The 72,089-nt window shown below is 36.9% G+C and overlaps 3 protein-coding genes and 1 pseudogene across 5 annotated transcripts; all 4 read left to right on the top strand.

Annotated features, from left to right (window-relative positions):
• Nucleotides 1-13,654: 13,654 nt before the first annotated feature.
• LOC105056294 (E3 ubiquitin-protein ligase SIS3) lies at nt 13,655-22,581 on the top strand. Of its 2 annotated transcripts, XM_010938436.4 has the most exons (10): nt 13,655-13,947; nt 14,100-14,138; nt 14,266-14,332; nt 14,420-14,493; nt 16,949-17,087; nt 17,182-17,274; nt 18,627-18,692; nt 20,451-20,567; nt 21,326-21,439; nt 21,905-22,581. In XM_010938436.4, exons 1-10 carry the CDS (start codon nt 13,919-13,921, stop codon nt 22,316-22,318), a joined length of 1,152 nt encoding a protein of 383 aa, XP_010936738.1. In that variant the 5' UTR covers nt 13,655-13,918; the 3' UTR covers nt 22,319-22,581. The 2 variants fall into 2 exon arrangements, with proteins under 2 accessions (XP_010936738.1, XP_010936739.1); XM_010938437.4 differs by lacking the exon at nt 14,100-14,138.
• A 747-nt stretch (nt 22,582-23,328) lies between these two features.
• Nucleotides 23,329-31,204, top strand: LOC105056352 (protein EXECUTER 2, chloroplastic-like; annotated as a pseudogene).
• Nucleotides 31,089-33,408, top strand: LOC105056293 (CASP-like protein 4A2). Of its 2 annotated transcripts, XR_012136278.1 has the most exons (4): nt 31,089-31,563; nt 31,718-31,853; nt 32,598-32,749; nt 33,116-33,254. XR_012136278.1 is itself a non-coding variant. In XM_010938435.4 (3 exons), the coding sequence occupies exons 1-3, from the start codon at nt 31,238-31,240 to the stop codon at nt 33,305-33,307; spliced, it is 654 nt and encodes a 217-aa protein (XP_010936737.1). In that variant the 5' UTR covers nt 31,089-31,237; the 3' UTR covers nt 33,308-33,408. The 2 variants fall into 2 exon arrangements, 1 of the variants encoding a protein (XP_010936737.1); XM_010938435.4 differs by lacking the exon at nt 32,598-32,749 and having other exon boundaries at nt 33,116-33,408.
• A 5,808-nt stretch (nt 33,409-39,216) lies between these two features.
• Nucleotides 39,217-40,498, top strand: LOC105056351 (uncharacterized). Its single transcript, XM_010938519.4, has 2 exons — nt 39,217-39,986; nt 40,104-40,498. Exons 1-2 carry the CDS (start codon nt 39,386-39,388, stop codon nt 40,379-40,381), a joined length of 879 nt encoding a protein of 292 aa, XP_010936821.1. The 5' UTR covers nt 39,217-39,385; the 3' UTR covers nt 40,382-40,498.
• The last annotated feature ends 31,591 nt before the right edge of the window (nt 40,499-72,089 follow it).

The raw sequence follows: 72,089 nt of genomic DNA on the forward strand, positions 1-72,089 counted from the left end.
ATAAGGTATTCTCATATAACAAAATTAAGACATTTCAATTGATGCCATTCATAAAAATCAATCCAAATGATACCATATTCATAGAAGTTAAAAGATATATGTATATATATCCAAAATAACATAAGTGTCACATTATAATAAGAGTCTAGTCAAAATAGCTTTCCATTGATCAATCAGCCAACAAATACAAAGGCTATAAGCTAGATCCTAGACATAAAAGACTAACTATGCTAGATCTAATAGATATCATGGTTAGAGAGATCAGAATCAGAAGAGTCAGAGATATGATGAAGAGTCTCAGGATCAAGGCCACGGACACATTCTCGACCATTCTGCTTCGGCCACGAATAAAGTACCGACACGAGCAGAAGGGCAAAAATCCTGGAGCTGAGAAGCTATAGACTGTGCTAGGAGAGAAAGTCTGATGGTGTCCAATTATTCCAAAGCTCTCGTCAAGGACTACATCAGGATACCAATCTGAGTAGAGACAGTCTCACTGGAGCCCCTGATGTCCTCCTCAAAAAATCAAAGCTACTCTGCAAAATACCTCGAAGCCTAGCCGCCTCTGCAAACAGGTCGGAGACCTTCATGATGTTCTCTTGCGGCTGGAGAAGGGCTAAGGCTAATACTTATCTCTGCAAATCTAAAACTCTATTCTGTCAGTTTCAGAATACATCCCTCAAGCTCTTCAATTCATGCAGACTGAGCTGCAAGCATCTGAAAGACAGTAGATATATGAGAGATCAAGATCTGGTCTGAAACAGCCTGAGATGTCATCTCTGAGTAAATTGAGATGGCAAACTGCTGGGATAAAATGGAGGTATCCCATTGGACATCAATTCAATCTGATCGTCTGCAAGTCTGATCTCTGAAGGATCTACTCTGCTTCCAGACTGTGGGACAGAAACATTCCTTTTCACTGATTCTGAGGGACCAACCTTATGATCAATATGAACTGAATATCAGGAGATGTTTTGATCACGAGGAGGTGAAGACGGTTCCTCTTCCTCTGCTCTCTCTTCTGCTGTCTCCTCAACACCCTTCGATCAACCGTCATTAGTCTTTGAAAAATCTATGTGATGCAGTGTGTGACGGTTGATGGTGTTAGAATGTGATAATCTGGTGACTGCCTTCTCTCAAAATAGACTCTGAACCTCCTAAAGATCAGGGTGAGTGCCATACCATAAGACAAGTGAGCCTTAGATCTATTTAAGGTCTCCCTCATGGCCTCAAACATCAAAGCAGGAAGGTTTAGGGGGGTCTCAGTGATCACATGGTACATGATGCAAATATCCCTACCAGATAAGAGGTCATGCCTGTCACTCCTAGGAACAAAAAGTTTGGTAACCATGTGATGCAAAAGTTTTATCTCTACTGAAAGAATCTTTGCTTCTAATTTATTTAAATTTTCAGTAAAAGTTCTCTCTAAAATAACACTTATTCCTTCTTCTTTGATTGGGAGCTCCATATGAGTATAACCTTCACAAGATAAGTGCAAGATTTATCCCAAATGTAATAGATTAAGAACAATGTTAACATCTTTCACTAAAGATTTTACTGTTCCATTGCAGTAACTTAAATTCAAATAGAATTCTCTGACCAAATCAACATAAGTATTTTCCTTCAAAAGACAGAAAAACTTTCATCTTTGATTTTTAATTTTTGATCCAATAGAGAATCCTTCTTTTTCAAAAAACTTAAAATCTATATTTTTTTTGGGTTCTACTCTTCGATTTGAGAGAGGTACCTTGCTTGGACTGAGTGGAGATAGTGAAGAAGCTGAAGCAGGATCTGAAACTGAGATTGGAGCAGGAGAGAGCTCAGCTGTCATTCTTTTTCTACGCACATTCTCCTCTAACCCATGAATAGACTTTCTTCTCTGCGGTCGCTTCAATTTGGGAGTCATTTCGGACAAGTGAGACTTGCAAGCAGTTTAGAAGATCTAATGAGAGGTAGAGTGAAAAAGATTTTAGAAGAAAAATAAAGATTTTGAAAAGATAGACCGTCAGTTTGGAGATGAGGGTTTGAAGCTAGGGTAAGCTTGATTCGTCCAACTGAGGAAGAGAAGGAAAAGGGATTTAGTTTCTAAGAGGACGATTTGAACGGGAAAAATCAGTGGGAAGAGGAATTTTAAAAGATTTTTGTGATTGAGAGAGTGGAGAGAGAGGAGATTTTTATTCGGTGGGATGAGGAAGGTGAAAGACAAAGGATCAGCTCATTTATAAAAGAAGATTTTTAATAAAATAGAGCATCCAATGAGTTTTAATGAAAATTACAAGTTTATCCTGGGGTCGATCCTATGGGTCGATTCATGACTAGAAAAATTAAAAAAAATGATGAAAAAATTTTGAAAAAATTTGAAACTTAAGAAAAGAGTATCTATTTAAGAGATTGATCATATGAAGGATAGTTTTAAGCTTTTAAGAAAGAAGAGAAGAGAATTGAGCTCAAATTTTGGTTCAATGAATTTTTAGCAAAAAGAACTTAGAATCAGAAAGATACTTAAGCTGATGGATCAAGAATTCCTAGTTCTCTCCTAATTTCATAAAATCTATCTTCACTTAAGGTCTTGGTAAAGATGTCAGCCAATTATTTTTCAGTATAAATATAATTAAGAATTATATTATTATTTTGGACATGTTCTCTTATGAAATAGTGTCTAATTTCAATATGCTTTGATTTAGAATGCTGAATTAGATTTTTAGTTAGATTAATAGCACTAGTGTTATCACATTTTATGGGAGTTTCATTGAGTTTGATACCAAAGTCCTCAAGTTGTTGCTTAATTCACGAGATTTGAGCATCGCAACTTTCGGTTGCAACGTATTCGGCCTCAGCCGTAGACAGTACCATCGAATTTTACTTCTTGCTAAATCAAGAGATTAAGTTAACTCTAAAAAATTGATAAGTTTCACCAGTACTTTTTCTATCTAATCTACATCCAGCAAAATCGACATTTGAATATCCTATTAAGTCAATTGATGAGACCTTAAAATATCATAATCTTAAAATTTGCGTACCTTTTAAATATCTAAGAATTCTCTTAACTGTATTTAAATGTGATTCTTTTGGATTTGATTGAAAGCGTGCACATAGACAAACACTAAATATAATATCTGGTCTACTAGTAGTTAAATACAATAATAAACCAATCACGTCTCTATAAAATTTTGAGTCTACATTTTTACCTCCTTCATCTTTATCAAGCTTACATGATGGGCTCATGGGGGTACCAATTACTTTGGATCCTTCCATTCCAAATCTTTTGAGTAATTCTCTTGTGTACTTACTTTGAGTGATGGAGATCATTTCTTTTGTTTGTTTGATTTGGAGTCCGAGGAAGAATATAAGTTCTCCCATCATGCTCATCTCGAACTCCTCCTGCATGAGCTTAGCAAAATCTTAACAAAGAGTTTCATTAGTAGATTCAAATATAATATCATCAATGTATATTTGTATAACTAAGATGTCATCATGATTTTTTTAATGAAAAGAGTTGTGTCTACATTTTCTCTTGAAAAACCATTATTAAGCAAGAATTTATTTAACCTTTAATACCAAGCCCTAAGTACTTGTTTTAAGCCATATAATGCTTTATTTAATTTGAAAATATGATTAGAAAAAGTATAATTTTCAAAATCGAGGAGTTATTCGACATAAATTTTTTCGATAATATAACCATTTAGAAAAGTATTTTTGACATCCATTTGGAATAACTTAAAATTCATAAAGCATACATATGAAGTAAAAGCCTAATTGCTTCAAATCTAGCAACAGATGCAAAGATCTCATCAAAATCAATTCTCTCTTCTTGATTATAACCCTTTGCAATCAATCTTGCTTTATTCCTAATTATATTTCTATGTTCATCCAATTTATTCCTATATATCCATTTTGTGCCAATTATTGGATAATTTTTAGGTCTTGATATTAAAGTCCATAATTATTTCTTTCAAATTGATTAAGTTCCTCTTGCATTATATTTATCCAATTATAATCTTTTTCAGCTTTATCTATAGTTTTAGATTCAAAATAAAAAATAAATATAAAATGATTGTATGCATCTCTAAGTGAAGAACGAGTTCTTACTCTATATGTAGGATCACCAATGATTAATTTTTTAGGATGATTGTGATCATACCATCATTCTTTGGGTAGATCATTTGTACCTTGAGGTTGTTCTTATTATTCTTCACTTTCATCATCTTGTTTGTTATCATATTCTTCTTCATTTTGAATTGTTGAGTCTTTTAGAGTGAGCTCTTTCATCTCTTCTATAAGAAGATCTGCATCATCAATACCTTCACCCTTCCTTGAAGGAAGATTATTAGTCTCATCAAAAACAACATGTATTGACTCTTCTACTACTAAAGTTCTTTTATTGAAAACTCTAAAAGCTTTACTAGAAGAGGAGTAACCAAGAAAAATAGTTTCATCAGATTTTGCATCAAATTTTCCTAATCTCTCTTTACCATTGTTCAAAACAAAATATCGGCAACCAAAAATATGAAAAAAATATAATATTTTATTTTCTTCCTTTTCAAAGCTTATAGGATATTTTCTTTAGAATTGATCTAATTAAAGTATGATTTAAAATGTAACATACCGTGTTAATTGCTTCCGTCCAAAAGTATCTTGGGAGGTTACTTTCACATAATATGGTACGGGCCATTTCTTCAAGGGTTCTATTTTTCTTTTCTACTACCCTATTTTGTTGGGGTGTCCTAGGTGCTGGAAAGTTGTGGTCAATACCTTTTTCATCATAAAATTTTTTAAAATCTTGATTTTCAAATTTGATTACATGATCACTTCGAATATTTTGAATTGAAAAATCTTTTTCATTAGTAACTCTTCGATAAAATTTTGAGAACACATGAAAAATTTCATCCTTATGTGTCAAAAAGAAAATCCATGTAAAATAAGAAAAATCATCAATAATTACAAAGCCATATTATTTTTCACCTAAACTAGTAGTTCTAGTTGGTCCAAATAAATCCATATGTAATAATTTTAATGGCTTAAAAGTTGAAATAATATTTTTAGATTTGAATGAAACTTTTGTTTGTTTACCTAGTTGGCATGCATCACAAATTTTATCTTTTTCAAAATTCAATTTAGATAAACCGATAATCAATTTCTTTTTAATAAGTTTTGAAAGTGAATGCATGCTAATATGTATAAGCCTACGATGCCAAAGCTAACTAGTCTCATTAATTTTGACATTCAAGGCTATTAGGTATTGCAAGTTTATCTTGAAAAGATCATTCAAATCTACCATATAAATATTACCATGTCTATGCCCAATAAATTTAATGCCTTCATCATTGGAACTAGTTATTATGCATAATGAAGATTCAAAAATAACTTTATATCCTTTGTCACAGAATTGACTAATACTTAATAGATTATATTTCAAACCATCTACTAATAAAATATTTTCAATATACTTGGAGGGAGTGATATCAATGTTACCTATACCAATGATCTTTTCTTTGCTATTGTCTCTAAAGGCGACCATCCCTCCATCTTTTGCATCAAGTGTGATGAATTGAGATTCATCACCGGTCATTATCTTGAGCACCCACTATCAAGATACTATTTCTGATTTATTCTTTGGGATGCAAGACACACCTGAATGCAAAAATTAAGTTTTCACTTTAGGTACCCAAGTTTTCTTGGGTCCTCTTTGGTTAGTCACAATGGTTTCTTTTGGAACCCATATTTTCTTCACATTAAAATTTTCAAATTTGCTAAAAAAATAAATATAAAATTTATATCCTATTTTACCATATTTAAAGTAAATAATATTTAAAAACTTGTTGCTTGATGAGTTCACATAGATATTTTTCAAAAATTTTTGTTTCTTTAAAAGGTTGTAGCCAAGACCGACTTTATCATAAATGGCTTTTTGATTATCAAGTATTATTTTAAGTTTAATTGAACTAAGAGTGAACTTTTCTACCATAGATTTTAACTTAGTAATTTCATTTTTCAAGTTTAGATTTTCTTGTATCAAGATCAATTTTTTATTTAAAATAATTTTATTTTTTCAGTAAAGATTGATTTTTTATTTCAATTTTTTGTTCTTTACCTCTAACTTCTTTAGATCATCAACTAGATCATAAAATATTTCTTGAAGTTCTTCAAAAGTAAAGTCATCAGGAGTTTCAGCGTTTGCCTCATTTTCATGTGCCATAAGGCACAAGTTGGCTTGCTCATGTGAATCTTCTTCTTCAGAGCTTGATTCATCACTGTCATTCCATGTAGCCATCATAGTCTTTTTTTTGTACTTCTTGAGATCCTTTATAAGTTGAGGATATTCAGACCTAAAGTACTCTGGCTTCTTACATTCATAGCAAATAAGGGGCTGCTCTTTATCTTTCTTCTTGCTATGCTCCCCTTTTGTAGGTGGCCTCTTCCTCATCCCTTATTTTTTTTTTTCAAAAATCTTTTAAACTTTCTAGTGATGAGGGCTATTTCTTCATTTTGCTCTTCATTTTCTGTTTCATCAGATTCCTCATCAAGTTGAGCAGTGAATTTAAGGGCGATTGTCCTCTTCTTCTTGACATCTTCTTCTTGATGTTGTTTCATGCTTAGCTCATGTGTCATTAGCGATCCTAGAAGCTCCTCCAAGGGTAAGACATTCAGATCTTTGGCTTCTTGGATTACGGTCACTTTAGCCTCTCAAGTCCTTGGTAAAGACCTAAGAATCTTTCTCACAAGATCGATGTTAGAGTAAGACTTACCAAGACTTTTTAGATCATTAATAATATCTGTAAAATGAGTAAACATTTCAGTTATTGATTCATCATTTACCATTTTAAGGAGTTCATATTTGTGTACAAGCATGTTAATTTTTGACTCCTTAACTTGATTAGTGCTTTCATGTGTTACTTCTAATCTATCCCATATTTTCTTAGCTGATATGCATATTGAAATGTGATTAAACTCATTAGCATCTAAAGCACAATATAAAATATTCATGGCTTTAGCATTGAGTTGAATCATTTTCTTGTCAACCTCATCCCATTCTCTTTCGAATTTGGTTGATTCTACACCATCAATTATCTTAGTGGGTGTGTATGGTCAATTAACCATGATACTCCATATATCATAGTCAAGAGTTTGGATAAAAATTTTCATTCGAGCTTTCTAATAGGTATAGTTTGATCCATTGAAAAGTGGAGGTTAGTTTGTGGACTGTCTCTCGGCCAGTGAAGCACCAACTTGAGTTGCCATAGATCTTTAGCTCTTTAATGGTTAAATCAAAGTAGGACTAGAGCACCGAGCTCTGATATCACTTGTTGTCCAACTATGCAACCCAAGAGGGAAGATGAATTAGGTTTTTAAAATTTTAAAGTTAATTTAGAACCACAAGGATTAAGTAATAATAAGCAAGTTATGTGTAGTAAGTAATTTAAGCTAAGTGTAGAAATGAGATGCAAGAATGCAAGAAAATAAAAAAATTTAGATAGAGAGCAAGTATGCACACCGCAAACAAACAAGATTTATAGTGGTTCGGTATCAACCTTGCACCTACATCCACTCCCCAAGCTCCCATTTGAAAATTTAAATCCACTAAATCGTATTCAACAAGAATACAACGTCGGTACCTCCGACTTTAGCTATCCCAAGCTAGAATACTTATTTTTCGGATACAAACTAATCCAATACAATCCGATTTAAAGTTCGGATCAACCTATCCAAGTTTTGAAATCCTTTCAAAACTAAAAATTCAGACAAAAAAAGAGTATGAGAGTTAATTACACAAAAATACAAGTTTAGCTCCTTTAATGAGCAAATAAAACTTTAAATACACTTTACACAACAAGAAAGAAGCTTTTCTGATTTTTCTCAAGGTTGTTGAAGACTTGAATAAGCTCTTGAGGGGTTGGTGAGCTTGAAATGAAAGCTTCTTTTAGTTAAAGAGGACTTTTTGCTTAAGGCTGAAATGAATGCTTGAAAAATCTTGAAAATCTTATCTTTTTTTCTTCTTCAAGTGCCTTTATATCTTCAATAGATACTAGAGACAAATTTAGACTGAAATAGAGCCATTGGAGTGCATTAAATGAGTATTAAATACAGCCAAAATGAGCTGAAAAACTATCATTACGAAGATTTTCCGTCGCAGGGGTCGACTCATAGGGTCGACCTCTATGGCGCAGAATAGAAAATCACTATTCTGTATCTTTGGCCTGCACAGCAATAGAGGTCGACTCATAGGATCATCCTTTTTGGGTATATCAGTCAAAAATAGCGTGCCGTTCAGTCTCTTTTGACAGGAGTCGACTCATAGGGTCGACTCTTTTCTTTAAACTTGATTTTTTCTCAAAATATATATCCAAAAAATATGAAATTACCTCCAATAGATCATAAATCTTCTATTCTTGCTTTTGAGGCTCTCGAATCAAAATTTGATAAAATCATGATTTTACATCTGAAATACAATAAATTTTTTTTTTAAGCCAAAATCATTAGTAACCCCTTCAAATGTATTGTAATCATTAAAATCAATTCATGGAGCAACACATGAGTTCGGTGCAATACTATAGAAGCTTATCCTATATAAATTAAGAAAGTCTACCATAAGAAAATGGAAGGACAGTCGAAGATCAACCTTTAAGGATTCCTCATAAAGGTCTACTCGACCCCGACGAGAAAGAGCTATCCATTCTTCGAGAACGGCGACCTCCAGCCTAAATTCGACTGGGACTTGATATTTCAACATAATAATCTCCAAATCCTTCGAAGTGAGGATGAAGTCTACTCTAAATGGATCAAAGTCTGAAACTTTGGATCTGCCCAAAGAATAAGCTATCTCGGACTCTGGATCCATATTCCTAAAGTCGTCACCCGAGCTCTAGGTGTAGGGGGACAAACTAGACTCACGCATGGATGAGAAGTGAGGAACTGACCTAAAAGATGAAGTGGCCAGTCAATCAAAGGAAGAGAAATGACTATAGCTCGATTTTATTCGAGCAACTAGGCAGAGTCTCCAAGTGCCAAAGCTCCCCCCCTCTGAATAGTAGAAGCAGTAAAAATAAAGTTACCACGGTCCTATTTATAAAAGTTCAGAACGGCTCCAATCTAGTGTCGATTTACTTTCCCCGTCCGATGCTCAACAAATGGCAGCCCTTGATTGGTCAGAACATGGCTCCCATGGATTTGAAGAATCAATAATCCAGATTTGAAGACGGTTCATCTCAGGAAGCTGATCTTTGACATATATCAATGGAGGACAGATCGACAAGATCAAATTAGCCTCAATCTCGAATTGGTATTTTCTTCGACCGACCTATGGATAGCTCGACCTCGAGAGTGGGGGCATCAGTTGTAGTTGGTACCTTGACCTCGGCTTTGACATCTTTGAATCCGATCGAGCTATAAGAGATGGATGCCTGACAGATATGCAGATGTGACAGAGAGGCTATCAGACTTTTTGTCATCAGTGGTTCTCAACTCTCTAGCCTCAGACGATCTATTTTAGATCATCCTCAGCCGACCTATTCCAGATCACCTGAAGGTCAACATATACTCTACCATCTCAATAACCCCAGCTTTGGATGATTCACAGTAGCTCCTACATAACCGACCTATTTTAATCAGCAAGAGGACAAGCACCTGCTCCACGAACTCTAGTACCTCGACCACGGATGATCTATCGTAGCTCCCCTATCGCTGACCTAAATCGCTACGTCAGATTCAGCCCTTCTTTAAATTGGAAAAGTTCAGATAGAGTAGAACTCTTCCATGATCGAGTTTTCCATAAAAAGAAAATATCTTCTTTGAATTAATTTGGACTCCAAATAGAGTAAATATCTTCCATGATCGAGTTTTCGGATTTGTCGCATAGATTGATTCGGAGAAGATATTTTTTTATTGTGGGAGACTCGATCGTGGAAGAGTTTTACTCTATTTGAACTTTTTCAATTTGAAGAAGGGCCGCATCTGATCTGGAGATTAGCTCGACGCCGGGTGAGCTATGATAGATCATCCATGGCCGAGGTACTAAAGTCTGTGGAGCAGGTGCTTGTCCTCTTGTCGACTGAAATAGATTGGTTATGTATGAGCTACTGTAGGTCGTCCAAAGTCGGGGTTATGGAGACCGTAGAGTGCACGTTGATCTTCAGATGATCTGAAATAGATCGGCTGAGGACGATCTAAAATAGATCGTTCAAGACCGAAGAGTTGAGAACCGCTGCTGACGAGGTGTCCGATAGCCTCTCCGTCACATTCACATATCTGTTAGGCATCCATCTTTTATAGCTCGATCGGATCTGAGGACATCACAACTGAGGTCGAGGTACAGAACCATGATAGGTATGAAAAAGGAAAGAAAGAGATGATAAAAATGTTAGTGGGCCCCATATTTATTTTTTAAAGAGAGAAGATAAAACAAATACCATGAGAGGATTGATATTTGATAAATTTCTAAATGGTAATAATCTTATTTGACAAAAATACTCCTAATAAAGCTGCATATATAATTATTGAATTTATTCTGATATTTTTTTAAATTTTTTTAATAAAGAGATTTTGTAAAAAAAATAAGATAAAGATGATATTATGTAAAGGATTATGTGATTATTGTTATTACATTAAAAACTAATTGACAATGATAATGCTATCCTAGTATGAAAAATATATTTTATATTAAAAGATATATTTATAAATTTAGCCATATTTCTATATAGATTTATCTCCAACCAGATGTAGTAATCTTTTTTTAGTATCATTTTCTGAAGTAATTTTTCCATCAACCAAATATAGTAAAAATTATTTTCCTCCATAATTATTTTTTTAGATAAATGATTCTAAAAAATTATTGGATTACATACCTCAACTAAATGGGATTCATTTGGTTGGGAGTAATCTGGCATAAAAAAATAAATCTCATGTGAGATTATCATGTTTAGTATGAAAAATAAAAGATAAAGATGATAAAAAATTGATGGACCCCATATTTATTTTTCGTAAAGAGAATGTAAAACAAATACCATGAAGGTTGATATTTGATAAATTTTCGAATGGTGATAATCTATATTTGACAAAAATACCCCTCATAAAGCTGTATATATATAATTATTGAATTTGTTCTAATGTCTTTTCAAATTCATTCAATAAATTTTTTTTGTAAAAAAAATAAGAAGGAGATAACATTATGGAAGGGATTATGTGATTATAATCATTATATAAAAACTAATTGGGGATGACAATACTATTTTATAATTAAAAAATTATTTTACGTTGAAGGATATATTTATAAATTTTATTTTATTCTTATATAGGATTATCTTCAACTAAATATAATAATTTTTTTTTCATTATTATTTTTCGAAATAATTTTTCTACCGACCAACGTAGTATTAATTATTTTTCTTCACAATTACTTTTCAGATAAATAATTTTCATGAATTGTTGGATAATCCTGTAACTTGGCACATCCCAACCAAACAAACCCGAAAAAATATGCAATGAAGGGTCTACAAATAACTTGTCCAAGTACAGAGATCAGGTGTAGTAAAAGCATACATTTGGTAGGTACGAGATAAAAGTGGTTAATGGATGAAGAATTGGCAAGCAAAATTGAGTTGCAATTCATTGACATTGTCACCGGACAACATGGGCACATAACACTACTAATCACTATAGATTTACATTATATGAGTCTTGACAATGGTGTATTAAGATTTTGTTATACGAATAGTGTACAGGTAAACAAACATGATCCACCTAGTTAATCCCTTTTCTTTTTTAAAGAAAAGAAAAACACCTATATCCATCTTTTGAGCAAGTTATTATCATAATTTGTGAAAATCTCACCCACACACACACACACATACATACATGCATGCATGCATGCACGTATGTATGTATGTATATCAAAACTATATAAACACTTAATTTCTAGTTTCTTTATGTGTCTTTAATATCCTATGTAGAAAATTTGCAAGCCATTGGAATTATATACGATTTGTAGAAGTATTCAGTAAAGTCTAATAGCACAAGAAACCACGAATCTCATCCAACTTAAATACTGACCTAGTTAAGACTACCACCTCTCAAATTATTTTTCTTCGTATTAATGGGGTGAAAAATATTAAACTATCCCAAATAAAATATGAAACCAGACATACTTTTAAATACCATCCACTTCACTAATATATCCCGTCAAAACATGGAAAAAAGTGAAGGAAAAATACAAGTAGCATCATTGTTTGACTTTGAAAGTCCAGTGTGCTAGATTGGTTTCATTTGAATAGATAATTTATACATAGTTGATGTAGAATAGAATACAAAACAAAGAAATATCAATTGTTTTATGGATGAATGGTACAAACAAATTTGACAACGCTTGTGTATCTCCATGCATCATGACTCTATTTAATCACCGATTTTCTTCCTTCCCATGCCATCTGTTACAACAAGATTGCCAAATGAACCTAATAAGTTACGTGGATAGATAGCAGCTTAATAAACCACTAAGATTTGGCTACTCTCAACCGACTCTCAGAAAGTGATCAATAATCTAAGATTAGTTCTTTCATTATAAAAGAGCATATATAATTCTACTTAAAATTTACTAATTTGCCAACTCACTATTATCCCACAAGATTTTAACTTATCCCATGGATAGCCATGTATCATCCAAATATTTCCCCCCTTTTTACCTACCAAGGACTAGTCAATATCTTTCTGAAGGTCAACTTTTGTTACATTCTCATGACCCCTCTCTTTGCAAAAGCTTGATGTCTACCTCCACAATGCCATTTTGATAAAATTATAATAATCAAATATGTCATTTAACATGCATTGCATGGGATAAATATTAAGAAGTAAAGAGTATATCCTATTACATGAGACTCTGACCACCGTGAGATCCATGAAGGGGCCTATGTATATAATTTTAATTCTACATGTGGTGAGGTTATTTTTTTTATATTTCAATTCCTGGTATTAGGTCATAGTTCAGTAATACAATTGCACCAAGACCCTCTATCAAATACCAATTAAAATCAATAAGTTTAGTAAATGTATATCCCATTCAAGGCTAAAAAACTATATTATCTAGAGATATTTACGCCAATAATGTTGAAATTGAATACTAAAAATTGAAGAAAATATGTGATGGGCAACGTAAAATTCTCTTAAAAACATCGAATGCCAATATCTTATTCCATATGAATAATTTTTTTTTGAATAAATATTTTACATAAATAATTGATACAATAAAATAGTACAAACAAAAGATAATATATATATATATATATATATTTTTTTTCAATCTGATCATCACATATTCGTGCCCCAATTTGTCTTTCACATCATCAAACTGTACATATTTTGTCCATGACATATCTCAATAAGGCTAAGGGGTGGCCCATCACATTATCCTTTTCCACTCACTTGTTAACCCCAATGCATGTACCCTTGGACCCCACTCCATCCAACCAAGTAGCCAACTCAACCCAACACACGCACTACATCTTCTAAGTCCCCATACGTAAAACCGCATGAAAGTTAATTGGAGAACAAAAGAAACATCACTCAAAATTATGTTTTTATGGTCGTTCGCTTGACGGTAACGCCTCCATTATGCCTCCATCCGGCCGGAATCATTGCAAAACTCGGCTTTTTAAAAGTAGCTCCCCGTTTAAGTAACAGCCGTTACTTTATTGTCCCAGAAACTCCTTCGCCACCTTTCCTTCTCTCTTCTCCAAAAAGCTTTGCTCCATGCTTTGGTATCGGATTTTCTCGCCTCGATTTCGTTCGGGGAGTTGAGGGTTTTGACCAGCGGGGTGCGGAGTTCTCGAGGATTTGGCGAGGTTTTCTGGGTTTCCCCTTGATGTCGGCGTGGAGCGAGTGAATGAAGGCGATTTGTGTTCTGGATCTAGGGTTTAGATGAAACCCTGGGTGGATGGCGATGAGGGGAGTCGATTTCAAGTGGTGAGTTTGATCTTTAACCCCCATTCTCCTGGTTCTTTGTTTGATGGTGGGAATTCGCCTACATTAGTTGCCCTCAATCGTTTCCCCTTCCAACTCCGTGTAAATTATCGTTTTTGTTTCTCTGCCGATTCTTTTTCTTTGTTTGTTTACAGGTACGATGGGTTCTTCTTGTCGATGCTCGCCACAAGTGTGTATCCTTAGGGGCCACTGTGGCGATTTATGTTGTAAATTTTGCTTCTCTCTATTTCAAGAAGATGCTTTGATGTTAATTAATGAATTTGGTTAATTTGTTTGCAATTCTTGACGGGATCTTGTCAGAATCATTGTTTCGATCAACTGGAAAAGGTACCATCTGTGTACCCATCCATTGCATATATGGATTGTGGTGAGTTACGCATACATTTGCAGCTTTTGGGTATGTAGAATTCCAGTTGCTTTTCTCGGAATGAACTTAGAGATGACTGTCTTTCAGGTCGACTATACCACTGTCTTCATATTTCGGCTTCTGATGTTCGTTGACAATGGGCTTGCTGCGGGAATGGGATTGTAAGAAATTTACATTCTAGCTTTTTTTTTTTCCTGTTGTCACATTGATTTGTATTATGTTGGAATGAGCATTGAATGCTATCTGCATTTGTTAAAAGATTAACCACATATGGTTTTAAGCATAACAATGAATGAGTGAATTTTTTATCTTCTCGGTCAAGAATATTGGATATTGATGTTTCATGCATGGTGACTTGACAGCATGCTAATAGCTGTCAAATTTACAGCGCATTTTCTACTTTGATAGGGTTATAATGATTCTTTAAGGGTTCTTGTGTCATTGTTATTTTGCAGAGTCTTTTAATATTACTGAACGAGCCTATTAAAACATGCTTTAATGCAGGCTGACCTGGAAGGGAATTGAAGTAAGTTCTATTCCATTTTTGAATGGTTTGGCCCCATTCTGAGGTTTCCAAATTTCTCTGACATGCTGACTATTTGATGATATTTATGAGTCTCAATGTGGCCATTAGAGTGAGTGAGAGAGAGAGGGAGGGAGGGAGAGGGGACTCTGTAAATAAAACCTTCATGGCTCCTCAGTGATTCAAATGAAATATTACATTAAGTTGGGTTCAGTTTTTGTGGGAGTTAATCTCATCATGGAATAAAATTTGATGGAGATGAAGAGAACATTCTTCAGCTGTGTGAAATCAGCCAACTAAAGCAGTAGAAACTTAATAAATTATTCATCTAAATTTGCTATTATTGTCATTGTCTCTAAATGTTGTTACAGAAGTACTGGTGCTTTGTTTCAACTTCTCTAATTCATAAATCTATGTTCAAGTTGAGATGTATGGTTTACGTCCTGTGTACAGCCAGAACTGTCACAAGTGAACTGGAGAGCATGGGGACCAAGAAGATAATAAATTTAATATTTTTAAAACAAAGAAAGTAAAATATTCTATAATATTTTTACGTTTTATATTGACATGGTTGGATCCAAACCTTGCTCAAGTCCGATTTCAGCACTACTGGTAAAACTACGATCTGAGACAGTTTATCCACCTAAAAGAATTGCAAACATGCTTGCCAAATGTATGATTAGCAGCAAAGAATTGAATTGGTGTGTGATCCTTTAATTAAAAGAATGGAACCAAGATGTGACCCAAGAGTGGAACTCAGTGGAAAATTGCTCCAAGCCTGCAGAGAGAGAGAGAGAGAGAGAGAGAGTTGAAGAAAGAAAAGATGAGATGCCTCGTCCTCTCTAACCAATACAAAAGAGGAAGCTGTAGATTTGTGTTTCAGGAAGCTTCAAAGGTTGCTGGCTTAGTTGTTAACTTGAATAATGGCTTTATTTTTTTGAGAATGATGTTGTTTTTTCTTTTGAGCAAGGTCAACCTTAGTCAAATTAACATTTATAATGACTCAGTTTGCTGTTTTTTCCCATCAAATGGCCACTTCTTTCTTTGGGGAGAGAATTGAGAAAACCCAATGAAACTTCCTGATGAATGAATTTTGATGGGATGAGAAGAAAATTCATCTTGTTCACCTGAATGAAATCAGTGAACTTTGAGAGTGGTCTTGTTTTTGTTTGTTATTGTTGCTTGCTCTGCTCTCTAATTGTTGGTTCTGAAGTCCTTACAGGGAATGGTCCTTTCTATTAGAGTTTGCTTTCATAATGCTTGTGCAGTGCACATAGTAATGCCTCCCCATGTGTCAGTAGTAGTACTAGAGATGAAGTCAGAAAAAGTCAAGCAGGATTAGTGTGCATCTGTTTTGCTTTGTTGTAGAATGTTGTGTTTGTGTTTGATGATGCTCTCATGTGAGTGTAGTACCCCATTTTGTTTTATTGCAGTTAAATTCTATGTGCTTTTGTATGATGTCATTGAGGTTTCCTTGAGATCCATTGGATACTAAGTTGAACAGATGATTCTATAAAATCAATACATCTATTGCATTTTGTATTTTTTTTAATTATTTTTTTCATATATGTGGAAGTCCCATGATATTCTGGTTAAATTGCACTTTCTGTATTCACATATCATTATTGCGATAAGGTAGAATATACTGTATGCTTGTTATGCTATATCTGACACATATCTAGCTGCTTTAAAAACTAACATACATACAATATGTATGGATATGCATAGGTAAATGTAGGTTCATACCTCTCTGATGTTATGAATGAAAGCAGAATATCAGTCCTTTCTTTAGATAAATTTAGCATTGTTTTAATGAATGTGGTTTTGATTTTTTTTTTTTTTTGGCCATTCCAGTTTAAGGCATCAGTAGACAGTCAAAATCAGAATTCCTCATTTCTTGTACTTAAACTAATACATTCTGGGGGTTTCGTTATTTTAGTTGGAGACAAGTTCTAGATAGTTCAGGTTGTGTAACACTGTATATATATTATTATTTATTTTTATAGCTGTAATTGTAATGCTGGTTATGTATTAACTTGCTTTACTTGAAAAGCTTGCAATGAGATAATTTCTTATTTGAAATGCTCTTTCAGAGATCTTGGATGGCAGCAGAGATATGTCCGTTTTTGTGGGAGAATTGTGGTCCTTTCACTTCTTATCCTTATTCTCTATCCTTTTCTTTGGGTTTGGACGGTGATTGGCACCCTATGGTTCACTAGTGCTAGGAGTTGTGTAAGTTTTCCTTTATAGACCTATGTAAATTTATGGAGACATGAACATATGCACTAACTTAATCAGTTACGTGCATTATCTTTAATGGTTGCAGTTGCCTGAGGAAGGTCAAAAATGGGGTTTTCTTATTTGGTTGCTTTTCAGCTATTGTGGACTAGTTTGCATCGCTTGCATGTCTGCAGGAAAGGTTTGTTGTCTTCTGTGCACACCTTGACTGGTAATTGGTTTTGTAGGTGAGATGATTTCTTTTGATGACTAGCTTGCTCAGTGCCTAGTTGCAAGTGTTGGAACTGAAAAGCTGAGTATGTTTGTGCATGTTTTGAAATGTTTCCTTGCATCTGGGGATGTCTCTAGTTTGTTATTGTCACATGGTTCTAGCTTTGATAGTTTGCTTTGCTTTATGTAGACCTCTATATTTTACAATTCAAAGATAATCTCAGTAGTCAGAGAGAGAACTGATGCATTAAATTAGTACCCTTCCTTTTTATGCTTGTTTTGGTAAATGTTCTATATTGCAGTGTGTTTGGTTCTGTTTCTACATCATTTCCAGCTCAATTTTATGAACCCAAACCTCAAGGTTTCTCTTGTCAATCAACTGAACTATGTACCAGAACTAAAATGTTGGACTTACAGAGACTTCTGCTAAAACACAATTCAGTATATTATTTTGCTTTTTTTTTTTTTACCTGCTGACTTAGATTGCCTAATGTTCCTTAATATCCAAACTTTGAAACATTGGCAGAGATTGACATGTTAGGCAATGGTGCATTTTCTTACTTGAGTTGACTTGTACATTTCATTAATTTCATCAGTATATGTGGCTACCTTAAATTTATATTATACTATCTTTATGTAAATATACATTTATTCTAGTAACTATATATTTATTCTGGTATCACCATAGCTGATTCATCTGCGATCTTGACTTTCTAGCGTTGGAAAATAACTCAACTGTCATGAGTCCACATATTGAGTTTCCCAGCCTTGATAACATGATCTTCAATAGAATGAGGTTATTCAGGTTTATCTTCCAAGTTCTATAGATGCGATATTTTTCTTATTTTTTTAAGCTTTGATAAAATTGAATATTGCCATTCTTTTATTCTTACAAGGTGGATGCCCGTGAAATTTGTCCAGCGAGATGGTTTTGCGATAATCTGACAGTTTATTCACTTAGCAGAACATTTTAACTCTTCTACATGAAAATGAAAAAGGCATCGAAAAAGGAAAAATCTAGTTTCTCTTGGTGTTGTCTGTGAAAATTTAATGGTAGGATCTAATTAGCATTTTTTAAGTCACCTCATGCAGAAATATGACAAATAATTAATCCTCCTTCTATTTCTATCATAACTATGAAGCTGATGTTGCATAGCATGTATGATCTTCGGTTTTTTTGTTTTTTGTTTTTTTAATCTAATTTTGTGTTTACCTTATCAGCATTTATATAGTTAAATCAGGTGGTTTTTGTAGTGGCGCATTTCACTTATTTAGCTTGGCAAAATTTCATCCTCCAGGCTTATGGTTTGATGTTCTTTGCAGTGGCTAACACGAAGACATGCACATATGCAACGTGCACAACAAGGAATTCCAATTTCAGAATATGGGGTTAGTTTTCCTAATGAATTGCCCTGATGAATATGTTTTTTTCAGGCGTTCTCTGTTTTCCATGTGTTCCGGGAAGTGCTTTATAAATAGAAGACTGAATGTGAATCCACAAGAGCAACTAGCTCTAATGGACAGGCAATAAGTGCTATTTAGAACTCAGAAGATCGTAACAAATTATAACTTTAAGAAACACAGACATCTCTTTTGATGTATGAAATTGTAATATGTCAGTTCTGATATTGTGATTCTATTGGGAGATAATTCCAGCTTTCATGTTTATTTCATTGCATGAATTTATCATATTTCTTCCCCTACGGAAACACTGTGAGCATGAATTTATGATGATGCTGAGATGTATTAAACTATTGATGTCTTATGATATCTTTTTGGTCATGGAAATCTTGAACTGCTGGCTAGATGCAAACATGCATGACTGATATTCAATAAAGATTAAATTATAGAGTGAATGACAATAAAAAGTGAACAACAGAGTTCCTTCATACTCATCTGTCTGTCCTTTCCTTACCTAGAAATCCACTGTCTTTCATGACATGTGAACACTTAGTGATTGTTTTTCTGATATTTAAAATATTTCTATGCCGTATCAGTGAATCAGAGTCCTCATGAAATCTTTCCTTCACTATCTCATCAGTCTTGTGTCCACCACTTTTGCTTTCATATCACCCAACTTAGGCTTCTTCAAATCACATTGCAACATAGAATTGATAATTCCAAACTCTTGGCTTCATGATCTTACCGTTACCCAGGGACAGCATAATCTTTTTGACAATTGAAACATCCTTATCAACTGTGACATTAAATGTTACAATAATATATGTGTTTTCAGGGAATATAGACTGCAAACTCATTTCTTAGCTAGCATTGAAGTTTACTTGAGTGGATTTCCAACCTCAACTTCTAGCAGTGGGTGGCTTTGTTAACTACTTAGGTAAGGAAAAAAAACGGACACTTCTGACTAAAATCTATAATGGTAAAAGTTTTAGTTTGAAATTGTTAAGGGGTAATAGTACACGACACTTTACTTTCGATTTTACCAATCAACTGGATGTTAAAAAGGTAAAGTCTGATGACACAGAAATCAAAGTGTAAATTGGGAAATATAAGGACACATCAATCTTGAGGGGTGAGCGTTGGTGCAATGATAAGGTCACTCTTGCATGACTTGGGTATCATGGGTTCGAAATACAGAAACAGCCTCTCCGCACACGGGTATGGCTGCATACGTTTGACCCTCTCTGCTCTGCAGTGGTGGGAGTCTCATGCATTGGACTGCCTGTTATCAATTTTTCTTCACTGTTTACCTTATCGAGTTCTTCCTCTATTAACAGAGGTTTACACATCACTGGAAAACGTTGTTTGCTGTCATACAGGCTTAGAAGCCCTTACACTTGCATTGATGTTTTGGTGTGCAAAATTTCTTTGGGCAACGTTAGGGACACACTTCGAAGGAAAAAAAAAAAAGGTGCTTTAAGCATGACAGAAACTCTGGAGGAAGATTATACTTGTATGAGGTTGTATTAGGTCTGACTACCCCTTATCAGCTTTAGTGCAAGTATTCAACTTAAATATATATGTCCTGAACTTTTATACTGGGGTCTGGTTGCTCAATCTTAGCATTGATAATGTCTGGACTAAAAAACTTGGTTGTCTGGAAACTAGCCAAAAGCTAATGTGTTACTTCTTACTCTTATTTCTTTAGAATAGGAAATATATTGTTTAACATGGTGCATATTTCAGGTTCTGGTTGACATGATTCGTGTACCTGATTGGGCATTTGAAGCAGCTGGTCAGGAAATGAGAGGAATGGGCCAGGATACTGCATATCACCCAGGACTTTACTTAACAGCAACTCAGGTAAATCTGAAAATTTTTTAGCCACCATTTGTAGTAGCAGTGCATTTCTTCTTGATTTGTTCCATATGCTTATTTCATCCTTCAGGTTTGTAATTGTATAAACTGAAACTTTCCAAATATTCCATTTTTTTCTTGGTATAATCTCTCTCTCTCTCTCTCTCTCACACACACACACGCACACCCACCCACCCACCCACCCAAAATCAATTGATCAATCAACTGCTATGAGGATCCTAAAGTTCCAATAAGGGTCCAAACAAAGAAAAGGGCCATTAAACTACACAAAAAAGCATCTATTTCTGATTATAACGTCAAAATAAATGGGTGGACCTGATTATTTAATACCATTTCTCTTGCCCCTCAATATATGTTTGCTTCTTTGATATGCATCTGCTAGCATCTCCTGAAATGCTTTTCTCTTTTTCAGATGGCAAGTAAGATTATTCTTTTCTTTTTTCTTCCTTTTTTTTTTTTTTTTTTTTTTGTGGATCGATATAATCCTCTGTGAGCCAGATGTTTATCTTCTTGGAGACGCTACTAAGTCGTAAAATCTCCTTTTCTCTGTATTAGGATCTCATGATACTCTGAGCTAAATGTTCATAGTTATATCAATAGTCATGTGACATTATTTCCTTGAAAATTTTGTACTACTTCAACGACTTATATGAGCTTGTTATGATCTTATCCTTTTCTTTTTAAACTGATGCCATTTATTGGCATCTGCTAGCATTTTGAGGTTTTCAAAAATGACTTTGCAGAGAGAAGCAGTTGAGGCACTTATTCAAGAACTTCCAAAGTTCAGGCTGAAGGCTGTCCCAACTGATTGCAGTGAATGCCCCATCTGCCTTGAGGAATTTCGTGTGGGGAATGAGGTAAAGGAGTTTGATTCAGCCCTAAAATTTCTCTTGTAGTTGCATAGGTTACATAATGATTATCATTTAACTTTTCCACTCTTATTTCTCAAAAAGAAAGAGAAACTTTTCCACCTTACCTTGCCTGCAGATAACTAAAGCGTGCCTAATTTCCCTTTGATCATTGTAATGAAAAAGGTCAGTTACTGATATAATAGATTGTTGTATTACATATAATAAGAATGGTCCATATAATACAATAAGAATGGTCCATAGTCACCAATCACAGATGAGCCAACTATCTGTCAAAGCAAATTTTGTTCATTCTGATGTAATTGTTTTGATAATTACAACAACATGCAAATGATTACATGAAGAAATATCTCTGTTTCTTTGTTCAAATGAATCAACAGTGTCTAATTGAATCTTTATGAGGAAAGTTTTCTGTACGAAAATATTCACACATCTAGCTCCAAATTCACACAGGTACGAGGCCTCCCCTGTGCCCACAACTTCCACGTGGAATGCATTGATGAGTGGCTGCGACTGAACATAAAATGCCCCAGATGCCGCTGCTCTGTCTTCCCCAATCTGGATCTCAGTGCACTTACTAACTTCCGAGCTGACTCTGAGCAGCCCTCAGCCAGTGAGGTGACGACAGCCACGCGGTATGTGCGATCACAACCTGCAGGCCAGAGCTACCTGCTTCGGTTGCAGGGGCTGCTGCGCCATGTCCGGACTGAAAGTGCTACTGCTGGTGACACTGATGATCACAGGGACCGAGACGACCATATGGACCTAGAGAATGGAGTTCATAGAGTGGTTGTTTCTCAGGATCCAACAAATGTGGCTAGCCCCTTGATGTCCAGTGACACAGTTGACCGAGTGGCTGATCACTGATCTATTCTCATATATAACATCATTCTTTTTTCCGTTTGGGTGGGGGGTTCAGTTTGTGGGTGCTTGTGTTTTTTGGGGGGCGCGGGGGGTGGGACTGGTGAGAGCAAGCAGGGCAGGGCGGCTCCCTAACGGGAGATTATGTTGTGGTCTTCTATCGATCTTGCCAATATTTTCGAGTATTGGTTCTATTTCAAACTCGCAGGAGTTCTCCCACCTTACCGGTTGGTGGATAAAGCTTTATGAGATGGTTCTCTACTTGGTCACTTTTTGTTTTTGTACCTTTGGTTCTCTGTAGAATGAGATCTATAGAAAGCTTCTCGATGAAATAGTATTTAGGCGGGCAAATTGATGAAGGAAACAAATATATTAGTGGTGAGAGCGAGCTGTTAGAGAAGCCAAAGCATGTGACAGGAAATGCCTTGTTTTACGACAGGTCGAACATGCACAAAAACAGTGGGGTGGGGAAACCACGTAGAATCTAGTTTCTGATGGTCTTTCATTGTGATATGCTGCTTTGCCGAAGATGAGGGAGAATACAGTAGGAAAGATTGGTTCACAATCTGCGTGCCGTATATGAAGTGCTTTTTACCAATTCTACTGCGAGTTTTACCTCGTAAGAGGTGCTTTTACTGATTACAGTATGGGACCATGGGTTGGTCAGAGGTAACATTGGGTCTTCAAGACGTATCCCCGTGTCAAAGTCATGAATTTTCCCGACCTAGACCTTATGCTTCGACCTTAAAATGGAGATGAACGCTCGCTGCTGTGATTATAACAAAGAAACTAAAAGAGAGCAAAATAGATGGAAAACATCTTCGCCCTCCAGTGAGTTTGACTCTCTTTATCCGGCTCAATCCTTTTTTTTTGTCTTTTGGTTTTTTTTTTTTTGGGAGAAGACTCAAGCCTACCTGCATCTCACGAGCTTAAGTTTGACTCTCTTGATCCGGCTCAATCCTTTTTTTTTTTTTCTTTTTTCTTTTTTTTTTTTTCGGGGAGAAGACTCAAGCCTACCTGCATCTCACGAGCTGACGAGCCGAATGGAGAATGAGAGGGGGAGGAAAAGGTGTATGCATGGCACGTGAATAGGAGTATGAGAGGCAGAGGAAAGGGTGGATGCATGGCACGTGAATAGCCGGCCTTGGCTCGGTGGCCAAAGAGTCCAATGATAAATTAAACAAACGACCGTATCAATAAATAAAAAAACAAAGAAAAAAAAGTAATTTCCTGAAGCAGTGAGCATCAGCGGCTGATGCGCCTACTACCAAATTTTTTTTCTTACATCATCTCAAATTCCCGTGGCAGCTCGCCTCCTGCCCGCCTTACTTCTATCCTAAAACTTGAGAATGATGGCCGTCGCGATCGCGTGGGGCGCCGCGGTGCCGCCCTTTTCCTCGCCGCTCCTCCGCCCCAGGCGGGAAGTCCACCTCAGCCTCGCCGACGCTGCACTCCGCCGCCCCGTCCTCAGAACCGAGCGGGGCGGCGCTACCCTCTCCTGCCGCTGTAGCACCACCGCCTCCGACTGGGACTGGAAGCGGTGGAGCTGCTATTTCTCGGATACCGACCAGGTCGAGAACTTCGTTTCCGTACTCAAGGTGACCAAACTTTGCTGCCTTCCCTTGAATCGCAAAGCTCAAATTCGAGATCTCTTCCGCCTTTTCCGATGATTTCTTTGAGTTAGATATCGACTATTTTGACTTTTCTCGCCATTTTAGGGGCTTTAAAAATATGCTTAATAATCCATTGATTAATTCAACGGTACTAATTTCTTTTTCTTTCTGCCTATCTTTTTTCATATCGGGGCAATCTGAATCGATTAATCTTTATCCTTTTGATTCTGGTAGTTCCAACTAGAAGAAGCAGTCGAAAAGGAAGACTTTTTCGAAGCTGCGAAGCTGAAGAAAGCTATCGCAGAAGCAACATCGAAAGATGTTGTAGCTGAAGTTATGTCCGAGTTGAAGGTCGGTCATATTCTTTCTATCATTATCAATATCTGCTGAACGGTTAACTTTGAATACTGATACGATATTTTCTCATTCCACAGAATGCTGTAGAGGAGGAACGTTATCCTAATGCATCAAGATTATGTAGACTTGCAGACAGTGGGCTGGTAATTCCCTATCATGCGCATGTTCCCTCACCTTGGCCATGCTAGTTTAATGTAAGAGTTTGCTTGAGTTTTAGAAATCTTATGTCTTAGATGCCGTATCATTACCCACTCCAGAAACTTGATCCTCATCGTATGTCTCTGGTTGTTTAAATCTCTATACTGCCTGAAACATTAGCTTACCTGCTAACATGAATATGTAAATCAACTTTAGACTGCCTAATTTTGTGCACCATATTTTTCTATTTCAAATTAAACCAGACGGTATGTCAAGAAAGGGACTATTTTTTTAGCATTATGAAGTACTCTTTTGCATCATTCACTTGCTTCTTCTTTTCACCTGCATTCCATTAATTCCATGGGCTTTCATGTGACTATTGTAGTAGCTGAATTTGTTCCTGTCTTTGCTCTTGCTTATTCAATGTTAGTTTGTGCTGTGATATAACTATGTTTTCAATCCTTGTACTTTGTTTGTTATAGGTAAACGCTACTATGTCTTTGCCTAAATGGTCTAATAGTTACAATTTCCACTTAACAGCAATGTTGATGGAGTGCATTTATGCAATTTTGAGTGATGCAATGGGGTATTCTCATAGCCTTGTTCAAGTCAGCCAATAGAATTTGAGAATTGGAACCGAGTTTAAAATGACAGGATGCGCTATAATTTAGTATTTAAAACAAGTTTATCATGTTACTGGGTATGGTGTCAAGTGCTACAACATCTTGGCACTGGAAGATAGAGAAGTAGGTGAACAAAATGTTACATTTCTGTTAGCAAATCAAAGTTTGTTTTTCCCCTAAATGAAATACTTTGCTCCATCCTTTTGACTAAGAATGCCATTTTTTGAACGAGCAAGCTCCATCTGTGACTCTTATGACCTCATAAAAATGCTGGTTTGAATAAAATATCTTACCAATAGATAACGTGCCTCAGGGCACCATATAATACCATGCTATAGATTAATAACAATATATGACAAAGGAAGAACTAACTATGGAACTTTTTGGAAAAGCTTGAATATTACAAATATCAACTGACCTGATGCACATGCATGTGTTCTTTTGCATGTCCTAGTAGTTTTTATCTTTTTATGCTGTTTGTGTTAGCATACGCAAAATGATTCCCAAGGATGCAAAGGTTCTGAAACATGCCTATAAGTCTACCATGTATTATCAACAACTACTACTTTTACTCGTCAGCAGTGTTTACTACTTAAAAGAAAGAAACTTCAAATTTGGTTGCCACTTTGAGCATCAGCTTCCATGAATTTCCTAAAGGGCCTTTTTTATTCCCACTCCATGCATACTAACTCTTAAATACATGCAAATGCTAAGGTTAACCGATATATAAATTTTATTTTCTTTTTCCTTATGCATCTTTGCTTGATCAGAGAGAGACTTAGTTTCAAGTGAATATTTGAGCATCATAATCATTTTAATTAGCATTTTACATACCACATTTCTTGTTTGGAGCAACACTCTATGATGTCCTGCAATTCTGATTTGTGTATGCTGTTGCCATCACTTGTTGTTTCAGGTAGGTTGGTGGGCGGGCTGGGCAAAGGATTCAGATGATCCTTTTGGCAGAATAGTATGCATAACCCCAGGTGTTGGGAGATACATTGCTAGGAGTTATAGTCCTAGGTATTAGTTTTGGATCTTTATTCTTCTTCTTATTCTCATCCTCCTCCTCCTCCTCCTCCTCTCCCTCTCTCTCTCCCCCTCCATCCCCCACCTCCCTCCCTCACCCTATCTCTCTCTGATCATCTATTATAGCTTATTGATGACTGCACATTTCAGGCAACTGCTCACTGGATCTACTGGAATCCCATTGTTTGAAATCTTTCTTGTCAAAGATGATTGTGGGACATATATAACACAGGTATCATAATGTTCAGGCTGTTGTAAGGTTCCTTCAATTCTACTATACTTTGATCAAATTTTTATAACCATTTATTAATTTCCCCACCCAACTCTGATGTTCAACCATTGGCCATGTAGCATCCTTGCAAGCGATGAAAGGAAATTCAACCCTTTCCCCCTCATCACTATTGAAACCCCCAGAGGGCTTGGCTGTATCTGCCTCTGAGAACTCATCCATGGAAGGAAATCCAGTAAATGATGCTGCTAAAGAGAAAGGAACTGAGGATGCTACAGAGAAAAGCAGTGATGATCCAACAGAAAATGGTGGTGAGGATCTATCTGCTATGGATTCTAGTGAAAAAGATATTAAAAATATCATAAATTTTCTCAAAGAAGGATTCCTGGATTTAAAGTGAATGTATTGAATGTTACTGGACCTGAGGATACGGAATCTTCAGAGCAGTTAGTGCAGGAAGATGAAGAGAAGACTGCTTTGATTGATGATTTTAAGGATGAAACCAGTAATCTGGATAGCATTCAGTGTGAAGCACTTCCAGTGGGTGGTGGTGCTGATTCTTCTGAAGGGAGCAAAAATACAACTGTGGAGCTCTATCTTGGTGGAGTACTGGAGTGCTTTATAACAAAGAGGATGTTTTGTCAAAATCATACATACGTGTTCCAGCAGAAATAAAGGATATGGAAAAGGACTCTTTCATACTGCATATTCCTGGTAGAGGTGCTAAGCTTGATTCTGAAAAAAGAAAAGCTAGAAAAATCAAAGTTGCAGCTATTGCTGCTCAAGCAGCCTCAGATCTTATGCCTCTTGATGTTGCAAAGGCATTCTTGAGTGGAGATAAGGCTTCAAAGGTGTGCTTAAGATAGATTAATCTCAATCACTCAACTAATCTTCAATCATTCAGTATTTAAAATTTTTAATTGCTTCAAATTTGTGATCCAACTTCATATAATACATTATGTCTAAACCTTCAAATAATAAGAACTATTAAGTGAGCTGCTTATACTACAGTTTTCACGGGTACCTTTTGCCTCACTGGCAATCAAGATATAGTGGTCAGTGACTCCGATGATCTTGTAATGTTGAATCATGCATCTTCCTAGTACTAGTAGTACCACTGCTACTACAGTATATGCTGGATTCCTTTTGTTATGCAGACCTTTCTGGTGTATATGAATATGATTACATTTATATGAAAGGAAAAGTTTAAATTCACATATCTAAAATACTTGAGAGAAAGCCAACTCTTGCATGCCTTCATAATATTGCTGGCCTTTATCTTAATCAGTGCCACTAGTTGTGCTTTCTAGATGTTGGATTCAAATTACTATCATGGAAAAATGATTGCTGTAACTTAGAGCCCATGCTTCGTCTTGCTTTCAAGCAACTAGCTTAGTTATCAAATATAGATATACAATCTTGTTATTGTGCATTTACTTTCTGTCTGGACAGTGCCAAATGCTCAGTGCATATTCCCTGAGCATGAATTCTTTTCTGTCTCGACTGAAATTTTACATTTTGTCTCATTTCTGGTATTTTTTAGCTTGAGGAAAGAGGATGCTGCCAATGTAGATGAGCTACTTAAATGTATTTGTAATTATATATTAGAATGACATGTGTTGTGTGTTTCCATTATATTGAATTTAAGGGGCTAGATGCAAAATGTTATTGACAGTCAATAAGCTTGTGTATGTTGACATTCCAAATCAATTCATGTGCTGTTACCTTGTGTTTATAACTGGCTATAGGCTGATTACAGTAAGACCCTAGATGAGAACAAAATCAAAAGATGGAATAGATTTCTTAGAGCTGACTATAAGAAATAAGTGTTTATGGTGTGTCAATTTATTGAGACATTATAGTAATAGTACATCATTATGTTGAACAGAAGTCATCTTCAATTATTTATGTATGTGTCATTTGAACTAATCAATCAAGGGTTAACTTTATTAGGTCTCTAAAGAACTCCGAGAGGTTATCCAGCTTGCAGTTAGCCAGGCTCAGAGAAGAAATGGATTATCAGGGACTACTGTTTTTAATCGGATCATCACTGACAATGATGTTTTAGATCCATTTGATGGTAAGTCTGTTTGGAGAATCAATTATGGTTTACTTTTAACTTAGAATATGTAACAGCCAGCATCCTCCATCTTCATGCACTTTAGAGCTGATCCAGTTGCATGAAAAATGCTGGTAGCGAGTTACAAGGGCCAGGGAAGAATAGCAGAACCTGGATTCAGGAATCCACAGTGGGTCAATGGAGAAATATTACAGCTCAATGGAAAGGTAAAATTAGATATTTAAATGTTTGTTGCAAATTAGTTTATGGATATAGTATTTGTATTTGTGTAATTCTATGCTGGCAATTACATAGCCTTGAGACTAAATTTATCATTCAGCATCAGATGCCTTACAGACAGATGAGACCCATGAAACACATGGCACACAGTGTGATGCTGATATATCTAATTAATAAATGTAGTTTATTGGTCATCCTGATTGAACATTCTGACTCAGGAGGCAGAAGACTGATACTCTTTGATTTAGTGGGTTGAGGCTAGGGGGTTGTAAAGAATAACCGCTTCCATGCTCTTAGATCTTGTCCCGTTGGTCAAACCTACTTAATTAGTCATTCGGCTTCTTTTTTCTGCAATTTCGCAATCGTGATTAATAGAAGCTTTAAAGACTTATCTGAAGTGCAAAACAGGCCTGGATGGATGAAACTAGTTGCAGGAAACTTTTATTTAGGACCCGTACTTGCTCAACACCAATTCCCAAGAGCTTATTCTAAAACTTTTAAAGAGATCCGCTTCCACATACCCAAATCTGAATCTTCTGCACCCTCGTCTGCTTTAGATAACTAAGGGATGAAGTGGAGGAATGCTTTGGGATGTTATTTGAAGAGCAAATGCCTTAAATATTTATAAGAAGAAAAAACAGTGATTAACAGGGTTTGAATCCACAAGATGTACATTTTAGAGGCAAACGCTAGGTGGGCTGTACCAGAAATGATGGAGAACATGAAGGAAGGCGTTATGTCAAGAAATCAACTTAGAATAGTATGATCATGTGCTCCAGTTATTTGATAACACCCATATGAAGGGGTTATGTGGAGCATGAAAAATGAGGGAATGGATGAATTTCTGATTAAGGCTTCCAAAAGCTGGCAGCATCAGTGAATTTAAAAAAAAAAAAACCTTAGTAGGAGGGCTTCAAACTGCCTCTGGATAGTAAATTATGTAAGTGGTGTTTCCTACCAAATTGATTGTCCAGTATATTACTTGATCATAAAGTGCGACAGCTAAAATCACATGGTGGATTATCTTAAACTCCTCAAATGGCTTCAACTTGGGCTAACAACCTGTATCACACTGAGAGATTGTGCGGTAGTCACTGTTATCTGCTGCCAGTAAATCCAGAAACAAAGGAGGATAAAATTAAGAAAGATACCAGATTATAATACTGGTGAAAAAAAATATTTACTCCCTTAAGGAAATAATTTTAACACTCACCATGCCTCGTGCAGGGCTTTGGGCCGCATGTCGGAGGCGCAGGGCTTGGGTTCCTCTATGTCGTTCCTGAGCAGAGCTTTCTGGTGTTGTTTGAGCGTTTGAAACTCCCAGACCGATGTTGTGCAGATCAAACAAATATTCTTGCTTCAAACTTGAGTTTGAGAATGGTGGCAGTTGACAGGCCTTTGGGAGTTGTAGGTATCACGGCTTGTGTTGGTCATAGCCCTTTATCTTTTCTTTCGGTTTTAAATTTAATTGTGAAGCTTTTCCCCTTCCTTACCATTTTCCTAATTTTCTCACTACCTTAGTGCTAATCCTGCCAAAGTCGAAGTTATCACGGAGCATAATTTTAAATCATAACAAAATTTTTGATTTGTATATAGCAATAGTGATCATTACTCCAACAACAACAGGTTCTTAACCTCTATCATCAATATAATTATATTTTCCCCCAGATTTAATACCTGATTGGAGACCAGCAATAATGATGTTAATGAGCAAATCCACTGTGTGAAGCAAAGCGCTTGTGGGCTTGCTCTGCTTTCTTCTCGACATCCTTCCAGCTTTTCATGTATCAACACGTCTTTGCTTCTTTCTGATGCTACTTGTTTCCAACGCGTAGGCTCCGGAGTGGTCCACGCTATGAAGTGTGAACATGCATGGTTAAAGGGTGCTCTCTATTGAGACTTTGATGGCCGATCGCCAGCTATATTTGCCTTGCAGGGACGGAAATAAGTTGTGCTGGGATCAACCATGATGCTGACCCAATCAATTTGGGTGAGGGTTCATGGTATGGGCCCCAATCCTTTTTTTTACGTGAATATGGAATCGATCAGAGTGGAACTTTGAAGTCATCTTTCTATCACACACTTGGAACCTAATAGGTGCATGGTTGGAACTTTGTCTCTCTTTTGCCTCTAGATTTCACAACTGGTCATATTACATTCTTTTGGAAAAAGAGTGCACGGGCCATGGTGTTCCATCTTATGGACATTTCTTTATTAGTCTATTATCCTTGCTTTGCCCAGTATCTTCTATTTTATTTAATAATATTAACAATAAGCAAAAGAAGGCCACAAGGCTCCAAGAGAAAAGAGTCACACTTGGAGCCTTTGTGACCTTTAGGAAAAGTCCCCTGGTCTTGTTCATTTCTTCGTTGCGCATTAATTAAGGGGAAAAAAAAAAAATTCTCTTGGAGCCTTTGTGACCTTTAGGAAAAGTCCCCTGGTCTTGTTCATTTCTTCGTTGCGCATTAATTAAGGGGGAAAAAAAAAAAGAACGCAAGATAAAGCACACTCCACCACCCCCAACCTTCCGAATCTTTTACTGTGGTCCCTTTACCACCCCCGGAATCCCTTCAATAAATTATATATATATATATATATATAAATTTACGCCCATTCCTTCTATTCGATATCGGATCTATGGCGGCGCCGACGACGGGTTCGGCCCCCCGCCCCGCTCCGCTGCCGGCCCTGCCGGAAAGCACCCCGGCGTCGGCGGTCGTGGCGAACCGGGAAGAGCCGAGCAACGAGTGGTACGCGTGGAGCGGCCACGACCGGCAGGGAGAGGAGTCGCGAGGAGTCACACGGATCTTGTGGCGGGGCCGCCAGGCGGCGGCGTTGCGGAGGGCGGCGGTGGGGGCAAGGGTGGCGGAGACGGTGCTCTGCCTTGTCGCCTTCTCCGTCCTCGCCGCCGACCACCGCAAGGGCTGGGCCCTCGATTCCTACTACCACTACAGCCAATTCCGGTACCCCTCATCTCTCTCCTCTCGGGTTTTCCCTTTTTTTTTTTTTTCTCCTCCCGTTGGATCCGACGGTTCTGATGAGAGGTTTCTTCCTCGATCGATCGAGTTTTTTTTTTTTTTTAAGGAAAATTATAAAAATCCGGTGGGGTGGGTTCAGGTATTGCGTGTCGGTGAATGTGATTGGATTCGTGTACGCGGGATTCCAGGTGTATGCGGAGTTTCACCACATGATGAAAAAGAAGCACATCATCGACCGTCCGGTTGGGAATTACTTCGACTTCGCCATGGATCAAGTAAACTGCTTTCCAAACCTCTTTCCAGCCCTAAATTTTTATTTTGAAAGCTTGTGGTTGATTAATAATACACACGGTATGACAATTTTTTAAGGGCCCACAATATATCCTTTTAATTGTTTGAAGGAGCTTAATTTGGCTCCTACCAAAATAATATGGAGCACAGTTTTGGTCGATTTGGGGTGTTGTTATATGTCATATCCAAAAAAATGTACTGGATCCGGAGAAACCTTGAAATCAAGATAATCACCAAATAACGAACCCTAGCTGGAATACCTTTTTTTTTTTTTTGTTCTTTTTTTGTAATACTTACTTTCAACTCTAGAGTTTGGATTACCAACTGGTGCCCAAACAAGGGGGAAAACCGTTGCTTAGGCAAGTTATTGCACAATAAATGAAAAAAAAAAAAAAAATCTTTCGGTTGGCATAGATATTTAAAATATTATTTTATCTAAGCCTTTTATTTTGTTTGGTCCCTGTCATGTTCTAATCTACATGTTACTTCTTTCTTCTTCTAAAACAATGCCATTATTCTTTCAATTCCATCACTCAAGAGAGTCACCGGAAATGCCAATTCAAAGAGATTCAAATTGCCACTCTTGGTTGGTTAATATTTTCCAGTGAGATTTCGAAGACATGTTATTATTTCTCAGTGCTCCACGCAATCGTTTTTATCCCGTTACAAAATTTAAAAACTTTATTATTATTGTTGTTATTATTGTTATTATTATTAATGTTTTTAAGGGACCAAGAGGGGCTAATTCTCAGTTGTTACCCAATACACGCCCAACCCATCTGGGCTGGAGCCTAGGCTGTGGGGCAGACTAAGCGTAGGACAAGGAATCTTACTCTTTGAGGGTCAAATCCCAGGCCTCTTGCTTAGAGGGCAGAAGGAGGTAGGTACCATCCAAATTAAAGTTCTGGTTAACCACCTCCATTATTAGCTGGCCTTTTCCTGAATTAAGTGTCATTGGCTTTGGACCAGACCCTCCAGGGAAGGTTTGAGAAGAACCTTACAGAAAATTTTGGTATTCTGCATTAGTGCTTGAATTATTGCTATAGGGTAGTGACAATGCACAAGCAGGGGATTTGTTTGACACTGAATGTGAATTATCTTATAAGATTTTATGCAGCCTGTCCTTATGTAGGAGATAATGCTACCTCCTAGGAATCATTCCAAGCACTTGCAAGTGGACTCTAGTAGCTGCCTACTAGGGGTCAAATTCATGGATGTGTTAGTTGTTTCTCTTTGTTGATTGCAGATATTGGCATACCTTCTGATTTCAGCATCATCCTCGGCAACGGCTCGCATCGCTGACTGGGTGTCCAACTGGGGAACCGATCCCTTCCCAAACATGGCCAATGGCTCTGTTGCTGTGTCCTTCCTCGCTTTTTTGGCATTTGCCTTCAGCTCCCTCATCTCTGCCTACAATCTCTTCAACCGAAATATATAACCACTCTCCATTTCAGTGACAGGCAGTGTCTGATTTGTTTGTATATTTTTACACATACTATACACAACAATAAATTTGATATAAATCTCTTTTCCTGGCAATTCTTCTGTAAGCTTACTGCTCTTGGAAGGGTTTAGTAGCATCACAATGTATATTTGCAAGAGATTTTCACTCTGGATCCTCCAAGAGTCCTCTAACATTTCAGCAACTATCAGCTTGAATGGCTTTATAAATAGTGCAGGAGCTCTGATGGCACGGTGATATAAGTGGCATGAAGTTTATATTTGTAAAAGTTCAGCTTTGTTTTGAGATTGTAGAGAGCTCTGAAATCAAGTTGGTGACACATTCTCATCTTGGCTTCAGTCTAACCCGAAAGGGCACCGGATTAAATTGCTCCTCCAATTAATTCGTTTTCCTCCTTTGGTTGTAAGAACAAGATTTTGATGTACGTTCCACTTCGAGATCAAAAGGGCTTATCATATAACATGAGGAAAAGTATATATACAGGGAGTGCAGACAGTCTTCATAATGATATGCCATACTGAGTTACTGACTACTTTTAGCTTCATGAAGGTATTGAATTCTCCATTATCAGTTTACACATGTTGATAGAGGTATATATTTTAACAATTAAAGCTTCAAAAGCTTTTGCAGAATAAAGTCCATCAGGTCACTGTTAACCAGAAAAACTATCCTTTTAAAGGTGTTTTTGACAGAAAAATGTTTTTCTTTTTCCTTTTATACAGGTGATTTTATCACAACAATGAACAGGTTTCTTAAGCAAAATTAGCAGGCACTCCACAAAGAGAAAGTACAGAAAATCGAGCTACTCCATGAAATCATTCTGCCCTTCCTATCCTCTATTTCCTGTGTTTTCCGTTGCTACCTGAAAATACAAATGGCAATATTGAGAAACAAAAAAGGATAAACGGTGACAACCAAACGATGGAGTTATTTTCAGAATGATACTTCAACAGATAATAGCATTCTCCATTGTTCAAGAACTTTGAAATCTTTAATGGTTCTCTGAATTACTTTAAAAGAATAAAATTATTCATATGATATCCACTAATTCATAGCTTCCATGAATTAGCATCAATATGCAGTGAAGTCAATGGTTGCTGTTGCTGCTATGTTTAATTCTTGTTCCCTCTCACATGTTCATCCCTGCATGCTCATTTTACTGTGAAACCAGTCCACTACTTTTTCCCACTTTTCTCTCTTCATTTTCTTTCACAGGGAAAAAAATTACATGAATATGGAGTTCTGTAAAGGATGTGTTGGTAGCACGAGAAACAGATCAGAACACAACTTTTTAGTGGAAATCCAGTTTTCTATCTCTCTGGTTCAGCAGAAAACTATAACCCAGAAATTGTGTTCCACTTCTTTGGAAAATTACATTTTTTGTTCTTCAACAACCACTCGAAAACAAGGCCTTTACAGAAAAGCAGAATTGGGGTCTTCTTTTTGACCTGTCACCTTCTTTTCCAATTATCTCAAGCACTTCAAAAATTGATCTGTTCCTTTTTTTCTGGAAATACTCTTATTTTTTCCCACTTTTCCACAGATATTCTTGAAATCAATTAGCGGATACATCGAACGCCAAACTTGTGACCATGCTCCCCAATTGCCTAACACTTCAAATTCACAAATGATGGAAACCAGTGAGCTAAAGAATGTAAAGCAAATGATTAGAGATACAAACAAAAAAAAGTCTTGGTGCTTCTTCATCGCTTCAGAAAAAAAAGGAAGAAGAAATCCACTGACATAAACAAGGCAGACCTACAGAAATATGAGCTTGCTTAAAATTAAAACTGATAGCTAGATGATAAAAGACCAGTTGGTCCCATTAATAACTGCTACACTTGAATCTGATTCAGCCTGTTGAACCAAACTGAGTGCAGCATCATGTGGAAGATATCATACTTTATTGGCTTAGCGTGCCACAGGAAATGCTTTTGCAACCTCTTGGCGTTCATCTGCATGGTTGTATATTATCTGAGGGGAGTTTCCAACAAGAAGTCCTTCAAGTTGGGCATATCCTTCTCTGCTACAACCACTGAAAATTATCTGTTACCATCACTGGAACACACTCATAATAGATAGCTTCCGCTGGACGAATGCAGCATTTGCCTAATTTCATGTGTTGAATGTATGACATCTTTGTAGCAACCGTATTTAGGAGGGTCTCATAGGTTCTCATGTCTTCATCGTTCAGGAATGGGTCTGACGTGGCCATGCTTCTGTCCAGAAAAAAAAGAAAAAGAGGGCAAGTATAAACTAAGGATGTCAATATAGGACAGGTTGGGTGCAGTTAGTAAGAAATTTGAAATCAAACTTGAAATCCATTACCACTCTCCAGAACTGAAATCAAATGATTTTTGAAGTAAAAAACACCACCCAAAGAAAAAACCCACAAAATGGAGCGAAAATCATTTAATTTTGTTTTTATTCATTTCAAAATTTTTACATATAAAATCCAACTTAAAGACATCATCTATAATTTTCATATAATTCATACCAACTCAACTAATAAATATGTCCAAAAATAACAACACAACTATTCAACAAACTTAATAATTCTAAAACAATAATATAACCATCCAACAAATGCCATAATTCAAGTTAAAAATAAGTCCAACTATATCCAATAAAATAAATCCAATAAACTTCATTTTTCCAACTTTTTTTCTTTTTTATGTATAATAGCAATACAATTTGATCCTAGATCCATGATGGATCTATTTTGGAGGAGTTATGATCGATGCCGATACGTGAGCGATTTCTATAAATGAGTTGGATCTCCTCATTATATAAAAAGTAGTGAAATAATTTGCTAAAAAGAAGGAAGATGAGCAAGTGACTTGTAAGATGCTTGTAAAGTTTGGAGCAATGGCATGCATGATGGATCCTTGTGATAGACAACATTCTTTATGGCATGCAATGCGCATGGTGACAAGAAATTTATCAATTAGTCATGTGAGAGAGGAATGAAAACATTCTCTGGGAATGTTATGCAGACGTTTGATCAAATAATTTTTTCTCGGTTTACCATGTCATTGGCTCATCGCATCCTTTTGGTCTCAAGAGCCCTCTTCAGTGTTTACCTTAGGTGCCTTGTTGAATTTGTTCTTACAGCTCCAAAAAAATAGGTATTTTCTTGACAAGCACCAAGCAAGCAAGGGGATCACATCTAACAAAATGTTGATTTTATTGTGGATATTCATGTGATGATTTCTAATTGGAATGGCTGTGTACTGGTGGCATCTTATACTGAATAGCAATTGGATGAATTTAATAACCTCAACATAATAGATTTGAAGGCAAAGGCAAATTTTTACTACAAGAAATAGAATATTAGAATACAAGTTTTACATAAATGACTCTCATATATTATTGTAGAAATTAGCTCAAGCTGTATACATGGAACAGTATAATTTAGGGATTGTTGCAGTTTTGCATATATCCCCATCCTTTTTACATAAGAAAAATTCTTATAAAGTTGTATATTTCTACAGATTGGTCATTGTACAAGTTTTGTTAAATTTAAGAATAGAAATATCTCAGAAGATGTGAAATTAGTATTATTAGAGAATGCAAGCATTGTTGTCATCTAGTTGACTTAACCAAAGGACATATGAGCAACAAATTACAAGATTTCAGGAATCAAAATATCAATATTAATTGAAGAATATGAAATATGCAAATTCAGCTAATTGTAGGGATAAGATGCAAAAACTATAATTAAATATATATCAAGTCGCAATTGGATTGTATAAAAGCTAACTTAGCCATGAACATTCACAAATATAATCTAAAATTAACTTTATCACATACACACACACATATGCATGTAGATACGTGCATAAACATAGAAATATGGTGTACAATAAGGTAAGAAATATTTGATGCCATAGATTAAGTAGAGGTAAAGAGAATTGGTCGAACATGCAAACATTTTAGTAGACCCTAAGTGTTATGCATTTGAAACTCACCATACCATTGAACTTTTTATGAGTGGCAGGGTCTCATAGCATTGAGTTTACAGGTTGTCAGGTGGTGGAACTTGGAGTTGCTGGAAGAGCGATTTCATAGAAAATCACAGTAAGAAATTCAGTCTTATGTATTGATGACAAACAGACAACCGGACACCAAGGAGTATTTGAGCAAAAGTGAGCTCTGCTATTCTCATACTTATGGGGGTGAATCAGCAATATTCCAGCTGAAATCAAAAAGGCAACGGGTAAGATATTTCAAGCCAGGGAGAAGTAAAACATGGAAGAGTAGCAGCTTTATTGATGCAGAATAGTTTTACTTCCAATGTTCTTCAGATTACGTGGACTGGAAAAATATGAAATGGACATGTATTTTGTTCAGTGGACTTTATTGACTTGGTGGTGTATGGATGCAGGTAGACGCAGCAGGCTCAAAAAGATGGGAACGAGCTTTCCGTCGTATGTATTACTGTTGAATGTTAGCTCCTTAAACATCCTGCAGTATAGACTTGGGCCAAACACTTTACTTTCCGGCAAATGGCAGGGGATGTTTAGGTGCAAGAGTTCTGATGGCATAAAGGTTAGATCTGTATGTCTTTTCTATATTAGGTGTGGTGGGGTTGCTTTTATATACGTCAGAGTATCTCCTATGTTATGTGTAAAGCTAGTGTAATTTCTTTTAAAGCAAATGCTCCCTTTCTTATCCAAAACAAAAATAAAAAACAAGCAGATAAATGTAGATTCTCTAATGCTATCAATTTACAGCATCAGCACAGGCCTCTTTAACCGAGCACAAACTATTATACAACCTCTCACCGAGCTTTGGAGGTAAAAATAAGCCGCTCTCTGGCTGTTGGTCTCCAAGTTCAAAGCACGTATAAAAGACAATGTTGGGAATTTATTTATTTTCTCCAAGGACAACGTTTGAGTTTTTAAAACAAATATGCTACGTCGCACATTTCAAAATAAATAACTATTGTTTACTTTAGTATACCCGGGTAGAGGCTTTTTGGATTCTGGTTTCAACCATCCATTTGCTTCTTACCACCTGCGCATGTCTAACCCGTAACTCCAAAAGTTGGAATCCAAAGGGGCACGTGAAGGAAGATCAGGAATTTTTTTTTTTTATAAAAAAAATCAAACATACTCTATCAGTGCAGCATGAATACGTTTCAGAAAATTTTAAAAATAAAATATTTAAAAATTGAGGATGAGCAGCTGCAGCTGTCCAATTTTTACCGTAGATCCGATGTGATTAGTCACATAAATCACTATTTAATTTACAATGCTATTGATTTATCTAGACATATGTCATTTTATAAGAAAATAGAATAGCTTTTATTTGCCAGCAATCCTGTATTAGAAGATGGAATCAGACTATGCGGCGGACAAAGTAGATTTTCACCTAACAATAGTGAAAGAGTAATCTACAAGAATGACAACGGGAGCTCTTAATTTTTCATAGAATTTATCTGACCTTTTCAAACAATATGCAATTCTGTCATTAATATCATAGTATCCGATACTTTGACTCCGCATGCTGCAACATGTATGCCACTAGTAACACAAAAGCTTTGTCAATGGATTCAAATTTGTATTTTTTACATGAAAGAATGGTTCATCTTGTTTTACAATAATAACCGTTAGATTGCATAATATCTATTTCAAGATTTATATAAATAGATAAAAAAAATTAGAATATTTTAAAATTTGTACAAATCTAATAGTTGGTATTGTAAAAAATGATCAACATTATTTCATGCAAAAGATACAACCCTAACCCCTTGTCAATTGCTCAAGAAAAGGAAACAAACATGCTGTGCTTAGTGATCTATTATGGCCTATCATAAGGACAAAGTAACTTAATACTAATCTTAAAGGAGAATAAAGATGAGACAGTGTATGGAGGCAAAGAATACTATTCTAATTCTCCCCATGGCTTTTGCCTCTTTCTTCGATCTTGATCTTCTTTATTCCGGCATCTGCAATTTAGCCCACAGGTCCGCCAAATCATCCACAATTTAATAATAAGTCCCTGGTTACTATTTTATTAATCCTTCTATTTTAAAGAAGTGGAGGCCCAATGCCGCGCCCTTCTCTCCCTCTCCTCTTTAAGGTGGCCACCGCCGCCGTCACCGGCGGTGCCGCGCTCCTCGCATTCCGGCGGCTCAACCGCGACGAGGCTGTCGTCTCCCTCCGCCGTGAGATCCGCGACGCCCTCCACCTCCTCCGTCCGGTCGCCGGTGGAGCTGCCGCCACCCCGCCAGCGGTCCTCGTCGCGGGAATCCGGGCCCACGGCAAGAGCTCGTTCGTGAACACCGCGTGCCGCGCCCTCGCATGCGAGGCCGGCCCCCTGATCCTCCGCGCGGAAACAGCTCCGCCGGGCCCCGGCTCCGCTACCGTCGCGCGCCGGGTGGTCCGGGCGGTGGTGGCGGGTGGACAGGGTGCGGAGGAGGAGGAGGAGGAGGCGATGGTGGAGCTGGTGGACGCGCCGGCGCTGCCGGAGGCCGGAAGGCTGACGAGGGCCGACGTGGAGGCGGCCCTGGGCGGCGTCGGGGGAGGGATTGGGGCGGCGCCGGCGGTTGAGTGCGTGGTTCTGGTGCTCCGCTGCGGCGGACCGGCGAAGGAGCGGAACCTGGCGGTCAGGAAGCTGCCCGAAATCGCCAGCGCCATTCGCGAACGAGGTACCGCTGCCCATACTGCATTGTGAAACCCGTTTCCCATAGAATGGAACCGGCATATCATGTACCGTTTCCTGTTGTATCGGTAAGAATGCAGTTTGATTTGTTTAATGATGTCAGGCTTGCATTTGGTGATCGTGTTAACCCACAGGAAGGCCATTAAAAGCCTGAAAGAAGCTGAAGATGTTCGTCGGGAGGTGGCCTTCAGGGCAAGAACTGATTGTGTTTATTTCATGGAGAACTACATATCAAGCAACACGCTTAACATTCGCCATCCTCGTGCATTAAGAAATGAGTTTGAGACGCACTTTACGGTGCTTACAATCATCAGGCAGTGCATCGAGTTTGTCAAATTATATCGAAGCCATTCATCACAGAAGACAGATACAATGAAATAGAAACTATTACGTTGTGACTGAAAAATTAATGCCTCAATTAGAAATTATCTTAAATTTAGTAATACAAAATTGTAAGTATTTTTTATGACTTTTATGCCCAGAGCAACTCTCTCTCTACCGAGATCCGAGAAGGACCTTTCACTTCAAGGAATATAAGCATCATAATTTTTATGAAATACAAATCTTTTCTAAATTTGTAAAAGGGTTTCTGTTAATTGTCGATATTTCAAAATGGCCTAAAAATATTAATTATTTATCTAATAAAAAAATATTTTTGAGGAAAATAATGGTGAAAAATAATTCGGTCGAGTTTTAATACTTATGTATATTTATTTTCGCATAGCAATGAAATAGCAAAATAAGACTCAGTCTAATGTTTGATGACCAAGTAAAGAAAAGATCCTTGTCTTCCTTTTGAGGGCAAAACCCTTTTATCCACGGTTGCTACCTTTGATCCTTAAGAGAGCAACAAAGGAAAACTAGATTCCTTATTCATTTGTTCATAGATTGTCTCTATTCTCTCCAGCACACAGGTATTTATGGATTTAAATAGACAAAAAAAATTTAAAGAGAAATATAGAATATAACACAATGATCAACCATTAATTTATCTTTTTTTTTTTGAGAGAATCCAACTACTAATAGATCATAAGTATTGTTCCCTTTGCAAAAAAAGTATAAATAATTAGCTAGGCTGCATCGATATATGGGCATACTATTGGGACTCATTTGATTGACGGATAGTAGAAGGAGAAGAGGCATTTCTTAGGAAGTGGAGAGGGGATCTCTTATTTGATTAGAATTTTAATAGGAGAGAGAGTGAAAAATTTTTTTTCCATAGAAAGTCATTTCACACATTTTATGAAAAATGAAAACCCATGGGGGAGGTAAGTTTTGGAATTTTCCATGGAATGGAAAGTGATGATATTTTTTCTTTTCCAAAATATCCTTTTAAGATCCACGACTAAGCTTTTGTAAAATATCAATAGATGGTTAGGATGAAATACTTAATAGTGAATAATATTATATCAATATTATCTTAATATTTATATAAATATAATATTAATATTAAATTATAATATTTATTATATTTTAATATTTATACTAATATAATATTTTTATTAATATTAGTATAATGTTTATATTAATATATCAATATTTATATTAATTTAATATTATATTTATATCTATATTAATAAATTTATTGTATTAATATAATATTATATTAATATAATATAAATATATATTAGTATCATATTTACATAATATATTATTATGGTCTAATATTATATTATAATATATTAATATTTTATTTATATTTATATAGATATAATATTAATATTTATATAAAGTTTAGGAGTAAAAAAGTATGATCTTATATCTACTAAGGATATAATAAGTATTTTATATAATTTTTTTAGAAAAATGAGAGTCCAATCAAAGATAAGCTACTTTGTAATAAGTCACTTTTTTATGGTCAATCAAACATGTCAAAATTTTATTTTTAAAAAATAATTTTTAAAAAAATTATTTTCTAAAAAAATATTTTTTGGGAAGAATTTTTTTTAAAAAAAATCAAACAAATTCTTAGTATCTAAATTAAAAAAGATAGATGGTAGTATGTCCGGCTCATATCTTAATTTTTAAGAACTTTTACTGTTGGATGTAGCCTTCTTGCATGAAGCCACGGGTCTCTGCTTTCTATATCATTGTCATTTAGTAATCGTCTCCACAGCCCCTTAGTAATCATCTCCCCTTCTGCATTCTATCGTAAGTCCTTTTATGTATTGAGTTGTTGACTTAGCTTTACAAATAACATGGAATATAACTGGCCTTCCATTCAATACTTAGTCTCCAGATAGGTTATATTCAATACTTAGTTCTTTATATCCTTAATGAGGATAGGATGTGACTAGTCCTATCCAACATTTAACTCCAATAAGTAGCTTCCACTCTAGCCCTATTAAATCAGATCTGAATGTTTGGCCTACTTTTTATTATCGAGACAATATTTAATATTATGTCATTATTACTAAACTCCTGGCATTGCCATATGGCTGATATCTAACTGGTCTTTGGGCTTCTCCTATAATTTAGAATATTGTATAAATGGATGCCAATCACAACTTGTTGATTGATAACTAAATCATTTTTCAACATTAAACCAAGGTGTCTTGTGAAACATGACGTGCGGTATCAAGACAATAGATACAAATAAAATGACAAGAAATGTGAGGTTTATTGGTGAACTTTATGTGCTAAACATGTTGAAATGATGGGCCATATTATAAAACGATTGATGGTATTGAAAGGAACCAGATCTAGGATTTCAGGGTTAGATTTTGAAATTTTTTCAAGATCAGGCAGCGGAAGACTAAAATAAATCTTTTAAAATCAAAAAATCTCTAGATCTAAGATTCTATTACATGATTATTACATAGCATTAAATCAGAAATTAAAATATATAGAGCATGAACTATATGTTGATCATATCAACATGTTTATATACTACATCTAATGTATGTATTAAATAATTGATCAGATCCATTACCTTGCAAGTTAGACGTTCTAACCTTACTGATCTGGATTTGAGGATGATGTTGCAAACCGTACACGTGTCCGGTCTCTAGGAGTCATCCACATGAGCCCACGAATCTCGACTAGAAGTTCTGCTTCAGGAAATCAGCACAGTATGCTAGTACTGTGCTGATCCTTCTTCGATGGTTGATCAGGTGCCTCCTGCTTCTTTATTTGGGCTCTTCCAAAGATGAGAAGTAGGAGGAGGAATTTTAGATCTGAGACGCTCTCAAAAAACTCAAGATGGAAGAAGAAAAGAGATGAAACTAACAATCCTAGAAGAAGATCCTCTTTTTCTTCTCTTTACTCTCTCCTAGACACCCTGTCTTGTGTCTATTATATCTCCACGACCCAAAAGTCTTTCTCTCTGATTTTTGGATGCCCCAAAGGCCTCTCAAATCTCTGTAATCTTCAAAAAATTTATGAAGAAATTTATTTTATAGAGAGAGATATGATAGAGTCTTTGTCTAGGTCAAATACCTAGTCAAGGCTTATCCAAACATGGTAAGATAAGGGGCGCCCAACTCTTGGGTGCCTCCTCCTTATTTTCGTGCATGGACCACCAGCAAAGGGTGCACAATGTGTGCCCTAAAAGTCACAAAAATCTCAAAAAAAATCTGGATAAATTTGGTGCAAAAAGGAAAGAGTTTTGGATTTCTAAAACTTTATCTCATAGAATTTGAAATCCAAACTTATTCCTACTTTGATTTGATCCACAACCACTTTCCATATATGAAAGAAGAGAGAAAACTTTTTGGATGTAGGAAAGACCTGGGAGAGAGCTTTTGTCGCACAAAATAAGAAGGGATTGGCGTGGAATAAGAGAGAGGGCGTGAGGGGGGCTTATGTGGCGCAAGGTGGAATCCTAGTCTTACTAGGATTCTATCTTATGACTTGTTTTAATTTGGTTTCTCAAACCAAATCAAATCAAAATTAGATCAACCCAATTAAAATAGGTCTTAACCCAATTAAGAACCTAATTTAATCAGATTAAATTAGATTTAAATCTGATTTAATTTTTTAATTAAATTAGAAATTAGGTTGACCCAAGTCCTAATTGAACTAGGACTAGTTTTTTCCTTGCACTTGGCTTATACAATAAACCAATTGGACTTGATCCAATCAAGCCCAAACCAAATCTAATTAAATCATATTCAATTAGACTTAATCTCAGCCCATTGGCTTAATTAAATTAAGTCAAATAGCAATCAAATTACTAATCGATCCTCCTACAACACTTGTACTAGGTTAAATGTCAATCATATTGATCATTTAACCCTAGAATGATTCTTAATCGTTCATCAACCATCCGATCGGATCATGAACTCTAATGTGTGTAACCTCATAGGTTCGAACCTAAGCTGATATTATAGGAATAAATTTCTGTACCAATCGAAGTGACCATCTAGCAATGGTACCCAACGATCGGATAGGTCGAATGTGTAGAACAACATCCTTAGAACCCATGCGGATATAGTTTCCATATAATTCATCCCCTTGATCAAAATGATCATAAGACACCTCAGAGTTTAACTGTCAACTCTAATCAGGTTGTCCACATTGTATTTTAAAATATCAAATCCATCTGATGGATTATCCTGGTCAAGGTTTTGCTAAATTGAAATACAGTGACTCATTCTTCTCCAACTCTTGGAGTGATCAATCCCATCTCGATCACACTCTGACTTCGCAAGTACTTAACTATACCCAGAAGCCTTCCGTCACTGAATTAGAAATTTAGTTAGTCCAGTACCAAAGCACAGTGAGTTGCTTGCAAGTCACTGAGGTGATCTCAGGTCTAAGGGACACTTATACTTATATTCCATCAGAGACATTCTCGATAGCAGAATGCTCTGGAGTTGAATATGTTCCCTGACGATGTATCCTTACATCTCACCTGTATGCCATACCAGTGTCTCCACACTCCTTGGTTAAGAGGACAATCAATCCATATGGCCTATAGCGACCTATGCTCGATAGAAGCTGTCGTCCTTATTAACAGCCTATCATTTGATCGTTAACAGTTTTAAGGACTAATCGATAAATCTTCTCTTTATCGAATCTAAATAGTTCTAAGGACTTCATCATAACAACAGAGTTCATTAGAAGATTAATGCTTATGATAAAAATGTCAAATATATTTTATTTATTAACAAATCAATTACCATACAAGATTGCTCAACCGTCAACAGGCTGATGATTGATTTTTGGGACATATTTTCCAACAACTCTCACTTGTCCTAAAGCCACTGGGCACATTATCTAATACCCATCTTCGATTTGTGATTGTCGAACTCCTTTATCGTCAGGGCTTTAGTGAAGGGGTCGGTCAGATTCTCCTTTCCGTCGATCTTCTGAAAGTCGACATCACCTCGATCCACGATCTTTCGGATCAGGTGGAAGAGGCGCAAAATATGCTTCGTCTGCTGGTGTGCTTTAGGTTCCTTCATCTGAGCTATGGCACCAGTGCTGTCGTAGTAGGATAGGATCGGACCATCAAGAGAGGGTGCTACTCCGAGCTCGGTAATAAATTTTCTCAGCCATACAGCTTCCTTCGCGGCATCCGATGCTGCGATGTACTCTGCTTCACAAACAGATTCTGCCACTGTATGCTGCTTGAAACTCTTCCAGCAGATAGCTCCACCATTCAGAGTAAAGATATAACCCGACACGCTTCTGCTGTCATCTTGGTCAGATTAAAAGCTGGAGTCTGTGAACCCCACAAGTTTCAGATATGACTCACCATAAATCAATCATTGGTCCTTAGTATTTCTTAAATACTTAAAAGGATGGCTTTAACCACTTTCCAGTGGTTTTCTCCAGGATCAGATTGGTATCTACTCACTACTCCTAGTGAGTATGCCACATCTGGTCTTGTACATGTCATGGCGTACATGATAGATCCCACGGTCGAAGTATATGGGATTCTACTCATACGCTCTCTCTCTTCAGAAGTTGTCGGACAATCCTTCTTAGAGAAAGAAATTTCATGGCCTATCGGTAGATAGTCCTTCTTGAAATTTTTCATGCTGAACCTCTTCAGCACAGTGTCTATGTACATGGACTGGGATAATCCAAGTATCTTTTTAGATCTATCCCTATAGATCTTCATCCCTAGGATGTAGGATGCTTCACCCAAGTTCTTCATGGAGAACTGCGATGACAATCAAACTTTTATTTTCTGTAGTGCAGGGATGTCATTTTCGATTAAGAGAATGTAATCCACGTACAAGATAAGGAATACCACAACTGGATCATTTACCCATTTATAGATGCAGGACTCTTCTCCATTCTTAACGAAGCCATACGTTTTGATCACCTTATCAAAACGCATGTTCCAACTCTGAGAAGCTTACTTCAATCCATAAATGGATCTCTGAAGCTTGCATACCTTGGACTCATCTGTGGATGTAAATCTCTCAGGTTGTATCATATACACCTCTTCAGTCAGCTCTCCATTCAGAAAAGCTGTCTTTACATCCATTTGTCAGATCTGATAATCCCGATGGACAGCTATTGCAAGCATTATCCGAATAGATTTGAGCATTGCCACAGAAAAAAATATCTCGTCATAGTTAATACCATAACGTTGATGATACCCCTTGGCAACCAGATGGACTTTATAGGTCTCCACCTTTCCGTCTGTGTCCCTTTTCCTTTTGAACACCCATTTACACCCAATGGGTTTAAGCCCTTTAGGTGGGTCAACCAACGTCCATACATCGTTGACCTTCATGGACTCCATTTCGAATTTCATGGCTTCAAGCCATTTCTCAGAATCAGATCTTTGCATTGCATCCATGTAGGTGATCGGATCCTCATCGTTCTCATCGAGTTCGATGGGATCACCGTTTCAGATCAAGAAACCATAGTATCTATCCGATTGATGTGGTACTCTACCGGATCGCCTTAATAGTGCAGGTACATTGGGCTCCAGATCTGATCTAATCAAATCCAACTCAGGTTCAGCTATTAGTGTCGGTCCTTCTACCTATTGAACTTCATCAAGTTCAACCTTAGAGGCAATGGTTCCTTCACCAAGGAACTTCTTTTCTAAAAAGATTGCCTTAAGGCTGACGAATACCTTTTGTTCATCAGTATGGTAGAAAAAATATCCTTTGATCTCTTTGGGATACCCTATGAATGTGCATTTGTAAGACCTAGGTCCAAGTTTGTCTGTGACTAATCGTTTGACATAGGCCGGGCACCCCCAGACCCTAAGGTGTGAAGGTGCTGGCTTACGCCCAGTCCATATCTCATATGGAGTCTTAATTACAGACTTACTTGGAATCCTATTTAACAGATAATAGGTCGATTCGAGTGCATATCCCCAGAAGGATATCGGCAAGCTGGCAAAACCCATCATGGATCGGACCATGTCTAACAGAGTCCAATTTCTCCTTTCAGACATACTATTATGCTGTGGTGTTCCTGGAGGAGTCTATTGAAAGAGAATCCCATTCTCTCCTAGATATGTGAGAAACTCACTAGAAAGATATTTTCCTTCTCGGTCAGATCGAAGAGTTTTAATACTATTCTCAGTTTATTTTTCTACTTCACTTCGAAATCGTTTGAACATTTCAAATGAATCCGACTTATGTTTCATCAAATAGACATATCCATATCTGGATAGATCATTCGTGAAAGTTATGAAGTAGAAATATCCACCTCTAGCACTTGTGCTTATGGGCCCGCATACATCAGTATGTACAGGTCCAAGAGCTTAGTAGTTCTCTCACCTTTTCCAGTAAAAAGTGACTTAGTCATTTTATCAAGAAGACAGAACTCGTAGGTTGGAAGTGATTCACAATCACTGACTTCGAGGATTCCCTCTTGAGTCAACCTGTTTATTCTGTTCTGTTTATATGACCTAGTCTATAGTGCCATAAGTAGATATCTGACACACACTATCTAATCTAGGGTGCTTGCCAATAGAATAGACTCTTATCGGGCTTGATCTTTCTGGTCTGGCCCTGCACTGATGTCCCAGCCTGAACTTGCACCTTCTTCACTTTCTTCTTCATGTTCTTCTTTTCTTTTTTAAAGGGTCGGAAACTAGAAGACAAATCTCCCACTAAGTTCACCGACTCCTTGTGGAGTTGGTGATCCTTCTCAAAGTTCTGAAGCAACCCCAGTAACCCATGGTAGTTTACTTCAGGCTTTGTCATTCTATAATGAGTGAGGAATGGGAGATAGGACTTGGGGGCAGTGAGTTTAGTATTGCATCTTTCCCAAGCTGCTCATGCAAGGGAAAGCCGAGCTTGTTCAATCGTTTCATCAGCTCGATCATGTACAATACGTGATCAGTGACAGAGGCACCATCCCGCATTTTGGTGTTGAAGATGGCACAACTAGTCTTGTGCCTCTCTACGTCATCGGGTGTGCCAAAGGCATCCTCCAATACTTGAAGCATATCCTTTGGCTGAGCCGTCTCGAATCTGCGACTAAACTCATCGCTCATGGCAGCCAGCATGATACAGCACAACGTGATTCGGTCACTGAGCCACTTCTGGTAAATGTCTCTGACTGTTCCACGTACATTGACAGCTAGCTCCTCAAGTGTAGGATCCATTATCACATATAGGATCTGTTCATGCTCCAGGACTATCTTCAACTTTCGATTCCAGCTACCGAAGTTGGGTCCCACCAACTTATCATTATCCAACAATGATCGGAGCAATAGGGAAGTGGTCATATCTGCACAAAAAAAAATCATAACCTAATTAGTAATTGATTCATTAAACCTAAAGATTTGGACTTTAATCAAAAAGTTTCTCCCACTATTTTATTCGAATTGGTAGCCTCTATCTCTAATTCGAGGAATTACCCTAATTCCTTAGTGGGTACTAGAATCCACTTAGACTGCACACAAGCCCAACTTTGGTTGGCCAATCCATGTACATCTAAGGGTGGGTTCATAACCAATTATTTTTCTAAATAATTTTTAATAATTTTAATTTTATCCCAGAAATCTAATCAGTAGGCTTTGGTCTCCACTGTAAGGATCCGGTTAGGTCCAACCATTAACATGACCATACTTGGTGCATCTAACCAACGAATGATTAAACCCAACTTTGGTTGGCTCACCTAACCACCATTAGAGAGATACTTCCAAGTCGTCATATGATGAGTGATAATTCCATTAGTCAACAAGCACCAAGCCTTTTGGTCTACAATGATTATTGAGTTAATGGACTCATTATCAAACACCTTAATGGGAGGCTATGACTCAGTTATCTCCATAACTTTGTCATTTTAAGGACCTAATAATTTTAGAAGATTTAAATAATTTAGAGGATGAGGTCAGATGAATCAGCCTATCATGATCCTCCCACTGGCTTCACCAAGTTAGCTTAAGGAAGACCATTAAAAGGGCTGGTCTAGGAGCACCTAAATCAGTCACACTGATTTACCTAGCTGACATGGATCAGCTCGAATAGTCAAGTGATCCGATCAAAATATAATTTCATCAAGAGGCCAAATAAGTTCGATCAGTGGGAGGGTTGGCCAAAGCTTGCCTTAGACACCATAAAAAATGATCAGATAAGCGGGCTCCCAATTAAAAACCACCAGTCTGGTTTATCTTAGACACTAACTGGTTTAATTAGTTTCGATTAGATCAACCTAACAGTTCGTATTAGACCGCTTAGCCAAGAATCAAGTCCATTTGGTTCTCGTTAAAGGCATAGACTTGACCAACTACAACTATTGTAATTGATCTAGAAAATTCTTGACCTAATCTAAGACAACAATTGATTAGATTTAATCAATTCTCTAATTAAGTCCATCTTTAATCTAACCATAGGTCTAACCCAATTAATGGACCTAATTCTCACTAACCCATTAACCCAATGTGTTATGGTTTGTGTCTTAGGTTCTTCAATTCACAATCTTAGAATCTAATTAAATAACTTCTTAATTCTTAATTAAGTTTTGGACTGAGGGTTGGGTTCGATTTTTCAAAAATAATTTTTATATTTATAAAATAATTTTATAATATAGTTCTACCAACTATATTGCATGTTTGATTCATAATCAAGATGCAAATGAAATAAACATGAAACTACTTTAGATCTAATCTAAACAGGTTCATGTAATTGAAATAATTTTAACTTTAAATAATTTCTTTGCACAAAAATTATTAACAAAAAGATTTTATTTTAGATTTAAATATCTTTTAAATTTAATAAATTATAAATTTAATTTAGATTATATCTAATAAATTTATGATTAAAGATAGATCTACACGAACTAGGACAACCTTTGCACTGTAAGGGGTAAACCTTACAGCAGGACAACCTTACAGTTCGTGATTGATCTAAAATTTTAATTTTAGATTTAATAATCAGATTATAAATTAAATCTAATCTAAGAGATAATCTAAGTATGTATAAATAATCATGTAATAAACAACCTAGGCACTGATACCAATTGAAAGGAACCAGATCTAGGGTTTCAGAGTTAGATCTTGAAATTTTTTCAAGATCAGGTAGCGAAGGACTGAAATAAATCAAAATTTATTTTCTAAAACTAGAGAATCTCTAGATCTAAGATTCTATTACATGATTATTATATAGCATTAAATCAAAAATTAAAATATATAGAGCATGAACTACATGTTGATCATATCAACATGTTTCTATACTACATCTAATGTATGTATTAAACAATAGATCTGATCTATTACCTTGCAAGTTAGATGTTCTAACCTTGCTGATCTGAGCTTGAGGATGATGTTGCAAACTACACATGCATCCGGTCTCTAGGAGTCATCCATACGAGCCCACGAATCTCAACCAGAAGTCCTGCTTCAGAAAATTAGCACAGTGTGCTAGTACTGCGCTAATCCTTCTTCGATGGTTGATCAGGTGCCTCTTTCTTCTTAATTTAGACTTTTTTAAAGATGAGAAGTAGAAGGAAGAGTTTTAGATCTGAGATGTTCTCAGAAAACTCAAGATGGAGGAAGGAAAGAGATGAAACTAACAATCCTAGAACAAGACCCTCTTCTTCTTCTCTTTACTCTCTCCTAGACATCCTATCTTGTGTCTATTATATCTCCATGACCCAAAGATTTTTTTCTCTAATTTTTGGATGCCCCAAAGGTCTCTCAAATCTCTATAATCTTCAAAAATTTTATGAAGAAACTCATTTTATAGATTGAGATATGATAGAGTCCTTGTCTAGGTCAAATACCTAGTCAAGGCTTATCCAAACATGGCAAGAAAAAGGGCACCCAACTCTTGGGCACCTCCTCCTTATTTTCATGCATGGACCACCAGCAAAGGGTGCACAATGTGTGCCCTAAAATTTATAAAAATTTTAAAAAAAAATTGCATAAATTTGGTACAAAAAAGAGAGAGTTTTGGATTTCTAAAACTCTATCTCATAGAATTTGAAATCCAAACTTATTTCTACTTTGATTTGATCCATAACCACTTTTCATGTATGAAAGAAGAGAGAAAACTTTTTGGATGTAGGAAAGACCTGGGAGAGGACTTTTGTCGCACAAAATAAGAGGGGATTGACGTGGAATAAGAGAGAGGGCATTGGGGGGGTTTATGTGGTGCAAGGTGGAATCCTAGTCTTACTAGGATTCTATCTTATGACTTGTTTTAATTTAGTTTTTCAAAGTAAATCAAATTAAAATTAGATTAATCTAATTAAAATAGGTCTTAACCTAATTAAGAATCTAATTTAATCAGATTAAATTAGATTTAAATCTGATTTAATTTTTTAATCAAATTAAAAATTAGGTTGACCCAAGTCCTAATTGAACTAGGACTAGTTTTTTCCTTGCACTTGGCTTATCCAATAAACTAATTGGACTTGATCCAATCAAGCTCAAACTAAATTTAATTAAATCATATTCAATTAGACTTAATCTCAACCCATTGGCTTAATCAAATTAAGCTAATTAGCAATTGAATTGCTATTCGATCCTCCTGCAACACTTGCACTAGGTTAAATGTCAATTTTATTGATCATTTAATCCTAGAACGATTTTTAATCGTTGATCAACCATCCGATCAGATCATGAACTCTAATGTGTGTGACCTCATAGATCCAAACCTAAGTCAGTAGCACAGAAATAAATTTTTGTACGAATCAAAGTACCCATCTAGCAATGGTACCCGACGATCGGATAGGTCGAATGTGTAGAACAACATCCTTAGAACTCATGCGGATATAGTTTCTATATAATTCATCTCCTTGATCAAAATAATCATAGGACACCTCAGAGTTTAACTGTCAACTTTGATCAGGTTGTCCACATTATATTTCAAAATATCAAATCCATCTGGTGGATTATCCTGACCAAGATTTTGCTAAATTGAAATACAATGACTCATTCTTCTCCAACTCTTGGAGTGGTCAATCCCATCTCGATCACACTCTGACTTTGCAAGTACTTGACTATGCCCAGAATCTTTCGTCACTGAATTAGAAATTTAGTTAGTCCAGTACCAAAGCACAGTGAGTTGCTTGCAAGTCACTGAGGTGATCTCAGGTCTAAGGGACACTTATACTTATATCCCATCAAAGATATTCTCGACAGCAGAATGCTCTGAAGTTGGTCACGTTCAATGATGATGTACCCTTATATCTCACCTGTATGCTATACCAGTGTCTCCACACTTTTTGGTTAAGAGGACAACCAACCCATATGGCCTACAGCGATCTATGCTCGATAGAAGCTGTCGTCCTTATTAATAGCCTATCATTTGATCATGAATAGTTTTAAAGACTAATCGATAAATCCTCTCTTTATCGAATCTAAATAGTCCTAAGGACTTCATCATAACAACAGAGTTCATTAGAAGATGAATGCTTATGATGAAAATATCAAATATATTTTATTTATTAACAAATCAATTACCATACAAGATTGCTCAACCATCAACAGGCTGACGATTGATTTTTGAGACACATTTCCCAATAGATATGGCAATAGGATGGATATTCTTTTATAGAACAAAGCAAATAAAGACTAAGTTAAATGACTCCATCTTTTTTTCCCTTACTAATATAAATTAGTTTAAAGTCAAAAACCATCATATGCAACCACGTTACTAACCTGTTGCGGCCAATCCCCTATTGCATCCATCGCCGGTGAAGAGCACCTACAAAACAAAGTTCTCATAGATTGAAATTATATCCGACGGAGTCCCTTCGATACTTAAGTCAGTGAGAAAGTTGGCGAATAGCAGATAAAGAGAATTTAGAATGACAGAGTTTTAACCCAGAATTATCTTACCCGTGTTGTTCATTTATCTCCCTTTTATAGATGATTCTGATGTAACCGTCGAGCATGTGGTCCCACTTTTTATGATGCTAAATTATTGAGCCATAATCATGGAGTAAATGGGTTGTTTATGCCCATTAATGACTGTGACAAGTAGTCAATAACTATTTATAACTGTTAGGTGTGTTGAGAAGATAGACCGACTATATGTCGGTAATAGTGATAAGTTGGTAGTCTTGAAGATCTGAATGAACATCAGTCGATAACTCTGATATGCCGATGGTCTTCGATCGAAAGTTAACTGAGTTGTCCGTCATTGATTGATAATAGTCGATTGTCAGTCGATCAACCGATTGTGAGTTGGCGTAATGTATTCATTCGGTCGATGTAGAATCAGAGTCAGGGGTTGATTGAATTGTCCCAATAGTTATCCTCCACTCCCAAGTCCAAGGTGATCCGACGTGTATATCATCACGTGGTCTATCATATTGGACGAAGGAAGTCATTACGTGTTGCCTCGAGTCCCGACTCAGCTGTTGGCCTTTATGAGTTTTTGGAATACGAGAGATCTCTGACTGTTTTGCTATTTCGATAGCTGTGAAATCATTATTGAGCTATCATTTTGATAGGATAATTCGACACTGAACGTCATTTCAAAAAGATAATTCGATGTCAGACGATTTGATTCTGACTAGTAGATCTTAGCCATGTATCCGAACATCATTGGGTCAGAGCTGTTCATGTGGATAACGATGAGGTGGCACGATCAGAAGCAGATGCATCGAATCGTCCGACCAATGGTCGGTCTGAATGTTGCCATGTGTCGTTATATGATGAAATCCAGATTTGACAATTTTCATCCTAGCCGTTGAGGGATCCTATATATATAAAGCCGCTTTCAGTCAAACTTTATTTTTGCATTTGTCACCATCCCCTGCAACAGAAGATTCTGTCGGAAAGCTGCCCCAGTGCCAGGAGCTCCAGGGTACCCCTTTTTTGCTTCAGATCAAGTTTTCTTATCTTCATCACTGGGTTCTTCTCCCTTTAGGGTTTTCTTTCTTTCTTTTCTCTAGCTTTCCATTTTTATGGCTAGGGCTTCTTCTTCTTGGGATAGTCGGTCAGAAAATCTGACCGACGAATCTCCATTAGATCCGAAAATGAAAGCTTCTTCCTTATCTAGACCCAACGTTAAATGGCTCTGGGAGTAGTATCGTATCTCAGAGCAGTATCAGCTCTTTGCTCCTGGTGCGGATGGTTTGATTAACTCTCCTCCTTTGGGCCAGGTCGCATGTTGTGTTGAAGACCTTCGGATGGGTCTTCAATTCTCGATTTCAAAGTTCGCCCAGAATCTCTTTGATTATTATGATTTCTGTCCTGCTCAGCTAGCTTCGAACTCCGTCCGATTGATCATCAGTTTTGCTTTATTATGTCCGCTCATACTGACTGAACCTCATCCTTCTCTTTTTCGAACTTTTTTTGTCCTTCTTCCTCATCCTAAGATCAAGGGTTGGTGATTCTTCAATCCGAGAAAAGACCTTTCTTTCATCACCAATCTTCTATCATCTATTAATGGATGGAAGAACCAATTCTTTTTTGTTTTCTCTCTTTTTCTCTGGGACTTTCCTTTATGATGGGGTGATCCAAGGACTAGCCCCAACAAGAATAGTCAGGTGGAGGTTGCTGATCGCAAAGATTTTCACCAACTGAAGGATATGACAGTTCCACCGTAGAGAGAGCTGATGATCGAACAAGCTCTCTACGGTGTCGGCTTTAGTTCGATCACCTCCTTAGGTATAGCATAGTTGACCACTTTCATTTTTTTTACTTTTATTTGTTTTTGAACTGCACTGATTTCTTTGTTCTGATTGTAGCTATGCAGCTAAGGGCATAAGTATCGACTACTGATATTCGTTAGCACGTTGTCAAAAAGAAGGCAGCATCTGAAGCTGGACCCTTCCGACCGTCAAAGAAGGGTCGGGTAATTACTCCATCTACCCTGGTGAGAGAATCCGACATTTCGTTGGTGTTGGTTCTCAAGCTAGTTTTGGCATTGTGGGCTCCAATAACACTCCCTGAGGTGCCATCTACTGAAGATATGGCGGCAGGAGAAGATGAAGCTGCAACAGTACCGTCGGCAGCTCCATCAGCAGAAGTTCGGATCGAGGTGGAAGTCACGGTCGAGCCAGAACAGTCCATGGCTACTCCAGCCATTCCAATAGCGAAACATTTTCGGGCATAGTCGAGCGCTGACTTTCCTGCATTCTCAAGCGCACGGCTACCAACAGAAGATCGGGAGAAGGCGCCGGCAACTTCGGTAGATGATGGATCGTCGACGGGCCATCCCATTCTTTTTGACATCAAAATTTTTGAGGGTGAGTCGGTCTCGACCAATCTGACATTGGCCAAGCACTTATCTAAACTGCCCTTCTCCCGATTGATCAGGAGAATTGGAAGAATCGGATAGTAGCCGAGATATTTTTTTCCTTTTACTCGATAATACTCGGGGTAAATTTTTTGACACCCCACCTCTTTCCTCTTTTTTTTTGTCTGACTTGATTTATCTTCTGCTTTCAGTGAGTGCACGATATGTATGATCTGGAGGTCGACTCTCGAAAGATTGTCAACTTTCGTCGGTCATGGATGGATAAGGTAGCGACTGCCAATGCTGAGAAGATGGCTACCCTCGAACAACTCCAGGCGGCAACTAAGCGGGAGGCAAAGCTTTAGGAAGAAGTCTTTCGTTTGACCGTCAATCTGCGATCCTCCGAAGTCGAACTTAAGTTGGCTCGCTAGAATATCTTATCTTTTGAGTCACGGATCAAGAGCAAGAAGCACTCTATCCATCGATTTCGATGAGAAAGGGATGGGTGCACTGATAAACTTGAAGCCGAATGTGGAAGGCATCGGGCCACCCTGGAAAGGTTGGCATTGGCCCATGCTGAATCGACCTCCACGAGAGCTGATGTGGAGTTGGTAAAAGCTGAAGCAAAATTGGCAAGGGAAGCTCTGAATCAAGCCATCGAGAATTTTAAAAACTCAAAAGAGTTCAAGGAAGAAATCCTCGAAGGCGGGTTCACCTCTTACTGCGTTGGGTATGAGGACAGTCGAGATATAGTCAAAAAATTATATCTCGGTCTGGACTTGAGCAGCATCATCCTTCTTGCACTGGAAGATGAAGCTATCGAAGAAAGGGCTACGTCGATTAAAAATGAAGCACCGACTGTACCAGAAGCTGTTCCAATCACTGAAGTTGCACTGGAGCAAGGAGATAGAAACGATGACTGATGATCGGTGTAATATTTTTATTTTTTTTTTACAATCAAAAACTTTTGTAATCGAATTTCGATCCAATTTTATAATTTTTTTTTCAATGAATGAAAGAAATTTTTTTTTAAGTACAGATTCTTTCTTTCCTTATGTATTTGCAATGCCATAGAATTATCATTTGACTATCGAATATCAATCGACAAGCCGAACGTTCAGTAGTATTTGTAGAATTATTCATTAGTCAAAAATCTATTGACATACTTTTTAGGTATTAGGATAAACAGTGATAAAATGAATATCCTTTAACTGACCATAGTCAAATTAGTATGTTTAGTTATTTGATAAACGATGGCAAATCGAATATCTTTCGATTGACCATAGTCAAGTTGGTATAGTTCCAAATTGATCTGGATCGTATTGGCATAGCATTCCGCTTAGTTAAAACTAAGTCGGTATAAATAATCGTTCGACTAAAATCGACTTTTACAGTAAAAAATTGAAATATAGTCGGTATCGAGATACAATCGGTATGTCAGTTTTTACAGTAAAAATCGAGATATAGTCGATGTGTCAGTTTTTGTAGTAAAAATTGAGATATAATCGATGGGAATTGACCGTCCATCTATTGATCTATTATCACTTTGTAGTTGGTCGAAACTTTTGTGATTCTAAAATTTAATATTTCATTCTGAATACTGTATATGTGAACAACTTTATCGCTAATACATCTTTAAGTTATCAGCATTCCACGTTCGAGAAATAGCTATTCCCTCAAGAATTTTCAGCCGATATGCATTCGATCTAAACATCTCGATTATTCTGTAAGGTCCTTTTCAATTCAGAGATAATTTTCTCTGATCCAAAGATTTTGAGACTTCTGCTTTTTCTAAGACTAGATCTCCTGGATGGAAGATCTTCAGTCTAACTTTTGTATTATTATAATATCGAACTATCCTTTATTGATATGCCGCCATCCGAATTTGAACTTGCTATCGGATTTTTGGAAGTAGATCTAGATCGGCTCTTCGATATTCTGAATTACTCAGCTCACTGTATTATTCTACTCTTGTTAATGGGAGTCTGATCTCAAGTGAGATCATCGCTTCTGTTCCATAAGCCAGATTGAATGGTGATTCTCTCATTGTATACGAGAAGTCATTTGGTATACCTATAAGATCGGATACAATTCTTCTATCCAGAGGCTTTTAGCTTCATTCAGTCTGATTTTGAGTCCATACAGAATTATTCAGTTTGTTACTTTCACTTCACCATTAGATTGTGGATGGTCGATTGATGTGAGTTTATGTGTAATATAAAATTTTGCATAAAACTCTTTGAAGTTCAATTATCGAATAGTCACACACATAGAAGTACTTATCTGATCAAATGGTTGATCGACGATTATGAATCGTTGAAGGATTTAATTATCAATTTGATAGATGATTAATCCTTTGTAAAGTTATAATAAATTATGTACTAATAATTGATAAATTAAAAAAATAATTAATTAATAATATAATTATTAATTGACTCAATTTGATTGAGTAATGGAGATTGGATTAGATCTAATTGAATTGAATTCTGTTAGATTGACTTTGGATTGATTGGATGCAGCCCTATTGAATGACAGGACTTATTCCAATTGATCTCAGAGATGGAAAATCAAATTAATGAGATTAGTTTGATATAAACTTTGATTGGATCAAATCCTATTAGATAATAGATTTGATTGGATCAAGTCCTATTATCAAATAGCTTTCCTGAATCCATCAAGAATCAATCCTTGGATCAATGGGGTTTTAATCTAACTAATTACAAATTATGTTGGAGCCTAATAATTAAACTAGGATCTAATTAGTTAGTTTATTATAACTAATTCCTAAGTTAGTTAGGATTGGATCCAAGAATTAGTTAGAATTTGACCAAGATCTTGAATCTTATTTGGAATAGGACTAAACCCAAACCAACCCATGTGATATTTAATCTCCACGCCACAACCCTTTCACTGTGAGAATTCCTCATGCCCAAATAAGGTGTGCCCCCTCTCTTCTCTCTTCTATGAAGAAAAAGGAGGCATCCCTCCTCTTGTAGCCACCCAAGAAAAAAAAAAAGGTAAGGGGGCGTCCAAGAGTTGGACGCCCCAAACTCCTCACGCCTACCCTCTCTTCTCCTCTTCTTCTTAGAAATTTTTGTGAGGCTTTGTTATTGGTTTTTGGGCATCAAAGAGAGGATTCTCTGCTAGTTTCATAGTAAAAAATTAGAGAAGAAAAGTTCTTCCCAATGAGAGAAAGAAAAGGAAGAAGAAAGGTTCTTCTTTCTTGTGCACAGTCTTGAAGAAGGAGTTCTTTTTCTAGATTTTTTTTAAATTTTTTTAAAATAAAAATTTAATTAGATTTAATTTTTATTAAAAAAAATTGAAAAATAAATATCAAAAAAAATTTGGTTGGGTGTTTGAGACTTCTTGAAGTTTTAGATCAAGGAAGAAGAAAGGTCTTCTTTCTTGTGTGCAGCCTTGAAGAAGAAGGAGTTCTTCTTTCAATTTTTTTTAATTTTTTTAAGATAAAAATTAAATTTGATTTAATTTTTAATATGTAGATTTAGAGAAGAAATATCAAAAAAAAATCTGATTGGGGTTTGGGGCTTCTTGAAGTTTTAGATCAAGAAAGAAGATGGATCTTCTTTCTTGTGCACAGCCTTGAAGAAAGAGTTCTTCTTTCAGATTTTTTTTTTCAAGATAAAAATTAGATTAGATCTAATTTTTAATATAAAAATTTAGAAAAAAAAATCAAAAAAATATGATTGGGCGTTTAGGGATCTCTAGAGTTCTAGATTAAGAAGAAAAAGGGAGAAGAAGATAGAAGAACGGTTCTTCTCTTGGATCCCTCTTTTGAATTTTTTTTAGATCTCAAGATTTTATGTGATTTTCAACATGAGAAATCAGATTAGATCTGATTTTTATCATAAAAAATCAGAGAAGAAAAGTTCTTCTTAAGGGGCTGAAAGCAAGAGAGAAAGATTCTCTCTTATGCATAAAAAATTGAGAAGAAAGGGTTCCTCTCTTGATCTCTATTATAGAGATCAGATGCATGGATCTAGGAGAAAAGGGGATGGTCTTTGTCTTTTTCATTTCTATCATGTTCCTCTCAAATCAGTCAATGGATGGTGTCTTCGCGAGCTAGCACTCCTAGAGAGATCGATCAGCACGAGGATTTCGTGTGGATACCCATAGTGGTAGGACACATGTGCGACAGCCAAGCATCATGAAGAACCATCTACCATGAATTTTGGATGCGGTGATCTGCTATCCGCACTCAGGTATGAAGTTTTGTATTCAATTAATATTTAGATATGATCTAAATATAGATTAGATATGTCCTATACTTGCTGAATTTTAGATTTCAGAAGTGCATACATGCATATTAGTTCATATCATAGATCCTATATGATGATTTAGATTTGATCTATGCATACATTATAGATTAAATTATTTAATCTATATATATTTTACTGTAAAAATTTTAAAAATACATGCACATCACCCACCATGCTTCCCTTCAAATGGTATCAGAGTCAGGTTCATTATGACATGAATATATATGAATGTAGAGTTGAAATCTAGATTTAGCAATGCATGAGATGTATTATAATCTAATTTTAGATATGATATAATGTAAAATCAGATCTAATATAGTTTAGATTTGATCTAAATTTTTGCATATATGATATATGAATAAGATTAGATGTTCTGAGTAGCAAAGTACTCGAATTGGGTAATTACCAGGCCGTCCGGTCATAGGAGCAAGTAGGGTTACATGATCCTCTCTTTTCATTCAATGGGGTGCTCTTCATGGCGTGTAGGAGTGCCACTGTGAGGTCCCATAAAGAAGAAAGTGAAAAGAAAAAATTTACTTTTCTGCAAAACTCTAGATGTTGAAACTTGAAGTGTTGTTGTATGTGATACAAGTTGCGAAGAAATTAGTTACATCTAATTTTGATTAATCAAAATAATTTTAATTAAAAATTATAAAAATTTAGATTTAGTCTAAAAGATTTTATGATTTAATGTAAAAAATTTATATAAGAAATTATTTCATAACCTTAACCCATGTTGATGCTATACTTAAAAATTAAGAAATATATTTTAGATCTAGAATTGTGATTAAAGATCTAATGATATTGCATAAAATATGAGACATGGGATAATTCAAATTAGGTCCTTTTAATTGGTTTAGACCTAAGGTTAGAATCAAAGACTTAATGGACTAAAAAGAATAGTTGATCTAATCTAACCAATAGTTGATTTAGATTAGATCAAGGATACTCTAGATCAAAAATAATAGTTATAGTTGATCGAGTCCATATCTTTGATCAAACCAAATGGACCTTGATCCAGGCTTGTTGGTGTAGAATTCTATCGATGCCGGAGAAGCTGGAGTCGAGGGGATCACGGCCGCCACCAGGACCTGCAAGGAAAGTCTAAACCGGAGTTGGAGGTGCTCCGGCAAGACCCTCTGATGCTCAAGTCAGTACTTTGCTTCAACAGAAATGGAGCACTCGAATAAAATTTTTGCAGAATTTTGAGATAGTGTTTAGAGCTTAGAGGAGAACGTATCTGGGGGGTCTCTTTTATAGACGGAAGAGCGTAACTGATTGACAGCGACATCCGTAACTATCTGGTAGTTGGCCGTTCAGGGCCACGTGGAGTTTGTTACGGAGGGTAGAGGTGTCCGTTGTCGTGACTTGCCAGAGAGTGGTGGGGCCACGTAGAGTCTATTACAGAGAGTGGAGTGGTGTCCGTTGTCGTGACTTGTCGGAGAGTGAAGGGGCCATGTGGAGTCTGTTACAGAGAGTGGAGTGGTGTCCGTTGTCGCGACTTGCCAGAGAGTTCGGGCCGGATGGCTGAAGCTCGGTTGGGACGTCTAGTGGAGCGGAATAGCTCTTTATCTCAGCAATTTAAAAGAAGCTCGAATGTTTCCGAGATTGCTGACGGGTTAACTGTTGTTGGGTGCTTTAGGCGTTGATGCTGCAGACGGAAGTCATCTGCTGTAGAAGCCCGGACGAAAATTTTTTGTTGGAGTAATCTGGCTGGAGTTCGATTGCTAGAGAAGTCCGTCTGAAATTTATTTGATGTAGAAGCTCGTCTGAAGACTGTCCATTGGAGAGGTCTAGTTGCATGAGAAATCTGGCAGAAGGTCAACTGATAGCGAAATTCGGAAGGCGCTATAGGAGGTTGACCAATAGTAGAGTCTGAAAGGCGTTGTGAAAGTTCGTCTGCTGGAGGAGTCTGGTTGGCACTGTTGAAGTCTAGTTGGCACCGTTGAAGGTTGATGGCTGGAGAAGTACGGAAGACACCGGAGGCAGTCGGTTACTGTAGAAATCCGACTGCTGGAGCCCGTCCATTGTAGAAGTTCGTCTGGAATCCAATTCTGTTGTAAAACTTCGGACGAAGTCCGATTCTTATAGGAGTCCGGAAGGAGGCCGCTTACTGTAGAAGCTCGGATGGAGATCGGTTGCCATGGAAGCCTGGATGGAGACCACTTATTGTAGAAGCTCGGATGAAGTCCGCTTGCAATAGAAGTTTGAAGTAGAAATCCGCTTACTATAGAAGCTCGGATGAAATTCGGAAGGCGGTCGACCACCATAGAAATTTGGATGGAGTCTGGTTACTGTAGAAGTCCTGCTGCTGGAGAAGCCCGGACATTGACGAAGTCTGGAAGAAGCTCGGAGTAAAGTCGATCGAGACAGAAAAAAGTCTAGAAGAGATTCGGAGAGTGGTCGATCACTATAGAAAATCGGCTGATAGCGAAGTCCAGAGAGCATTTGGAGCAGTCCGATAGACGACTGAAGGAGCTCATTATTGGAGAAGTCCGGAGGGTATGGTAGGAGTTCGTCTGTTGGAGGGCTCTGGAGGACACCATGGAAGGTCGACTGCTGGAGGAGTTCGGATGATACTATGGAAGCTCGGACGGTCGGGGGAGTTCAGAAACACGCCGCATAAGGTCAGAAGCTGGAAGAGTCCTGGGAGGGTTGGCCTCTTACAAACTTTGGCTGGGGTTATCTTATACCCAACACCAATCCCTCTACTTTCGAGTTCGGATTTCGCATGAAGGAAGTACAGAGAAATTTTTACAGCCAAAGTTGCCCCCTTGATTTTCGTACTCGATTGTTTTCAGATATTTTGGCGTTTGGCACATCGATGCTGGAGTCTTTTCAAATCGAGATGACCCAAAAAGATTTTTTCAAAATTCTTGCTAGAGCGTTGTCCCAGGTACGATGCAATAATGATTCTGTCAGTCGTCAGCCGTCTGCCACGACGAGTGGGACATGCGGCGGTTGTAGGTCGGCCAAAGGAGATCTGCAATCATTATTGCGTCGGATCCTGAGGTCTATTTAAACCTGTCCCCCTCCTTCAGGGGTTTCACCTTGTCTGAGATTTTTTTTCGATCCCCTCTTCTTGCCCGAGAGCTTCGTCTTCCTCCAGCATCCCTCTCGGTCTTAGGCACCCTTCAGGTCGACCTCCATCGCCTTCGTTGCCCTCCTGCACCTCTCAGACCAGCCTAGGTTAGTTTCAAAAATCTTCTTTTTCTTGCTGTTCTTCCATTTTTCTTCCTCCGCATTCCGCCCGTTCAGTTTCTCCACGAGCGTCTTGTTTCTTATTTTTTCTAATTTTTTCAAAATTTTTTTGAGATTTTCATTTGATTCAAAATATCCTCCAACACTTCCTCCTCTAGCAGTTCTAGAAGTTCGTCAGCTCCAGCCCCCGAAAATTCTAGTACTGTAGATGGATCTCGTCCGATCTTTGTACCAGACACCATTCCCAGCTCTTTGACCTTGAACAAACTCTCACTGATTACGATTCAGTACGAAGTTCCTCCGGAGTACGAGCTTGAGCTTTCCGGGCCAACTGACTGGGCTAGCACCCCTCCCCCTGGCCACTTTTGCTTATACCAGGAAGCTTTCCGCACCAGACTTCGACTTCCACTTCTACCTTTTGTTGTTGCTCTTTTTCACTTTTTGAACATTTCTCTAGTTTCTGTAGTGTCGAACTCCTTTAGGTTTCTGATAGGATTTCTTTTCCTCTGTCACTTAGCTGAAGTTCGGCCAACTCTTTTCTTGTTTAGAAACTTTTATACCTTTAAGCATCACCCCTCGACAAAGGATTGGTGGTACTTCTCTCCCTAGTTCAGTAGAAAGGGATTGCTGAAAGGTGCCCCCTCTTCTATCCACAACTGGAAGGAGAGGTACTTCTACGTCCGATGCCCGACCCTAAGGCTGGGGTTGCCCCCTGGGGCTCCCTGAGGGATTCCGTCCGTCGGGCTTCTAGCCTGGGAAAGGATGACCTTGAAGCTTCTAATAAACTTAAGACTTATCCAGCTCCTCTCCTCTCCGACCTTCTGAAGGAGCAACTTTTATTCAATGTCGGCCTGAGCCCTCTCAACCCTGCTGGTATTTTTTTCTTTCTCAAGTCATTCGCTGCTTCCTCTTTTCTCTTATTCTGTTTCTGAGCTGTGCTGATCTTTTGTCATTGCAGATATGGACGCAGACGTAGCTCAGATACTAGCCAAGGGTCTTAAGGCCCACAAGAGGAAGGGCGCTGCAACTTTTGAGTCGGCAAAGAAGGCAAGGGTAGAAGAGACAGGCTCGACCGTGCTTGCCCAGACGGCCATTGCTGTTGACGCCCCCTTCGACGTCGAGCCCACAGTCCCCCGAGCTTCTTCGAGAAGCCCTCCGACCAAGGTTCCCGCTCCAGAGTCTCATCCCGAGGAGGCGTCGGGGGCCGAAAGGAGGAGAAGGAAGAAGACGGTGGCCCGCAAGATCCGCAGCAGCAGGGCTGCCATCGAGGGGTCCAACGGTTCCGAAGAGGATCCTGAGGAGAATCCCTTCAACAATAGGAATTTAATAAAAAGGTTGGTCGATGGGTGCATTTTGCCTGAGGTCGTCTACAGGATCGTCCATACCGATCATGAACAGCGGATTTGGAACTCTCTGGGGTCCTTTCTTGAGGTAGGCCGATTACTTTTTCCTGCTTTTTGCTTTTTCACTTAGTGCATTCCTTAGCTTTCATATTGACTTCCTGACCGCTCTTGCAGATTGGACACCAGCTCATCGCCAACATCGAGGTGATGAATAATGCCAAGAAGGAAGTAGTCTAGGCGGAGGAAGGTCGTCGGGCCGAGGCTGCCCGTCTTAAGGAGAAGATCGTCGAAGTCGTGAGTCTCCAAGAGGCGCTCTAGAAGGAGGGACAAATTTTGATGGATCTAAAGGCTACCTTGGAGGAGGAAAGAAGGAAGGCAGAGGCCAAGGTCTCCAAGCTGAAGGAGCAGATCCCGACTTTAGTCTCGGAGGCAAGGGCCCAAGCAGTGGAGGAGTTCAAGACCTCCTCCGAGATGAGGGATCTAAACATCCAGTTCGGCCAGGTCGCCTTTATCAAAGGCTTCAAGCTTTGCCAGGAGAAGGTGGTCGGAAAGTTTTTCGAACTCGACCTCAGCTTTCTGGATGAAGCGTCCGACGATGAAGTCGGACCTTCCGAAGCTGCTATCGGTCTCCCTCCAGTCGGGACCTCTTCAACTGTCGCAACCATCGTGACCGACCTTCCGGGGGCACCGAGCTCCTCCACTTCTACTCCAGAGGTTCAAGACCTCTAATTTTGTACTTTTTCTTTGTTACAACTTTTTTTTTCTTGTACTTAAGAATGATTTAGTCAATGAAATCGGATTCCTTTTTCTTATAATGATTTACATTGTGACATTCTTGTTTTCTGACAATAGTGCCCTGCCGAAGCTCTTCCCCTACCGCAGGGGATTCCTTTGAAGTCCATGATCCGAGATCTGAGAAGGAAAGTTCGTCACCTGATGAAGAAATCGAAGAAGATGGACGACGAACTTCACAGGCTGGAGAAGAGCCATTTGGAAGCTACTGTGGAGGTTACTCACCTTCGGAACCTCCACAAAAAGGGCTTCATGGACTACACCCGGAAGAAGACCAACTTCGTGAAAGAGCTTGAGGAACTCCAGAAATGCACCAGCGATCGATTTTGGACTCAGGCCTCCAAGATCAGCTCCCTCGAGATCGAGTTGGCGGTCGCATGGGAGAAGATCGGTCAATTGGAAGGGAGCTCATCCTGACTTACAACTCGGGCTGACCATGGCTGGGACTGGTCGAAGAAATTCTCATGACTTGGTGAAATCAGTGGGAGGATTATGACTTGTAGGTCGACGGATGTCCTCTAAGATATATTAACTAAATATTTTAAATTATTAGATCCATAAAATGAGCTAGTTACGGAGATAATTAGATCATAGCCTTCCATTAAGGTGCGTGATAATGAGTTCAATATCCCAAATAGGTATTGAAGGTGCCACACGTCTGGTGTCTATTACGTATTAGAATTATCATTTATTATATGATCATCTTATTGTACGTTCAGACCATTGCTCAGGTTGGCTGAGCCACACTTGAGCCTGAATATCTGTTTTGTTGGATGCACTTAATGTTGTCATGTTAATGGTTAGACCTAACCAGGATTTTCAGTGGAGGTGCCACACGCCTGCTGAAGGGATGGCTAGGGTAAAATATGATTGCTAGAAATTATTTGAAGAAATAAGTGGTTGTGAACCTATCCATGGATGCACTAGGATTGATCGAGCTACACTCAGACCTAAATACAGTCTGTGTGGATTCTATCACCTACTAAAAAAATAAAGTAATTTTTTAGATTGGAGGTAGAAGCTATCAATTCGTATAAAATAGTGGAAGAACCTTTAAACTAAAGTCCAAGACTTTAGGCTTAAAATAATTCATATACTAATAGATCAATTATTTTTTTTTTAAAAAAAAAATTACTGAAAAATAATCGTTCTCTTTACTGCAAGATAGTGAAAATATTATCAGACCTAACTTCAATAGCCAGTATTAGCAGTTGAATTTAGTTTTTGAGCAAATTAATCAAGAAATCTCAAGCTAACCCAAACAGGCTTAAAAGAGAAATCAGCAAATGGTTACTGGTCATGATAGTTATATGATAATTCTTTGAAGTTTTTTTATTGATAATCCTATTATCGGGATATAGGATACTGACAGTATAAGTCATATTTACAAATAGTTGTAAAAAACTTAAGAATAGTAAAAGATTTGAAAATGACAAGAGACTCCTGAATGCAAGATATGGAAATCTGTTCCAGTCTTAACATTAAGAATCATCGAACTTGTTTTCAACCCTAAAGATGTCATTTTAAGCGATTGTCACTTTTGTCCAATCTTATTGATAGTGTCAATAAGTATGATTATTGTAATATCACTGTGAATGATACTACAATAATGAGTAGACAATTGAAAATGATATAAGCTCAGTACCATAGCCTGTTAGTGTATTGTACACATATGACTAGCACCCTAGATTAGATAATGTTACTAAAGCCTGCTTTTGGCATAGTTGACTTAGTCACCATTTATTGAAAAGGGTGAATGAGCTAGCGATGTTCTGAGTTTAGTACATATTGATGCATTTACACTCATGAATATTAGTGCCAAAAGAGGACTTTACTACATTAAATCTCTAACGACCTATCTTGGTATGGATGTGTCTTGCTTATGAAGTATAAATTCGAATCAATTAAAATGTTCAAATGATTCTGTAATGAGGTAGGAAAATGAACTGCAAAGAGTATTAGAATTTATCAGTTTGACTGATGAAGTGAATAACTTTCTAGTAAGTTTTGACATATCTTGGAGAAAATTAAATTCTCTCTTAATGGACCTCTCTTGAGACATTACTATTCAAAAAGATGTCTAAAAAAAAATTAAACTATGTTAGGCATGGTTCGATCCACTGTGGGGTTTGTTGGTTTGTCTGAGATTATATTTTAGAGACTACTTGATATGCACTCGAGAACGTTCCGAGCAAATCGATCACCAAAATTTCATATGAGATATGGACTTGGATAATTTGATACTCTCTTATCTTAGGGTTTGGGGTGTCAAATTTGGGTAAAATATTCACAAATCGATTAACTTGAATCTTGGTCTGATAAATATTATTTAAGAATATTTTTTCTACTTTTCTGATGGACATGAGATGTTCATGAATCTTAAGATATTCCTTTTGGAAAAGAAGTTTCTTGGTGAAGAAATTGATGCCGTTAAGAACAAGCTTGGTGAAGTTTGATAGCTAAAAGAACCAACTCTGATACAAACCAATAAAATCGAAGTTGATTAGATCAAATTCAAAATTCGATGTAAAGATATCCTTGAATAGATATAGTAGAATACCGTATCGTCAAACAGATACTTTGATTTCTAGATTCAAGATAGAGATTTGATCTCCCAAATGGATGCAATACAGAGATCTAACATTGAGAAGTAGCTTGGAGCCATTCAATCTGAAATGAAGTCCATAAAGATCAACAATGTATGGACATTCATTGGTTCACCTAAAGGGGTAAGACCCATAAGGTATGAGTGGATTTTAGATGGATAAGAGACATAGATGGAAAGGTGAAGACCTATTAATTATGTTTGATTGCAAAGGATTTCATCAAAATTATAGTGTTGACTATGACGAGATGGTTTTCTTGTGGCAATCCTCAAGTCTATTTAGATTGAATCAAGCTTATCAAAGTTAGAATATATATTTTGAATATATGACTTCGTTAAGAATGAAGCAGAATTCTGTATGTACAAATGGGCTAATAGTTGTATAAAATTATTTTTGGTGCTGTTTGGATGAAATTCTCTTAATCGAAAATGACATCCCTACATTACAGAGAATAAAAGCTTGATTGTCATTTCTATTCTCCATAAAGATTTGAAAGGTTATGAGAACCATCCTTAAATATTTATGAAGTACTAAGGACCAATGGCTTGTTATGGAGAATCTGACTTAAAACTTATGAATATTGATTTCAGTTTTTAGTTAGATCAAAATGACAAAGTTACGTTAGATTGTGTTTTTATCTTAAAAGGAGAACGACATGCTGGAAAAGTTCCATGTAATAGTCAGTAGCAAATTTTATTTGTGATACAGAGTTCTTTGCAATATTTGATGCTGGTAAAGAAGTTGTTTGGTTATGGAAGTTCATTAGCAAGCTCGGAGAGGCACCCTCCATTGATGATCCAGTTCTTCTATATTAATAGCACTACTGGAGCTATAGCTCAAGCTGAAGAACTGATGTTCCATCTGTAAACTAAACACTTTCTGTATTGCAATCACCTTATTCGATAAGATCGAAATAAAGTCGACATTAGGAAGATCGACTGAAAAAAAAAAAAGCTTGACTGACCCATTGACTAGAGCAATCTGATCTAATCAGTTCGATGATCTAAAATAGAAGATGGGTATTTGATACCAATCTGATTGGCTTTAATTCAAGTGGGAGTTGTTGAAAAATATATCCTAAAGCTAATCATTAAGGTTATAGATGATTGTGCTCCATATAAATATATGAATTATAAACTGATAAATGTTATCTGATAGATTCATCATAAGAAATATATCTTCTAAAATAGAACTCATATGTTATGATGAAGTCTTTAGAACTACTTTCAAAATGATAAAGGAGGATTTATCATGTGGTTCTTAAATCCTACTCGCGATCAAATAATATAATTGTCACAAAGATGATAATTGTATCGAGTATAGGTCGTTGTATGCCATATTAATTTATTGTTCTCTTAACCAAGATGTGTGGTGACATGGGTATGATATATGAGTGATATGTAAGAGTATATTTCACTGAGCGTGACCACTTTCGGAGTACTCTGTTGTCAAGAAATGCTCTGATGGGATATGGGTATATGCATCCCTCAGATCTGAGGCTATCTCGGTGACTTACAAACAACTCACTGTGCTTTGATATCAGACTATTCAAATTTTTAATTCGATGATGGAAGGTTTTTGGGTACAGTCAAGTACTTGTGAAGTCTGAGTGCGAGTCAAGATGGGATTGACTGTTCCAAATAAAATTGAAGATGATACATTATTATGTTTTAATTTAACAAAATTTTGGCTAAAATAGTTCTAATGAATAGTCACAGGATTTTTAAGGTTGAGTCACAATATAGACCACTCTTCTTGGGCTGACAGTTTAATCCAAAGTCGTCTTTGAGCATCAAGTGTCAAAGGGATGAATTATATGGTAACTATATCCACATAGATTCTAGAGTGTTGCTGGGCATAGATTCGGTCTATCCGGACGTCGAGTCTCATTGCTAGATGATTACATCGATTAGTACATAAATTATTCTTATATTACCGACTTGGATTCGAACCTATGGGGTCACACACATAAAAGTACCTGTCTGATCAAATGGTTGATCGACGATTATGAATCATTGAAGGGTTTAATTATCAATTTGATTGATGATTAATCCTTTGCAAAGATTGTAATAAATTATTTACTAATGATTGATAAATTAAAAGAATAATTAATTAATAATATGATTATTAATTGATTCAATTTGATTGAGTAATGAATATTGGATTAGATCTAATTGAATTAGATTCAATTAGATTGGCTTTGGATTGATTGGATGCAGTCCTATTGAATGACAGGATTTATTCCAATTAATCTCAGAGATACAAAATCAAATTAATGAGATTAGTTTGATATAGATTTTGATTGGATCAAATCTTATTGGATAATAGGCTTGATTGGATCATGCCTTATTATCAAATAGCTTTTTTGAATCCATCAAGAATCAATTCCTAGATTAATGGGGTTTTAATCTAACTAATTACAAATTATGTTGGAGCCTAATAATTGGGCTAGGATCTAATTAGTTAGTTTGTTATAACTAATTCTTAAATTAGTTATAATTGGGTCCAAGAATTAGTTAGAATTTGACCAAGATCTTGAATCATATTTGAAGTAGGACTAAACCCAAACCAACCCATGTGATATTTAATCTCCACGCCACAACCCTTTCATCGTGAGAATTCCTTATGCCCAAATAAGATGCGCCCCCTCTCTTCTCTCTTCTGTGAAGAAAAAGGAGGCATCCCTCCTCTTGTAGCCGCCCAAGAAAAAAAAAAGGTAAGGGGGCATCCAAGAGTTGGACGCCCCAAACTCCTCACGCCTACCCTCTCTTCTCCTATTCTTCTTAGAAATTTTTGTAAGACTTTGTTGTTAGTTTTTGAATATCAAAGAGAGGATTCTCTGCTAGTTTTACAGCAGAAAATTGGAGAAAAAAAGTTTTTTCCAACGAGAGAAAGAGAAAGAAGAAGAAAGGTTATTCTTTCTTGTGCGCAGCCTTGAAGAAGAAGGAGTTCTTCTTTCAGATTTTTTTTTAATTTTTTAAAATAAAAATTTAATTTAATTTAATTTTTAATATAAAGATTTAGAGAAGAAATATCAAAAAAAATTTGGTTGGGTGTTTGAGGCTTCTTGAAGTTTTAGATCAAGGAAGAAGAAGGGTCTTCTTTTTTGTGCGTAGCCTTGAAGAAGAAAGAGTTTTTATTTTAATTTTTTTTAAGATAAAAATTAGATTTAATTTGATTTTTTACATATAGATTTAGAGAAAAAATATCAAAAAAAAAATCTGATTAGGGTTTGGGGTTTTTTGAAGTTTTAGATCAAGGAAGTAGATGGATCTTCTTTCTTGTGTGCAGCCTTGAAGAAGGAGTTCTTCTTTTAGAATTTTTTTTAATTTTTTTTTTAAATTAAAAATTAAATTAAATCTAATTTTTAGCATAAAAATTTAGAGAAAATATATTAAAAAAATTTAATTGGGCATTTGGGAATCTCTATAGTTCTAGATTAAGAAGAAAAGGAGAGAAGAAGATAGAAGAACGATTCTTCTCTTGGATCCTTCTTTTGAATTTTTTTAGATCTCAAGATTTTATATAATTTTTTGTATGAAAAATCAGATTAGATCTGATTTTCATCATAGAAAATTAGAAAAAAAAGTTCTTCTTAAGGACGTGAAAGGAAGAGAGAAAGGTTCTCTTATGCATGAAAAATTGAGAAGAAAGGGTTCCTCTCTTGATCTCTATTATAGAGATCAGATGAATGGATCCAGAAAGAAAAGAAGATGATCTTCTTATTATTTATTTTCATCATGTTCTTCTCAAATCAATCAATGGATGGTGTCTTCGCTAGCTATCACTCCCGGAGAGATCGATCGGCACGCGGACTTCGTGTGGACACTCATAGAAGTCGGACACGTGTGCGGCTGCTAAACATTATGAAGAACCATCTACCATGGATTTTGGATGTGATGATCTGCTATCCGCGCTCAGGTATGAAATTTTGTATTCAATAATATTTAGATATGATCTAAATATAGATTAAATATGTCCTGTACTTGCTAAATTTTAGATTTCAGGTGTGCATACATGCATATTAGTTTATGTTATAGATTCTGTATGATGATTTAGATTTGATCTATGCATGTATTATAGATTAAATTATTTAATCTATATATATTCTACTGTAAAATTTTTGAAAATACATGCACATCACCCACCATGCTTTTCTTCAAGTCAGTAGTTTGAGGGCTTTTCACCAGCATGTTGTCTACGTAAACTTTCATATTTCATCCGATCTGTGCCTTAAAGATTTTATTAACTAGCCGTTGATATGTGGCTCTGATATTTTTTAAATCGAAAGGTATTACTTTATAACA

This window comes from Elaeis guineensis, chromosome 13, assembly GCF_000442705.2.
Source record: "Elaeis guineensis isolate ETL-2024a chromosome 13, EG11, whole genome shotgun sequence".
Taxonomy (NCBI): domain Eukaryota; kingdom Viridiplantae; phylum Streptophyta; class Magnoliopsida; order Arecales; family Arecaceae; genus Elaeis; species Elaeis guineensis.

What these genes read in the sequence shown, in the direction of transcription:
- LOC105056294 (XM_010938436.4), top strand. Translation starts at nt 13,919, where the DNA reads ATGGCGATGAGGGGAGTCGATTTCAAGTG. An exon ending in AGGGGAGTCGATTTCAAGTG is followed by an intron (nt 13,948 to 14,099) that starts GTGAGTTTGATC and finishes GTTTGTTTACAG; the next exon opens with GTACGATGGGTTCTTCTTGT. An exon ending in TCACTAGTGCTAGGAGTTGT is followed by an intron (nt 17,088 to 17,181) that starts GTAAGTTTTCCT and finishes TAATGGTTGCAG; the next exon opens with TTGCCTGAGGAAGGTCAAAA.
- LOC105056293 (XM_010938435.4), top strand. Translation starts at nt 31,238, where the DNA reads ATGGCGGCGCCGACGACGGGTTCGGCCCCCCGCCCCGCTCCGCTGCCG. An exon ending in TACCACTACAGCCAATTCCG is followed by an intron (nt 31,564 to 31,717) that starts GTACCCCTCATC and finishes GGGTGGGTTCAG; the next exon opens with GTATTGCGTGTCGGTGAATG. An exon ending in TCGACTTCGCCATGGATCAA is followed by an intron (nt 31,854 to 33,115) that starts GTAAACTGCTTT and finishes TGTTGATTGCAG; the next exon opens with ATATTGGCATACCTTCTGAT.
- LOC105056351 (XM_010938519.4), top strand. Translation starts at nt 39,386, where the DNA reads ATGCCGCGCCCTTCTCTCCCTCTCCTCTTTAAGGTGGCCACCGCCGCC. An exon ending in CAGCGCCATTCGCGAACGAG is followed by an intron (nt 39,987 to 40,103) that starts GTACCGCTGCCC and finishes TAATGATGTCAG; the next exon opens with GCTTGCATTTGGTGATCGTG.